Genomic DNA, 72,089 nt, shown 5'->3' with positions numbered 1-72,089 from the left:
TTTTGTTTGCTTGTAACCTTTAAGCTGAACCCCCAAGAAAGCAAGTTTGGGTGCTTAATTTTTGGAATTGCTCTTTTAAAATCTAGCAAAAGCCTAAATTCCAGATGTCTCTTCTTCCTTCTTGTTTTTAATAAAATTCACCTTTTTTAAGAACAGGATCGGATTTTTGGTATCCTAAGAGGTTTGTGCATGTTGTTTGATTAGCTGGTAGCACAGCTAATTTCCTTTGTTTTCTTTCTCAGTTCTTCTCTGGGGGCGTGGGGGTGGAAAGGGCTTGAGGTACCCAACAGGGAGGAATTCCCAAGTTTTCCTTCCTGGGTCCAAGGGGGATTTTTTTGCATTTGGGTGGTGGCAGCATTTAGCAAGCCAAGGTCAGAGAAGCTGTAATCTTGGGAGTTTAATACAAGCCTGGAGTGGCCAGTATTAATTTTTAGAATCCTTGCAGGCCCCCACCTTCTGCACTCCAAGTGACAGAATGGGGATTCAGCCTTGACAGGAGACAACAGAAAGGGTAAAGAGGACAGGTTAAATATAACAAGCCTTGATTTTCCTCTTATTTAACCAGAGTAAATCAGGAGCAACTGTATTGAAGTCAGTAAAGTAAAACTGGTGTAAATCTCTCATTTTCTTCTCTTGCTAGTCCTCTTTACAAAATATACTATACATATGCATCTTCAATACAGTTCAATATAGAGGAAATGAAAAAACAAAGAAACTTTGAAGTGTTAACCGGAGGAGTTCAGGTTAGGGGTGGCTGGCAGTTCAGACAGAGTAAGACCTGATGCACCCTCAGAAAAGAGCACAATACTTTGTGTGGGTTATGGGATCATTGTAGGTAAATTTATTAATAGTTTCTTTCTGAAAGTCCTTCTGGAGCTGTTTTTATCTGCTTGGGTTTTCCTGGTAAGGTACACTAGATTGCACAACATGCATAGGAAACTTCAAGTAATAAATGGTATAGAGAAGGTAGATCAGGAAACTTCTGTTCTTCCTGTCTTGTAACACAAGAACAAGGGAATATTCAAAGAAATTAAAAGATGGCAAACTCGAAACCAATAAAAGGACAGGCTTGATAAATTTATGGAGGGGATGGTATGATTGCCTACAATGTGACTCATCTGCAACTGCTAGTAGCAAATACACTCAATGGCCAGAGATGGAACACTAGCTATAGAAGCCTCTGACAGGTTTCAGAGTAGCAGCCATGTTGGTATGTATCCACAAAAAGAAAAGGAGTACTTGTGGCACCTTAGAGACTAACCAATTTATTTGAGCATAAGCTTTCATGAGCTCTGGAAAGCTTATGTTCAAATAAATTTGTTTGTCTCTAAGGTGCCACAAGTACTCCTTTTCTTTTTGAGGCCTCTGAGTTACTCCAGATAATTCTTTCCTAGGTGTCTGGCTGGTGGGTCTTACCAGCATGCTCAGATCCAACTCATCACCAAAGTTGGGATCAGGAACGGATTTTCCAACAGGTCAGATTGGCCGAGATACTGTGGGGTTTTTTTGTTTGTTTGTTTTTTTGCCTTCTTCTGCAGCATGGGGCTTGGTCACTTGCAGGTTTAAACTAGCGTAAATGGTGGATTTCCTGTAACTTGAAGTCTTTAAATCATGATCTGAGGACTTCAGTAACTCAGCCAGAGGTTAAGTCTATTGCAGGAGTGTGAGTTTCTGTGGCCTGCAATGTGCAAAAGGTCAGACTAGATTAACATGATGGCCCCTTCTGGCCTTAAAGACTATGAGTCTATGAAATACTTTTTCACCCAATGCATAATTAGATTGCGGAACTCTTTCGACAGGAACTCATTGAGGCCAAAGATGTATCCAATCCTTTTTTAATCTTGCTGCTCATATGAACATCAAGAACATCCAGAGTTATCATAATTAATGATAAACATTTTGGAAGGGATATTAAACCTCATGCTTCAAGCCATAAAACAATCTCTTACTCATAGAAATGGATGAGACCTAAAGTAGGGGGCAGATTATCTTACATCTACCTACTGGGGTAGCCTTAGATCTTCTTTTGAAGCATCTGATTTTGACCAAGGTCAGAGGCAGAATTCTGGACTACATAGACGCTGGGTCTAATCCAGTATGGCAATTCCTGTGTCCCCTATCTTTTGTGCATACCTCACAAATCCGAGGCCCACAGGGAAACCTCACAAAAAATCAAAAATGATTAGCAATGGAGCTAGCAACCCTCCCCAAACTCTTGTGTTGGGGAGAGATGTTTTGTTGACCTCCATTTTTTTCCCAGTATGAGTTTCTTCTGTCAGGGATGAGGGAGAAAGCGTAGAGAGAACAAGAGATTCTATGTACTTTTTTGAATAAGTAACAGAGCGTCAAAATAAAATTTCATTTACTGACAATTATGGCAATTCCTTTCATAGGTTCTGCTCCCTCGATTCACTCTTTAACCTTGAGAATCCATATTTATTTAGCTTTCATTTGATTTTCTGTGGTCTCTAAATTTCTGCATAATAAAGTATTTTCCTCAAATGATGTTTCCAGTTTAGCCACCTCAACCATATGCTAAAGTCTTAAGGATCTAACTGGGTTCCTGCAGAATAGCCTACAGGCAGAATAGTTTTCAGGAAGGTATGATCAGGTTCCAAATTTATTAGCGAGTGGGTAGAAAAGTGATCATATACCCTGGATAAACTGCTCCCTACAAATGTTTCCTGAATAGTATTGAAACCTTATTTGAAATTAGAATTTCAAAGAGCAATGCATCTGCCAAGGGTTTTTTGAAATCTCCTACTTTTTGGGTGCTACTAAAGGTAATAGCTGTCCTAGATAAAATTCAGTAATCAAAGGAAAGACCTGCAAGTCAACAAAAGTCAGCAACAAAGCCCTACTGGATGAACACATCCTTAGAACCCCTTCTCCTTAGAACACTTTTTTAATGTATGTGCAGCTGCCTAGCATGAATGGTTTGGTGCCCATAAGCAGCTTCCTTTGGCCCTCCTGGAGAGGCCACCATGTTCCAACAGGAACAGCAGAAACAGATGTTTCTAGTCCTTTTGCCAGCAGGGAGGTTGGATCTATGGCTGTCCAGATATTCCATACTAATATACAATAGAATAGCACGTTGTACTCAGAAAAAAAGTTTCTCTCAGACAATTTCCAGAAAGTCTATCAGCAATATCAATTTGTATTGTATGTGGGTTAATTTACAGCTAGTGATTCACATAATAAAAGAACTGCAGTACCACTCTGATTGTCACATCAGTGTCAGCTGCAAGACATGTATTGGCTGTGTGCAACAGCAACAATTAGATATCTGCTATTTAAAAAGTAAAGAATGTGTATAATCAAATGATCGGTTAAAACCTGCCAACAGCCAGACAGGATACCTGCTATTTGATATTAAATTATTTTGAATGAGAGCTTTCATGGAGTCAGTAACTGTCAGATCTTCAGCTTGACATGATCTGATTTTTAACATCATAATGCCAAAACCTGGTCTGCTGGGAAATTAAAGTGGGAATTAATTTGTGAACTGCTGGGCAAGAAGACACAAAGGAAAAAATGGACAAAAATATAAAATCATGAAAACAGATGACTTTTTTTTTTCAGTACCATGTGTGAACTGCACAAGGATATAATTGTGCCCTCCATCCCTAAACAGTGACATGATACTCTGGATTCAGTCCCAGTATATGTATCAAACTATTGTATGTTTATAGCTATTACTGAATATTGTGACAGACAGAAATATAATGCAGGGCCTGATTCTTTCAGCCTTATTCATTTGATTACATTGGGACTACTTGCAAAGTAAGCTACTCACCAGGTCCATGAGTTAGACTCCTAGGTTCTGTAATAATACAAATAATACTGGTTTCAGAGTAGCAGCCATGTTAGTCTGTATTTGCAAAAAGAAAAGGCACCTTAGAGACTAACAAATTTATTTGAGCATAAGCTTTCATGAGCTACAGCTCACTTCATTGGATGCATTCAGTGGAAAATACAGTGGGGAGATTTATATACATAGAGAACATGAAACAATGGGTGTTACCATACACACTGTGACCAGAGTGATTACTTAAGGTGAGCTATTACCAGCGGGGGCGAGGGGGGGGACCTTTTGAAATGATAATCAAGGTGGGCCATTTCCAGCAGTTGACAAGAACGTCTGAGGAACAGTGGGGGGTGGAGATAAATATGGGGAAATAGTTTTACTTTGTGTAATGACCCATCCACTCCCAGTCTCTATTCAAGCTTAAGTTAATTGTATCCAGTTTGCAAATTAATTCCAATTCAGCAGTCTCTCATTGGAGTCTGTTTTTGACGTTTTCTTGTTGAAGTATTGCCACTTTTAGGTCTGTAATCGAGTGACCAGAGAGATTGAAGTGTTCTCCATCTGGTTTATAATTCTTGACATCTGATTTGTGTCCATTTATTCTTTTACGTAGAGACTATCCAGTTTGACCAATGTACATGGGATTCTTACAACTACAATACCCACCTGCTGAAGTGAAGAAACAGATTGAAAGAGCCAGAAGAGTACCCAGAAGTCACCTACTACAGGACAGGCCCAACAAAGAAAATAACAGAACGCCACTAGCCATCACCTTCAGCCCCCAACTAAAACCTCTCCAACGCATCATCAAGGATCTACAACCTATCCTGAAGGATGACCCACCACTCTCACAGATCTTGGGAGACAGGCCAGTCCTTGCCTACAGACAGCCCCCCAACCTGAAGCAAATACTCACCAGCAACCACACATCACACAACAGAACCACTAACCCAGGAACCTATCCTTGCAACAAAGCCCGTTGCCAACTGTGTCCTCATATCTATGCAGGGGACACCATCATAGGGCCTAATCACATCAGCCACACTATCAGAGGCTCGTTCACCTGCAAATCTATCAATGTGATATATGCCATCATGTGCCAGCAATGCCCCTCTGCCATGTACATTGGTCAAACTGGACAGTCTCTACGTAAAAGAATAAATGGACACAAATCAGACCTCAAGAATTATAACATTCAAAAACCAGTTGGAGAACACTTCAATCTCTCTGGTCACTCGATTACAGTACAACAGTATTACAACAGAATACAGTACAGTATTACAGGCAATACTTCAAGAAAAAAACTTCAAAAACAGACTCCAACGAGAGACTGCTGAATTGGAATTAATTTGCAAACTGGATACAATTAACTTAGGCTTGAATAGAGACTGGGAGTGGATGGGTCATTACACAAAGTAAAATTATTTCCCTATGTTTATCCCCCACCCCACCCCCCACTGTTCCTCAGACATTCTTGTCAATTGCTGGAAATGGCCCACCTTGATTATCACTTCAAAAGGTTCCCCCCTGCTCTCCTGCTGGTAATAGCTCACCTTAAGTAATCACTCTGGTCACAATGTGTATGGTAACACCTATTGTTTCATGTTCTCTATGTATATAAATCTCCCCACTGTATTTTCCACTGAATGCATCCAGTGAAGTGAGCTGTAGCTCATGAAAGCTTATGCTCAAATAAATTTGTTAGTCTCTCAGGTGCCACAAGTTCTCCTTTTCTTTTTACAAATAATACTAAGAGTTGGGTTACAAAATTGAGGCCTTAAAATAATTTCAGTTCTGCATACAAATATGTGTGATCTGCTTCCATGCCTATTACATTTTGCAGTGCATCAGACAGCTCTGAAGTAACTGAGGCAATGATATTAAAAGAATGGTGGACTTCTATTTTCCATCATTTTAGGAAAGGTCACCATGTCACAAGAAGAAGATGGATAAACAGAAGTTCAGTCACCAGTGCAATCTATATTGTAACTACATAAGCATTAGCTTTATTAAAATATATTTCTTACAAATCCCTGTTTTGTGGTAATTAATGAATCTTTCTGAATTAGGCCAAAGTTTGCCCTCAGGTACTTTCATGCAATGTCTTAGAAGTCAATTTTTAACCCTCCAATTAGAAAACATGAAACTGTTGCTTTTTTTTTTTTTTTTTTTTTTTTTGCATTCTCAAATAGTCGTAACATTGTTTCCATTTGGCAAAAAATGTTATCATGTCACAAACAATGTTTGGCAATTTAGTGGGTTGTGTTTGTGGAGAGGCATTATGATGTTTCACTCAGCATCTCTTAAAAATAAAACAAACAACAACAAAAACTATTAGATCCTTTCTCGAGAAGACATGTCTTTTATTCTCATTTACACTCAGGCCTCTTTATATCACTCTGTCATTGCAAAGGCACCTTCATTTACATATAAATCAGATGCAGATATTCCAGTTTCAAAACTTGAAACTAAGCTGATTTTGATTCATATGTTGCTTTAAAAATGATAGACACTCTTTCAGCTTTCAAACTGTAGAACATTTTTGCTTTCCTCTAACTCTAGAATGATTGATCCATTTTACTTTAAACTTTGTAGCAAACAAACAAAGAAACAAACAAACCATCTCCTCTGGCCTCGGTAGATTTTTACTCTAGGTAGGGTAACTGTTACAAATAATATCAATTCTGGTGCTTCTTTCTTTTCTATGTAAAACCATCTCACATGGTAAATCATGCTCTGTATGGAACATTATAATTTCTATGAATCATTCTTTTGAGCTAATGGCTGGCTTTTTAGAGAGAGATTGTAGTATTTAGGAAAATCTATAGTAAGGGGTGTTACAGAGTCACAGCAACTTATGGGGATAGCCCACTTTTATGCACTGGTGGGGTGCAGCTTACTCCTCCAACTATTGGCAGCCAGGGATTTTGCTAGTAACATGACATTTATATAGGTGTACTTGGTACCCATGGCAGATACAATGCATATAGTAACTGAAAACATTATGTGCATTTGGATTCCTTGGAGGATTTTGTTTATTTAAAATAATCAACCTTGAATGTTTTGACAGCATTTAAAGAATAGCCTGTACCGTTATTTACCAGATTATCACTTTGAAATAGCAATAGACAAAAATCACCTTTCAGCCTAAGCCAGACCAATGATTTCTGACTTCACCAGTTATTCCTACTGTCTGTGACCTCAGGACCGAACTACTACACCTGCATTACACTTTGGGTAGCCCTTGATCATTTTTCCCACCCAAAGGCAATAGCTAGTGAAGAATCATGCTACCTGCTTACCTACTAGAAGTAGCTGTAGGAAGTACATCAAACCTGTCCTCCAAGGTCTACGGAAGATACTGGTTGGTTTTGATTTTGATATATAAATCATCAAATGGGTTTCACTCCTCTGTGCCTAGTAGATGAGCACACTTCTTATTCAATATTGTGATGTTTGAGATCAGCTGGAATACTTTTGATAACAGTTCCTAATGTTAAACATCTGGTGCTAGATCCTTGGTTGGTCTACATCAATTTTTCTCCATTGAAGTCAGACGAGCTATTTAGTATATCCTGAGGATCTGGTACCTGGAGACTGGTGGTAGCTCTGGCATTTGCTTCTCCTTTAGCTTGGCCAGAGTCCAGCTATGCTGATCTTCAGGGTAGAGAGTAAAACTTATCTGTTTTCTTAGGCTTTTGCTTGAGTGGTGTTACTAATTATACCTGATAGGACACGCACACAACTGCTGCGAATTATACCTGATAGGACATGCACACAACTGCTGCGAATTATACCTGGTAGGACACGCACACAAATGCTGCGAATTATACCTGGTAGGACATGCACACAAATGCTGTGAATTATACCTGATAGGTCACGCACAGTTCGAATCTAAGCTGAGGAACATGAACAAAGTCCACAACTGCAGAGTTCCCAAAAAACACCAAGTTTATTACGCTCAAGCGTGGTGCCCCCCTGCTAGCCAGGAGGGGACCCCGAATACAGATTATACAAAGGTTATATACCTCTTAGCAAAGCATGTTGCCCTCGTGCATCGGAAACCTTAGCCAATAAACAAACCCTTTTCTTATCTACCACCCATCCCTGCTTGCTGCATTTCTCGTGCTAAACTAGTATGTTAATTACACAGCATGGTCCTAAAGCAATGCATCAGTAACTTTTATGATCAGGATGGGAGGCCTCACATCAAAGGCCAGGAGATAGGGAGTTAGGGACAGACAAAGAACAGATACCGGGAGTCAAGGCAGGCTGGAGACAAGGAGGAGGATTTTCACAGGAATGCCGTATCTAAGGAACACTCCTTCTGGTGCATGATGTGCTTGCTTTTAGACAATGGTGGGCCCCAAACCAAAATGGAGTCACATGTACTAACTTTTCCTTAACAGTGGCTGGTGGGGAGAAATATGTTTGTTCTCTCTAAGGGGGTCAATATAGAGCTGACAATGCTCAGCGTGTTTTGCATTTTGTTTACAATATGTAAATGAATCCAAAATGCTTTTGATCACAATATACCTACATAACTTTCCTATAATTGTTTTACAACACCATCTGAGAGCAAACACACTGAAACAGCAACTGAGAGTCCGAAATGTGAGTAGGAGCTGCAGCATTGTGCCAGGCACTCAGTGAAGTGAAATGCATGCCCCAGTTCAATTGGGATACTTATGTGCTTAAAGTTGAGCATGTGCTTAAGTGCTTTGCTGGATCGAAATTAGCGAACCAGGTCTGAGAGCTCAGTCCAAAGATGGAGGCATCAGAAAGAAAGTACAGAGATGGGAGTAGGAGAAGGAAAAGACAGTGGTTTGAAGCTGACATCAGTGTTAGGTAGCTAGAATATGGTACCTTTAATGCAGTGGTTCTTAACCTTTACTGCAGCCTGCACTCTCAGTAAAGCCTTTAGTTGCACCCCTTATCAAAAATCATTGCAGTAGGTCAGTTCTTTAAATCTAGATATATTTTTTATTTGTACATTACAGTAATTGTTAAACATTGTATAATGTTGATCAGTACATAGGTTTGATGAAACAAAGTAGTTGTACTTACATGTGTGTGCTTAATTTTAATGTAAAGTTTAATGAATGAAATTAAAGTTTAATGAATGAAACAGGCTAAATATAATATTAAGGGTCTGATTTGGATCTCATATTAGTTTAACACTATGATATACTCAGGGTGCAATCTGGACTTATGAGCAGATGTGTCCCCTGAAATCTCCAGCCTGCGGTGCCTCTTACTCTACTTTGCTGTGAGAGCTACTGCTCCTGGTCTGTTCACACACAGCCTCCAGCATGTAAAGTACTTCCAATTAAATTGCATAAGTGTTATAGTCAGCCACTCTTTAATTACACTGCGGAGCACCATCAGCAAACTCCCAGTCCCAGACTTTCCCCAGGCATGTGCATCTTGTACTGCTCAGCTCTCTCTTAGATACAGGCTCATATAAAGTCCGTCATTTTATTAATAGAACATGATATTCACAAATACTCTTATGCCAAATGGAGTTTCCCAAACATATCAATTCAAACACACTGGTTTAAATAAAACCATAAAACAAATATGTTACCTACAAAAGGATAGATTAAGTGAATATAAGGCTATATCTACACTGGCAATTGAACGACAAAACTTTTATCTTTCAGAGGTGTTAACCCCTCCCTCCCCCGAAAGACAAAGGTTTTGCCACAAGAAGTGCCAGTGTGAACACTGTGTTGTCGGCAGGAGTACTCTCCTGCCGACAACACAAATGCCGCTCACTGGGAGTTGAAGATTTTTTTCGGCAGGAAAAACAGCAGCTACACGGCACACCTTTTAGTGAAGCAACACAGCCATGTCACTAAAAGCTGTATAGTGTAGACATAACCTAGGTAATGAGGCATAAAACTCAGAATTGGTTATAAGAAAAATAAAAGTAAAATGCAACTAATGAATTACTTCCCAACTGAGAGAGAATTCAAAGCAAAGGTCTCTCTCGCCACATATTTAAGCAGCCTTACTGGTTGAACTTCTTTCAGTCAGGATACCTTCCCAGTCCAATGCCCCCTGCTTTGTTCTTCAGGTGTTCTGGATGCCATAGGCATGAGAGAAAGGGAGGAAATAATTTGGGTCTGCTCTCCCTTCTCATAATTCTTTCTCTTCTTTGAGAAGCATCTCCAGCTGAGGTTCAGGGGACTGAAGGTCTGTGTGGATAGGAACCCCAAGCTGTCAAAATGTAGATTTGTCACTTACACCCTCTTACTCTCATCCTTGCCACTTACCCAGGTGATGTTTCATTTGATTTTGCTGACACCTGGCTGAGGCATCAACTTGCCTTTTGTCTCCGGGGAACTGGTTTGTGGCCCCTCCCCAGAGTTAGAACATGCCTTAATAATACCATAAAGCAGAATCTTATAACTTTACATACAATGTCGCCACACATATTTTACCAGGACAATAATGGTAAGCAAATTATTAGTTTTCAAATTATACCTCACAGGGTATACTTGTATAAAATGTACAAAAATTCTGTAAAATGGGTTAACATGGAGGTACAGACCATCACAAACACAGTTAATTAATTTTTACTTCATTGGAGTTGCCCTTCGTTTATACCTATCTAATTGAGATCAGAATCAAGTTCCAACTATGTAAATACCTATCTAACCATTTACTTACTGTATCTCTTTTCCTTTCTGTCTCCTCCTTACCTTCCTATCCAGTCCCTGAGCCCAACATTTTGTAGTCAGTAAATTTACATGTAATTGCTTTTTAAAAACAATAAAACTCTATAATCACAAATTTTCTGTCCAAAGTATGAGGCAAACTTTCAGCTGAATACATTGGTCTTGTGTCTGAACTACAAATTGGCAAATCCCTTGACTGCCCTCCCTACTGCCAGACCCAAACATTGTGAATGAAGGTTTTCGAAGGGGAGAAGTTTGACAAAAATTGTGCAGAAATGGCTGCCAAAATTCAGGAATGAAGCTGAGATTCTCCTTCATAGTAGAACACCACCCATATTTGTCACTACTATAGGGTCTGGTCCAATGCTTATTGAAGTCATTGGAGACTCCCATTAATTTCAGGTTTCAGAGTAACAGCCATGTTAGTCTGTATTTGCAAAAAGACAAGGAGTACTTGTGGCACCTTAGAGACTAACCAATTGTTTTAAGCATAAGCTTTCGTGAGCTACAGCTCACTTCATCGGATGCATACTGTGGAAAGTGTAGAAGATCTTTTTATACACACAAGCATGAAAAAATACCTCCTCCCACCCCACTCTCCTGCTGGTAATAGCTTATCTAAAGTGATCACTCTCCTTACAATGTGTATGATAATCAAGTTGGGCCATTTCCAGCACAAATCCAGGTTTTCTCACCCCTCCCCCCACCACACACAAACCCACTCTCTTGCTGGTAATAGCTTATCTAAAGTGACCACTCTCCTTACAATGTGTATGATAATCAAGGTGGGCCATTTCCAGCACAAATCCAGGGTTTAACAAGAACGTCTGAGGATGGGGAGGGGGGGTTAGGAAAAAACAAGGGGAAATAGGTTACCTTGCATAATGACTTAGCCACTCCCAGTCTCTATTCAAGCCTAAGTTAATTGTATCCAATTTGCAAATGAATTCCAATTCAACAGTTTCTTGCTGGAGTCTGGATTTGAAGTTTTTTTGTTGTAATATAGCAACTTTCATGTCTGTAATCGCGTGACCAGAGAGATTGAAGTGTTCTCCGACTGGTTTATGAATGTTATAATTCTTCCACCATGATTTCAACAATTTCCATCCCACCATCAACCTCAGCCTGGTCCAGTCCACACAAGAGATCCACTTCCTGGACACTACAGTGCTAATAAGTGATGGTCACATAAACACCACCCTATACCGGAAACCTACTGACCACTATTCCTACCTACATGCCTCCAGCTTTCACCCTGACCACGCCACACGATCCATCGTCTATAGCCAAGCTCTGCGATACAACTGCATTTGCTCCAACCCCTCAGACAGAGACAAACACCTACAAGATCTCTATCAAGCATTTTTACAACTACAATACCCACCTGCGGAAGTGAAGAAACAGATTGATAGAGCCAGAAGAGTTCCCAGAAGTCACCTACTACAGGACAGGCCTAACAAAGAAAATAACAGAACGCCACTAGCCGTCACCTTCAGCCCCCAACTAAAACCCCTCCAATGCATTATTAAGGATCTACAACCTATCCTGAAGGATGACCCAACACTCTCACAAATCTTGGGAGACAGGCCAGTCCTTGCCTACAGACAGCCCCCCAACCTGAAGCAAATACTCACCAGCAACCACATACCACACAACAGAACCACTAACCCAGGAACCTATCCTTGCAACAAAGCCTGTTGCCAACTGTGCCCACATATCTATTCAGGGGACACCATCACAGGGCCTAATAACATCAGCCACACTATCAGAGGCTTGACAATTGATACACATTGTAAGGAGAGTGATCACTTTAGATAAGCTATTACCAGCAGGAGAGGGGGGTGGGAGGAGGTATTTTTTCATGCTTTGTGTTTATAAAAAGATCTTCTACACTTTCCACAGTATGCATCCGATGAAGTGAGCTGTAGCTCACGAAAGCTTATGCTCAAATAAATTGGTTAGTCTCTAAGGTGCCACAAGTACTCCATTAATTTCAGTGGGTGTTGAACCCCCTATTGACTATAGAAGACATGATAAAACCTACTTTATCTTAGGGTTTTACACTGCTACCCATCACCATAGTATTTGAGTGCATAATATGGCAAACCTAATGCAGCCAAGCTGTCTGTGGTGATGCTAATTAAAAAAGGAAAGCAATGAGTTGGTTTTATCAAAAACTTTATACTTGATCTAGTGGTAAATTTGTCAAAGATAATTCACTTCTTCTCATTAACTATCTCCAGATTTTTAATTATAAATGTAATGTCTGCTTTTGGAAGGGTAAAAAATTGAAGAGTATAGTACTGCAATTTGATTTACTACAGTGCTTTGTCTAATTATACTGCATATCTATTAATATATCTGCATATGAGTATTACAATTGGATGATCACATTTTTGACCTGCTTTATTAGGTCAAAAAGTCACCGATTTCCCAAGAGTAATCTTATTCAAATCACTATTGAATTCAGTTCAGCACATGGCTATCCAAGATGATAACACTGTTCTTCTAAGGACTGCAGCAGCTGGTTAAGCATATTGAGTGCCTTTTAACTTTTTGTACAAAATCTTCTTCACCTTTACACATAGGAATAGTCCTAATGCAGTCATAAGTATCACTCAACTGAGTATGCTGAGCAGGATTTGGTTCACTCTCCTAGAACATGCCTTTGTTACCAGATTCTGATTAAACTCAGACAAAGCTAGACAAAATAAAACTGGAAAGAATGCAAATTTTTAAAGGTGAAAGTAATTAACTATTGGAACAGCTCAGTAGAGCTGGCTGAAATTTTTTTGAACAATATTTTTCTCTTTGAAAATGTGCTTTTTTTATCAAAATTTAAGATTTGTTTATTATTTTTTGTTTTGTTTTTCTCTTTTCTCCCCTCATCCTGATTTCCAGTGGCAAAATGGAAAAGGGGGGAAATGAAAACCAAAGAACTGAATGAAGTAATAAATATACATAAATTAATGAAATGTTAATAAGTGAAAAACTGTTCCTTTTTTAAACCTGCCCTGTGGAATGCAAATTATTTTGTTGGGTTTTTTTTAATTGCCACTTTTTTGTTACCGCTTTTTAACCATCTCTCCAACTTACCAAGCAAAGTGGTGGGTTCTCCATCACTTGAAGTCTTTAGGTCCAGGTTCCTTTCTGAAAGATATGCCATAGTTAAATCTCCATTTATGGGCTTGATGAAGAATTACTGGGTCAAATTCTACAACTCTGTATTATGCAGGAGGGCAGACAACATACTCAAATGGTTCTTCTGGCTTTGAAACCTGTGGGTGACATCCTGTCTCCATTGAAGTCAATGGGAGTTTTGCCACTGACTTCAATGGAGCCAGGATTTTACCATTTGAATCAATTAATTAATGTAGGATATTGGATGTCAGGGAATGTCTGTCATAAACCATGCTTCAGACATGTACTGTAGCTATAAGCCAAATCTTAGTTCACACCTATGCAAACTTGCTGATATTAGTGGGTTTGTGAGGTTATATATGAAGGCAGGATTTAGCCTATGACTACCAATAAAAGGATACAGATTAAGGCAGACACCTTATCATTATCAGTTTCATTTATCTGTTTTATGACAGTGCTGAGAAGCACCAGTCGTAATGGGGGTCACATAGTAGTCCTGGCACAAACATATCTCCTATTGCTTTATTTTTGTCTGAGGGCTGTACCTTGATCTGACACTAAATCAGGATGAGACAGTGAATCAAGAAGCCAGCGTAGGAGTGTAAATCTGCAACAACAATAACAACAGGGGGAAAGAAGTTGCTTTTCACATAAGAATGAGTGTGGGGGAACAGGAAAAATAGTGACCTCTCAATTAGAAATGAAAGCTTCAGAATAAGATGCTTTATAAATCTTGCTGTTGGAGCTTCAGTTCAAGATTATCTATATGTTGTTTGATTACGTGGAAAGAAAGCTGTTGTTCATTTCACGTACATGGGGAGATTCTGGAAGTAATTCTTCACATAATGAAACAACTGCAAATGAGAAATGTATTATTATAAATGATCTCTGTGTCACCCGTTAGGTGGGAAACACATTACTTTAATATCTTTCAAACTGAGCGGCATAATTATTTGATGAGACCAATCTCCATTACTTATCTCATCCTCTAATTATAATGTATTAGTTTTACCAGTGATTATGGAGAAATTAGTTTAGCCAAGCAAGAAATCAATAATTCAAACCATTAATTAAATTTCATGAGAAAGTTCCATATCCATGTGCGCACACAGTTAGTGACTTGCTGACTTTATTTAATATCTCTCCCTAAGTACGATGCACCCTCCACAAGCAGAGAAATAGTGGCAGAGAATAAATGGGTGCAGCTGGGTGGGAGAGGAAGGACGGAGAAAAGGAAGATGTGAAAAAATAGATTGATTAAGAAAAGTGTAGTGTCATGTTTATTAATAGAGTTGCAGCAAACTGGACTCTGGCTGGTTTAGCACCGCCAAGCACTGTGGTTTAAAGGTCATCAGCAGTTTGCTCTCCTCCCAATAGGCTTACTCTTCACAGTGAGCCTGCATATTAGGCTCACTTTGAAGAGTGAATATATATAGAGAGAGTTGAAATTTGAGCCTCAGACCTCGCAGGAAGGTTTTGAAAATTCCAAATCCTACAGAGCAGCTGAAAAAGAGAGAGACACCTCTGAAATGACTTATGCTGAGCTCTCATTCTGATCATGATTTGTCTTTCTTAAGGAGGTGAAGAAATACGATCGCAATAGTGACATCAGCAGGAAAGGGGATTTCAGTTCGGTTTCCATTGAAGTCAATAGGATATGCATATGCATGTGATTAAATGTTTCACTGGATATGTGCCAGGTGCCCAGCACTTTGTAAGATCAAGACCTAGGGGCTAAATACCCACCTAAGTGCAGTTTGCATTGAAGCCAACAGGAGCAGCACGGTGGTATTGGCCAGCCAAGATAGGTGTAAGTGCTTATTCATGAAAAAGGGAGTGAGGCACTTAAATGCAGCATTGTTAAAGCAATTTTTTAAAAGAGATCAAAATACCTATTTGTCACTATGCCTTAGTGAGTCACAGCTGAGGATGCCAAATTCAGGATGAACTGCTGAGAACTAGGGAAGACTCACTCCAAACTGGTGGTTATTCTATTACTAGACACAGCAAGCCAGAAACAAAAGTAAACTTCTGTCTCACCACACTGGTTAACAAGAAGACCAAACTGCAGTCTCTTTAGGCATCCCAGCTCTTGTTTCAACACCCAGACACTTGAATTTATGAGTGATTATTGAAAACCAGTTTCATCAAACAAAAAGTTCTTCTGATCTCAAAAGATCAGCCACACAGCTAGGCCAATATATAACTCAGATCTTACCCAATAATCACACTGTTGCCAATCCTCTAGTATCTAAAAGTTTTTTTTAATAAGAGAAAAACAAGAGGAGAGAGTTAAAATGGTTAAGGAACTCTAATACATGCAATCATTGCAAAGTTCTTGGATTGGGTTTGTAGCAGATGGTGGTGTTACAGTGTTCTGGCTTGTAAAGTCTCTGGTAACTTCCAAAAGATTGGAAGGTCCTCAGTCCATTGGTTGGAATGCTCCTTTCAATGTGAGTCCATAGTTCAGAGATCACAGCAAGAAAGAGGCAAAATGAAGATGCTTCCTGGGTCTTTTATACCTTTTCCTAAGTGGAGGGAAGATTCTTAGTCTTAGTTTGTGGAAAATTACAGGCACAGGATGGAGTCCAGGGTCACATGAGCTAGCCACATGCCCTTGCATGCTTTGATGACTCATAGGAGAAGCCATTATCCATATTTTGGCTAAACCGATGGGGACACCAGGTGAGGAAAACTTCTTCTATGGCCCATTGTGTTCTTTAATGGGCCATCAACTTGAATAGTCCATCCACAAGACTGGATGTAAACTACCTTGTGGGTGTTACCCTAGGAAAAAACACATTTGAAATACTGGTATATAGTGAATATTCATAACTTTAGATACAAAGATGATACATGCAAACAAACAGGACAATCATACTCAAAATAGAGATGGGTTTTGCCTATTATATTGTGATCCAGAATTCCTCAAAATCCAAGGACTTTGGATCCAGGATTCTAGTTTGGATCCAATCTTACACAGTGGGTCTAAGTCACACAGTTTAGATCAAGGAGTTTGGCTCTGTCATAAATATAAAGGGAAGGGTAACCACCTTTCTGTATACAGAACTATAAAATCCCTCCTGGCCAGAGGCAAAACCCTTTCACCTGTAAAGGGTTAAGAAGCTAGGATAACCTCGCTGGCACCTGACCAAAATGACCAATGAGGAGACAAGATACTTTCGAAGCTGAAGGGGGGGAGAAACAAAGGGTTCGCTCTGTCCGTGTGATGCTTTTGCCGGGAACAGAACAGGAATGGAGTCTTAGAACTTAGTAAGTAATCTAGCTAGATATGCGTTAGATTTCTGTTTTGTTTAAATGGCTGGTAAATCAGTTGTGCTGAATGGGATGTATATTCCTGTTTTTGTGTCTTTTTGTAACTTAAGGTTTTGCCTAGAGGGAATCTCTATGTTTTGAATCTAATTACCCTGTAAGGTATTCACCATCCTGATTACAGAGGTGATTTTTTACCTTCTCTTTAATTAAAATTCTTCTGTTAAGAACCTGATTGCTTTTTCATTGTTCTTAAGATCCAAGGGTTTGGGTCTGTGTTCACCTATACAAATTGGTGAGGATTTTTGTCAAGCCTTCCCCAGGAAAGGGGGTGTAGGGCTTGGGGAGATTTTGGGGGGAAAGACATTTCCAAGTGGGCTCTTTCCCAGTTCTTTGTTTAACATGCTTGGTGGTGGCAGCATAAGGTCCAAGGATAAAAGGTAAAAGTTTGTACCCTGGGAAGTTTTAACCTAAGCTGGTAAGAATAGGCTTAGGGGGTCTTTCATGCAGGTCCCCACATCTGTACCCTAGAGTTGAGATTGGGGAAGGAAACTTGACATGGTGGCAGAGTGGTGGGATCATTTTGAGATCAATTTGAGATTTTTTTGGGATCATTTTGAACCAGAAGCACAGATTTTAAAGGACATTTTTTTTCCTTTGGGCTGCTTGAAAGCAGGTTTTAAGCTGAAAGCAGTTAGAGTTTTTTTGTCTCTTCCTGGGGGCCAGAGCAGAGACAAAAGGGATTTGTCTTTTTTGAGCTGGAGTTTTTTCTACCTCAAGGCAGGGTAGTTAACCTCTTGCCGGGTAATTCACAAGTCTTCACAGAACTGAAGAAGTCTGTTGTTTTTTTTTTTAGCTAAGAGCAACTAGAGGGTTTTTCTGTCTATTTGCCTGGATACAAAGGTGTTAGTTTTTTTTAAAAAGATTTTTCTGTAGGCTGACAATCACTATCAGAGAACATAGGTATCAGGTTACAGCACAACAAAATTTTACAAGCCGTATTTTTTTGTTTTGTTTTGTTTTGTTGTTTTCTTTCTAACTCTCGGGTATAAAGTTAGTTAAAAACAGAGAGGCTAAGATGACAGAACCCAAGGCAGAAAAAGCCAAAGAGGCTGTGCACAGGAGAGAACTGGAGGCAGCGAAAGAGGAAGAAAAAAACCCAAGAGGCTGCCCACAGGAGAGCTATGGAGGCAAGGGAAAAAGAACTGGAGGAGAAGGAAAAAGAGAGGAAGCATGCACTGGAGATGGAGAAGGCAAAGGCTCAGCAGAATATACCAACAAACCCTAGCAATCCTTCTCAAGGTACCACTTCACATGCCAGGAAGTTCCCCACCTACAAGGCAGGCGATGATACCGAGGCCTTCTTAGAAAACTTCAAAAGGGCCTGCCTTCGGTACAGCATCTCTACAGACCACTACATCGTAGAGCTGAGGCCACAGCTCAGTGGACCCTTAGCCAAGGTGGCAGCTGAAATGCCTAAGGAACACATGAAAAAGTATGAACTGTTTAAAATCCAGGTGAGAGTCAGAATGGGGCTAACACCCAAGCATTCCCGTCAGCGGTTCAGAGCCCTAAGGTGGAAACCAGACATGTCATTTACCCGACACGCCGACCACATTGTGAAACATTGGGATGCCTGGATATCAGGAGCAAGTGTTAAATCTCCAGAAGATTTTCCCTTCCTAATGCCAATGGAACAATTCTTAGAGGGTGTTCCTGAGGAAATAGAAAGATACATCCTAGATGGGAAGCCCACAACTGTAATCGAGGCAGGGGAGATTGGAGCCAAATGGGGGGAAGTGGCAGAAAAGAAAAAAACTACTCGCAGTTGGAGTGGATACCAGAAGGGACAACCTCCAACCTCACCCTACTACCTGGGAAAGCCCAACGCCCCAAATACACCGCAAGGAACACTCCAGACACCTTTATCGTCCTGCCACACCATTCTCCAGCAACCCACCTCGCCCCGGTGACCAGTCAGCTGGATGATGTTTTAAATGTAATGAACCGGGGCATGTAAAGGCCAACTGCCCCAAGAACCCCAACAGATTACAGTTCATTGCACCAGAATCACCCCAGAGGTCCTTAGGCCCAGATGCCTCCCAGATACCCTCAGAGCAGAGGGAAACTGTGAGTGTGGGCGGGAAGAAGGTCAACATGTGGAGGGACACCGGAGCACAAGTGTCAGCTATCCATGCTTCCTTAGTGGACCCCAATTTAATCGACCCAGAGATCCAAGTAACAATTCAACCCTTCAAGTCAAACTCTTTCAATTTGCCTACAGCCAAGTTGCCTGGCCAGTACAAGGGCTGGTCAGGAACGTGGACTTTTGCAGTCTATGATGATTATCCCATGCTGTTGTGGGAAGACTTGGCCAATCATGTGAAGCTAGCCAAGAGGGTGGGAATGGTCACCAGCAGCCAGGCTAAGCAAGCTGTCATGCCTAGCTCTGTTCTGGAAACTTCTACCAGGACCTGGTTAGAGGTAATGGAACTGGACCCCACACCAACATCAGCAACAGCAATAGTGGATCCAGTCCCAGAGACCCAGACAGAGCCAGTCCCAGAACCAGAACAGGCGGAACAACCAGCACCAGAACCAGTGCCCGCACTGAATCCAGTGCTTGCAACCCCAAAACCAGAGGGCCCCACCGAACCTGCACCAGCAGCAGCAGATAACCGTACACAAGAGGCCCAGACGGAGCCTGAACCCCAGCATAGTGCACCAGCAGAGAGCGGTTCACAGTCAACGGAAACAGCCCTATCACCTGCATCACTTCCAGGGGGACCAAGCCTAGGTCCACAATCTAATGAGGAACTGATGTCTCCAGCATCAAGGGAACAGTTCCAGACCGAACAGGAAGCAGATGAAAGCCTCCAGAGAGCTTGGACGGCGGCACGGAGCAACCCACTGCCTCTCAGCTCTTCTAATCAATCCAGGTTTGTTGTAGAAAGAGGACTTTTATACAAGGAATCTCTTTCTGGTGGACACCAGGAAGACTGGCATCCTCAGAGACAGTTGGTAGTTTGGGCTAAGTACCAGGTAAAGCTCTTGAGCTTAGCCCACAGTCATCCTAGTGGCCATGCTGGAGTGAACAGGACCAAAGACCGGTTGGGGAGGTCATTCCACTGGGAGGGAATGAGCAAGGATGTTTCTACCTATGTCCGGTCTTGTGAGGTATGCCAAAAAGTGGGAAAACCCCAAGACCAGGTCAAAGCCCTTCTCCAGCCACTCCCCATCATCGAGGTTCCATTTCAGTGAGTAGCTGTGGATATTCTGGGTCCTTTTCTGAAAAAGACACCCAGAGGAAAGCAGTACATACTGACTTTCATGGATATTGCCACTCGATGGCCGGAAGCAGTAGCTCTAAGCAACAGTAGGGCTAAAAGTGTGTGCCAGGCACTAACAGACATTTGTGCCAGGGTAGGTTGGCCCGCCAACATCCTCACAGATGCAGGAACTAATTTCCTGGCAGGAACTATGGAAAGTCTTTGGGAAGCTCATGGGGTGAATCACTTGGTTGCCACCCCTTACAAAACAAATGGCCTGGTGGAGAAATTGAATGGGACTTTGGGGGCCATGATATGTAAATTCATAAATGAGCACTCCAATGATTGGGACCTAGTATTGCAGCAGTTGCTCTTTGCCTACAGAGCTGTACCACATCCCAGTTTATGGTTTCCCCATTTGAACTTGTATATGGCGGTGAGGATAAGGGGCCATTACAGTTGGTGAAGCAGCAATGAGAAGGGTTTACACCTTCTCCAGGAACTAACATTCTGGACTTTGTAACCAACCTACAAAACAGCCTCTGAACGTCTTTAGCCCTTGCTAAAGAAAACCTACAGGATGCTCAAAAAGAGCAAAAAGCCTGGTATGGTAAACATGCCAGAGAGCGTTCCTTCAAAGTAGGGGACCACGTCATGGTCTTAAAATGGAAGCATCGTGGGAAGGGCCATTCACGGTCCAAGAGCACCTGGGAGCTGTTAATTATCTCATAGAATTCCCCACTTCCAATCAAAAGCCTAAGGTGTACCATATTAATTCTCTAAAGCCCTTTTATTCCAGAGAATTAAAGGCTTGTCAGTTTACAGCCCAGGGAGGAGATGACGCTGAGTGGCCTGAAGGTGTCTACTATGAAGGGAAAAGAGCTGGTGGCATGGAAGAGATGAACCACTCCATGACCCTTGGGCACATGCAGCGACAGCAGATCAAGGAGCTGTGCACTAGCTACATGCCGACGTTCTCAGCCACCCCAGGACTGACTGAATGGGCATACCACTTCTTGACACAGGTAATGCTCACCCAATTAAAGTCCAACCTTATCGGGTGTCTCCTCAAGCTAAAACTGCTATAGAACGGGAGATCCAGGATATGCTACCAATGGGGGTAATCTGCCTCTCTGGCAGTGCCTGGGCATCTCCAGTGGTTCTAGTTCCCAAACCAGATGGGGAGATACATTTTTGCGTGGACTACCATAAGCTAAATGCTGTGACTCGCCCAGACAACTATCCAATGCCACGCACAGATGAATTATTGGAGAAACTTGGAAGGGCTCAGTTCATCTCTACCTTGGACTTAACCAAGGGATACTGGCAGGTAACACTAGATGAATCCGCCATACGTGTCGGGCAGTATGAATTTAATGTGCTCCCTTTTGGGCTGGGGAATTCACCCGCCACCTTCCACAGACTTGTAGATGGTCTTCTAGCGGGATTAGAAGAACATGCAGTTGCCTACCTTGACGATGTGGCCATATTTTCGGATTCCTGGGCAGACCACCTGGAACATCTACAAAAAGTCTTTGAGTGCATAAGAGAGGCAGGACTAACTGTTAAGGCTACGAAGTGTCAAATAGGCCTAAACAGAGTGACTTACCTTGGACACCAGGTGGGTCAAGGAACTATCAACCCCTTACAGGCCAAAGTGGATGCTATCCAAAAGTGGCCTGTCCCAAAGTCAAAGAAACATGTCCAATCTTTCTAGGCTTGGCTGGATATTACAGGCGATTTGTACCACAATACAGCCAAATCACTGCCCCACTGACAGACCTAACCAAAAAGAAACAGCCCAATGCCGTTCAGTGGACCGAAGAGTGTCAGAAGGCCTTTAACCAGCTTAAAGTGACACTCATGTCTAACCCTGTGCTAAGGGCCCCAGACTTTGACAAACCGTTCCTAGTAACCACAGGTGCGTCAGAGTGTGGTGTGGGAGCAGTTTTAATGCAGGAAGGACCGGATTAAGAATTCCACCCTGTAGTGTTTCTCAGCAAGAAGCTGTCTGAGAGGGAAAGCAACTGGTCAGTCAGTGAAAAAGAATGTTACGCCATTGTCTACACTCTGGAAGAGCTATGCCCATATGTTTGGGGACGGTGTTTCCACCTGCAAACTGACCATGCTGTGTTACAGTGGCTTCATACTGCCACGGGAAATAACAAAAAAACTTATTCAGTGGAGGTTAGCTCTCCAAGATTTTGATTTCAACATACAACACATCTCAGGAGCTTCTAACGAAGTGGCTGATGCACTCCCCCGTGAAAATTTCCCAGAATCAACCGGTTAAAATCATTCTTGAGATGTGGAAAATATTGTTAATCTTTATACACTGGGTAGTATATTTAGAGGTGCATGTGTCTTATTAACTCTGTTTTTTCCTAGAGCTCCAGGAAGAAATCACAGCCAGTGTTTCACCCTATCTGTGATTTGCGGGGCGTGTCATAAATATAAAGGGAAGGGTAATCACCTTTCTGTATACAGAACTATAAAATCCCTTCTGGCTAGAGGCAAAACACTTTCACCTGTAAAGGGTTAAGCTAGGATAACCTTGCTGGCACCTGACCAAAATGACCAATGAGGAGACAAGTTACTTTCAAAGCTGGAGGCAGGGCGGGAACAAAGGGTTCGTCTGTCTGTGTGATGCTTTTGCCGGGAACAGAACAGGAATGGAGTCTTAGAACTTAGTAAGTAATCTAGCTAGATATGCGTTAGATTTCTGTTTTGTTTACATGGCTGGTAAATCAGTTGTGCTGAATGGGATGTATATTCCTGTTTTTGTGTCTTTTTGTAACTTAAGGTTTTGCCTAGAGAGAATCTCTATGTTTTGAATCTAATTACCCTGTAAGGTATTTACCATCCTGATTTTACAGAGGTGATTCTTTTACCTTCTCTTTAATTAAAATTCTTATGTTAAGAACCTGATTGCTTTTTCATTGTTCTTAAGATCCAAGGGTTTGGGTCTGTGTTCACCTATACAAATTGGTGAGGATTTTTATCAAGCCTTCCCCAGGAAAGGGGGTGTAGGGCTTGGGGAGATTTTGGAGGGAAAGACGTTTCCAAGTGGGCTCTTTCCCTGTTCTTTGTTTAACACGCTTGGTGGTGGCCGCATAGGGTTCAAGGACAAGGCAAAGTTTGTACCTTGAGGAAGTTTTTAACCTAAGATGGTAAGAATAGGCTTAGGGGGTCTTTCATGCAGGTCCCCACATCTGTACCCTAGAGTTCAGAGTGGGTCAAGGTTCCTGCAGGCAGCCATGCAAATGTAAACAAACTGTCTGGCGCTCTGCCAGCGGATTACTCTGAGGGGTCACGTGCGGCCCGCAGGCTGCAGGTTTCCCACCAATGGACTAAGGTGTCTGGGGGAAATCTCAGCTTGGTTACCACAAGCATGCATGGTCTTCTTCACATTGAGGGAGAGGCGGATTGGGTGAAACCCATACACTAGATTTGACCAGAGAAGGACGGTACAGCTCCGGGGTCCAAGGCTGGTGGTTAGAGAACCTCCATGTGACTGCAGCTCAGCGTATCCCTAGCTGTGTGAATGCTGGTGAAAGTGTAAACTTGGAGGGCTTTGCAACTTGTCATAGTGGCACAGTGTGAGAGGGAGCCCAGGCTCGTGGGTCAGAGGGAGCAGTGGTACCCCAATTCCAGGTGGCAACCCAGGGGGAACCCATCACAAACCTGATCTATTCTCTGTTTTTATCTATGGCCCAGTGTCCTTGCATTCCACTGAATCAGGAGAATGAAGGAAGGTAAATTCTTAGCCAGAGAAATAATAGTAGTTAGCCCTTGCATACTGTAGTAGTTTTCATGTGAAAATATGAAAGTACTTAACAAAAGAGGGTATAGATCATAATCCCAACTTTACAATGGGGAAACTGAGGCATGGAGCGGTGAAGTGATTTGCCTAACATCACACAGCAGCTCAGTAACAGAGCGGTGAATATAACTCAGTGCAGATGAGACTGAGTCAACAGTACCATGGAGCAGAGCAGAATGTGCTGAAAATGCAGGGATTTTATTGCTGGGTTACCTCACTGCTTCCTGTAAAATATCTTTGTCACTGCTGAGCTCTGAGAGAGATAAAGAACGACTCCTGCACCCCTCTCGCACACTCCCAGCCATGACTCCTGCACCCCTCTCACCGCCCAGTCCCCTGCCCTCCCTGACTCCCGCACCCCCCCACATTCCCACCTGCACCCCTCACACCATATGGTAGTCATAACGTTTTTCTGACTACCAAAACAAGCCTCCCTTTGTCCCTCCCTTCCTGAAAATATTTAAAATGGATGTTGTCATCTATCACTTTTCATTTCACTGCATTCTCAGAGTAACACAATATTCACCATAACACATGGCAATCATCTTCCATATATCTCTGGAAGTTATCTCATATGATAACATCAGGATCCTTTAGCTTTCAGTGTTGCTATACAAAGAATACATCGTATAGCTAGCTGAGATGAAACTGCAGCACTCTAGACTTGGGCGTACAGCCCTACCCGTAACACAATACTTTTCAGTTTAGACTAAATTGTGTTTAATAAAGTATGGAATATAGATTTGCCCCCCATCATAGAATCAGGAGGTCATCTAGTCTAACCCCCTGCTCAAAGCAGGGCCAAGCCCCAATTTTTGGCCCTAAATGGCCCCCCTTGAGGATTGAACTCACAACCCTGGGTTTAGCAGGCCAATGCTCAAACCACTGAGCTATCCCTCCCCCGAGGGACATCTATCTATCTAGATGTCTATCTATCTGTCTATCTATCTATCTATCTATCTTCCTTCCTTCCTTCCTTCCTTCCTCTCTGTCCTCCCAAATACTGCCTCCTTTTCAGGAGGGAATATCTTTGTGAGACCTACTGAAAGCTGAGCAGAGGACAACAATTCTAGTTCAGAAAATGAAACCAAAACCTTATATAGGCTTTCATTAAAAGGGAATCGTGCCAAAAATTCTATATTTGGATCAAAATGAACATTTGTGTTTGTGTTTGTCCTGAAATGTGGGAGACCCAGGTTCAAGTTCCAGCTCTGCCTTATTCAGGGCAGAGTTTTTCAACCCACATTACTCCAAATCAGGCAGAATAGGGAGGTGTACCTTAGTCTCCCATATCTAGTCTAGTGCCCTATCCATCAGGCTGTAAAGTGTGAGGCCTGGTCTACACTACACAGTAAGGTCAATATAAGGCATCTTACATCAACCTTATTATGTGACTGTATATACTATAGACTTGTCCTGCTGATGTAAGTGCCCTACTACACTGACAAAATAACTCCACGAGAAGAGTAGGACTTATGTCGGTGTAGTTAGGATGATGCAGTGTCTGTACAGACACTATCTTACTTATATAGGCTGTTGGATGTCCATGATGGAGCCTTGAAATTGACAAGAAAGCCGGGCAGACCTACAGACCTGCTTCCCCCTACTTCCCATTCCCGGTCGCGCTGTGCCTGCCCAGCTCCCAGCTCCCAGCTCCCCACTCGGGCAGCTGCCCTCCACTCTTGGTGGGGAATGGGGAGGCAAGAAACCTGGGCAGCTGTCCCTCGCTCCCAGCAGGGAACAGGAAGGTGAGAAGCCAGAGGAGCAGCTGGGCTCTCGGCATGGAGCTGTGTAGAACTGAAAGCGCTGGCTCTCAGTGTCCCTCCCCCACCTCGCCTCTCTTCAGTAAGTGGACGCACTCCTGGTGAGGACGTGCTCCACCGACAGAAGGAGGGTAGTGTAAATGTCAGCCACCGCAGTAATTCCTGTAGTGGCTGTAAGTGGACCTAACATAGGTCGATGTAAGTCTGTAGTGTAGAAATACTCTAAGAGACTCTCTCTCAAAAAAAACCTTCCAAATGAAAACTTCATCAAAACCAATATATTTCAGCAAAATGTTTTTGCATCAACAAAACAGCATATTTAGATGAAATTTCCTTTTGCCGAAAATGTTCTGACCAGCTCTCCTGTGTGTGTCTCCTCTCTATGCGAATGCAAGTGTGCACACTCAAGCATCTATCCTCTAGGGGCCAACATCTGTAGCCCACAGAAGTTTGAAAAATAAATGTGAAGGAGAAGGGGAAGGAAAGGAAAAGTGTGTGGGAAAGGAGTAAAAAAGGAGGGAGAATTACCGTTGCTCTCACAGTTAGGAGCTAGTAGGAGAGAAGTAAAAGCTTGATAATGATGATAAAGGGTGTATACTTCAGAAAAGGGCCAACCTCCATTTCCTTGGCTGCATGATGGGAGCATGGCTCCTTATGTAGGAATAAGATACAATGAAAGGTAACAAAATCAACAGAGAATGGAGTTTTGCATGGTGTTATCTTATTAATAGTATAAACAATATGCTGAGCCTAAAAGCACTGCTAGACAGTTTCATTGTCTCAAATGAAGTTGTGACTGCTTATGCCAGCAGTGAATTTGGCCTGTCCCCCGTGCAATTTACAGTACAGCCTCTTGTGCTGCCTTGCCACTCACTTTCCTGTGTTCTGGATACCCAACATAGCCTTCCCACAGAAAATGTGCAAATCTTAATAAAGTAAAAGCAGACATATATATAATAAAAGATATGATCTGCAACACTCTCCATTCACCAGTAGCTGAAGGCTGTCTGTTTTGCATTCATGAGGTATAAAAGGACCATCTGTCCAAAGGAATGAGATGTCATGGTTAAGGGCAAAATAAAAGTGCTGTCAGCAGTTACTATACATTTTATTTCTTTATGTTGTGTGATGTACAGAGTCAGCCTTCGAGGGGTGGATTCCTAAACCATACTAAATGAAGCTCAGAATCTTAAAAATACAATCCCTACCAAAAATTGTTGCCCGCAACACCCCCAAATATTTCTTTCTGGTCCCTGCCCCACCTGGATTGTCTCTACACAGCACCCTCAGATGCTATGTGATTTTCCCCTCTGTCCTGAATCTTTTCTCTTCATCCCAACATGACCCACTCAGATAGGCAACTGGCCTGTACTGCCATGCTGCCTCTGACTTACTGTGGCACTGAGGACCCTCCTGACTTTGCACCTTGAATCTGGAGGATTCTACCTTGATTTGCAGAGCCCTAAATGGCAATGGGTAAGCGGGAATCAGACAGAATTGTCTTTTTTTTCCCCCCATTCTGTTAATGGAAGGGGATATTGGATTGACCCATGCCTTATGGTCTTTTGCATGACTTCAAGGAGCTTTAAAAAACAAGGATTCAAATGGTATTTGGTGTCTGAGGAGAGCCGTGGTAATGCATTTTGTTAATATGATTCCAGAAATCAGAAGTACTGGAAATTGACTGACAGGTTCTGTTTTTTGTGAATGTTCCAGTCCCAACAGAGTCACATGTTTGGGTACAGGTAAGTATCCAAAATTGTAAATGTTTATCTGAACTGGAACCATCCGTGCATTTGAGGTTCAGTATCACTACAACTTAATAAAGTTCAAAGGAAAGGTTTGAGTTTAAAGATTTGAGTTGATGATCAGGCAAGTCATTTTTTTCCAGACCGGTTCAACTATCCATAGTGTAATATCCACTCACTCCTGATAGTTCTCTGTGTACAGAGCTTAATAGGGAATCATAATAATTCTGTGATGTCAAAAGAATGAATGGGTTTCAGACTCTGAATATAAGCTAAAGCTGCTTGGTTCAGCATTAATTTATGGGCCAACATTTTTTCTTTACTCTCACAATTTGAAAGAAGAAAATATTTAAATTTCACTTTGAGAATATGAGAGCACTGTTTAATGTCATTTTTATAAACCTATTGCATCCTTATAAAATTTCTGTTTTAAATGTTTAGCTTTGAAGAATTAGTTTCATATGCTTTGGGTTAGGAATTTATGTGGTGGTAAAACTTAGCTCTATATCTATTTATCCATCTCTTCATAATCAACTACACAATGTATTTAATGCATTGGTGTTATGAGCAGCTACCTTGTATTCAGTGTTAGTAAATCCTTCATTGTTCACATTTTCATTTTATTTAGGTCAGAGAGATCACTCAGAATTGACAGATTCCAACCATTTTGGCCAAATTCATCACTGCTGTAATGTCATTAAAGACAATGCAATTACACCATAGTTGAATTTGGACCCCTGTGTTTATAATTAACTCAGATGGTGTGACAGGAAATGCTAATTCTTCTTTTATGAACAATAAGAATGAACATCTATTTCTGAATCTCAGCATTACCTTCTCTGGTTTTTTGGAGATGGTGGGGGGTAATAAAATGGTGAGGGATAGCTCAGTGGTTTGAGCATTGGCCTGCTAAACCCAGGGTTGTGAGTTCAATCCTTGAGGGGACCATTTAGGGATCTGGGGCAAAAATTGGGGATTGGTCCTGCTTTGAGCAGGGATTGGACTAGATGACCTCCTGAGGTCCCTTCCAACCCTGATATTCTATGATAATAAAAGGCATAATGTTTGCCCTCAGTACCTGGAGTAGTATTCAAGACTTAGATTTTTTGTTACCTGAAAATTGTGTTGGGCATGGTCCATCTTAAAAAGCTACTAGAGAGAATTCTTGCTTCTACTTCTGAAAGGATGGTCCAGCAAATGTGCTTCATATTGCATACTTGATGTGTTGTATATGATACTGAGGGGATCCAAAAAGCCAAGATGCATCAAGCTTTAATATGTATTTCAAATATGCATTGGTCATTTTTCTGCTAGCTCTTTGATTATATCAGAAATTCTAAGGCTTCCTGTTGTTTAGCAAAACTGTCGGGAGTAGCATTATTTTAGTTCCAAACTCACTAGTTTTAGCACTTTCCCTTTCCAAACCAACCCCACATCGATAGTGAAATTTACTTGTCTCTTCAGTGACAAGGAGATGAATCACTTTAGGGCATATTTTCATTTTTGAGAGATGTATCGCTGGAGATTAAGGGCCAGACTCTGATCCTGAAGTCAACTGAGTTATTTCTAACACATAACACTCTCTCTTCCTGATTTAATAACCTATTAAAAACTCCATGCACCTGAAATCATATATGTGATGGAAGTTAAACAGACATTAAGGTCACATCAAACAATTATAGCAGTGAGAACAAAACAAAAGAAAGCCACCAAAATCCTGCTGTACCTTTCCTCACCTACTTTTGAAGACAAGCTGGAGTGCGGTGGGTAGGGAGGACTAAATTAGCAAAAAAAAAAATTCTGTGGTTTTACAGTTCAATTTAGGATGGTTCCTTGATTTGTCACAGCTACTGTCTCATGCTAAACAAACATTCAACTGAATTAATTTTAACTTTCCCATTTCTTTATTTTACATTGAATCTGCAGTTTCAGACAGAGACTTCCCCAGCCAGCTAGCCTATTGGAATAATTGGTGTCAATTATATTTATGTGGAGCAAATATGTACAGTACTGTGGGATTTCTCTTTGCAAACCTTTCTGTGTCTCTATAGGGCTTTGGTATCCTGCAAGGATTTTTCTTGTAATTAAGGTTTAAATCCCTAATCCCAGAAGATTTGGCACACAGGGAGCTGTCACTCAGCTAATCATATTTTCCTACGTCTCATTGCCATATTCTCTGTGAATATATATTTTTTCTCTCAATGCTCCAAATCGCGTTAGGCAATTTTTAAGGCAATTTATCCAAGAACAATCTGAATAACAAAACAATTTTCTTTGGAGTCAAAGTCAGTTGTTTTTGTGCATTAAATTATGTTAAATAAAACATCCAGAGATAAAACAGCCAAATTTTTTGTATCTGTCTTTCTATTTCTACAGTACTTGACAATGTGGTAACTGAACTCCTTCGTCATTTTGTAAGCAAGATATGAGAAGATACTTCCATGGCACTCTGCACTGATCAGCCTCACCTGGAGCATTGTGTCCAGTTCTGGGCACCAAATTTAAGGAAAGATGAGGACAAATCAGAGAAAGTCCAGAGAAGAGCAACAAAAATGATTAAATGTATAGAAAACATGACCTATGGGGAAGATTGAAAAAATTGGGTTGGTTTGGACTGGAGAAGAGAAGACAGTTTTCAAGTACATAAAAGGTTATTAGAAGGCGGAGGGAGAAAAATTATTCTCCTTATCCTCTGAGGAGAGGACAAGAAGCAATGGGCTTAAAAATTCCTAACTGTCAGGGTAGTTAAGCACTGAAATAAATTGTCTAGGGAGGTTGTGGCATCTTCATCATTGGAGATTTTTAAGAGCAGGTTAGACAGACACCTGTCAGGGATGGTCTCGATCTGGGATCGGCAACCTTTGGCACGTGGATCATCAGGGAAATCTGCTGGCGGGCCGGGACGGTTTGTTTACCTGCAGCATCCGCAGGTTTGGCTGATCGCAGTTCCCACTGGCCACGGTTCGCTGTTTCAGGCCATTGGTAGCTGCAGGAAGCGGCGTGGGCTGAGGGATGTGCTGGCTGATGTTTCCCACAACCCCCATTGTCCTGGAATGGTGAACCGCAGCCAGTTGGAGCTGCGATTGGCTGAACCTGAGGATGCTGCAGGTAAACAAACTGTCCTGGCCCACCAGTGGATTTCCCTGATGCGCCGCTTGTCAAAAGTTGCCAATCCCTCATCTAGATAATACTTAGTCCTGCCATGAGTGCAGGGGACTGGATTAGATGACCTCTTAAGGTGCCTTCCATTCCTTCGACTCTATGATTCTGTGATACTGTGGGTCAAATGATCAGCTCCTGACTCCAGTTTTGCATGTGCACATTTGTCCATACAAATTGGCCAGTTGGCTTTTGCATTAACAAAATGAAAGCCTGAATGAAAATTTGATCCTTTTTCAAAAAAGTCTGATTTGCTCTGACCTGTATTGGAAAACTTAGGTGTCTTAATGCAGTGGTTCTCAAACTAGGGCCACCGCTTGTTCAGGGAAAGCCCCTGGCAGGCTGGGCTGATTTGTTTACCTGGGCTTTCCCCAGTTTGAGAACCACTGCCTTAATTAACTATCCAGTCTGCCCTACTACTCAAAATGACAAGAGGCCTCCAGACTTCCTTTCTAAATGGTACCAACTGGCAGTGGCACCCAGTACTGTGCTTGGGGGAGAGCACATACATCATTAGTTATGTGCATTCTTCCTGAAGTGCAGTGCAACATTCAAGTGCTCAGTTGGACTCATTGGAAGAATTTAACCATAAGCATGGTGGGCAAATCGTGCATTTCATCTGTTCTTTTTCAGAAATGGAGTCACCCATATTTATAAACACAGATAAGCAGCTTCTCAGTTGAGTAGGAAGGGTGACATTTGCCCCACCTGCATAAACCTGAGTGTCCAGATTTTCCTGAAGTCCTTCTGCTGCTTCTCTGGAGCCCCTTACTGGAACATGTGTTACACCTTCAAGAGCAATGAGGGAGCTGGCTTGCACAGGAATGGAAGCAAATGTGAAAACCTCAAAATTGTTCACACAATGGAAATGTTGGTTTTGTGCCCGCCCTATTCTGGAGTTTTTCATTCTTTAATATATCATGTCCTCCTTGTTTTAGCCCCTCATAGACATTTCTTTCCCAATTAATTCAGAGTTTACCATTAAAATGTCTGCCAACAGGTGCTACACAGTGGTATCTGAGCTACCAGTTTCCCACTTGTAATAAAATAGAATGTTTCCCCATAGGGCAGAGTATAAATGTGGTATCTGATTTTTCTGTGTAATAACTGTTGATTTTTTGTAGTGACCAATGTATGTGCAAACTTATATTGTCTCCATTTGTGTCACATTGTTATACTTTACAAATGTACTATGTTATTTTGTAAATCCAGGCTTTTGTATTATTGGAAATGATTTTCTTTTCCTTCTTCCCTTCTCAGGGGACACGGGTGAGCTGATTCAGATAAACTAATATGAAGCATCTATTGGAAATACTGGAAATGCAATTTGCAAAAATAAGTGTTACATTCTGAGTGTACCATACATTTATTTCATCTGGCCTCACACCAGCACAGGCAGAATAACTGGCTGGAGTTTTGCTTTGAAAATTGCTTTCACAACATTTCCTTTTCTTAATCTGAAATGTTCCTTAAAGCAATAGTAATGCCATGAGTACAGGCTATTTTTCTGTTCTGGAAATCTGGTTGAGAGTTGATGGCTTGAGGCATCACCATCAACTTTCTCCAGTCTTTCATTAACTGTCTTGGAAAATGCCTTGTGATGAGGTCATTTTTGCTCTTAATCTACTTTTTAAAAAATAAATGAGAGTGTACCCCACCCTATCATCATTCCTTCACTTTGAATGGCGATCCTGCTGTCCCAGGCATTTTGTAGGAAATAAGGCCAGGTCAGATAGAAGGGCTGCTGTTGTTTCTAATAATCTGTCAGAGCTGGGATTAGTTTTATTTGGTCAGTCCTGAACAGGACTATTTAACATATTACTTTGCTTTCCTGGTTAGCAACCCACACATTGTCCATACATTTCTGTTATGTATAGAAAGCATCACAGTTTCTTTCACTGCTATGAGAATGCTGAGGCAAACTAAGAGGGATTTACAAAGTGGTTAAAATGTCAGTAAGTAGGTGGATATAGTTGATTTAACTGGCACAGCAAGGATCTAAGAAGGAAGGGACAGTCAGAAAACCAACTAACTAGAAGATAATTTAGAGTAAACTACCCTTCATTTTCACTTATACCTTCTTTATACCTCAGCATACACATTAGATCAATTTACTTTCCCTTAGACACCTTACTTGCTGACATGTATGATCACCTTACACATAATCTTTGAATCTGGTCTGTCTGACTTCTGAGTCAAGGCTAACAATTTGAACTGGATGGAGCTAAGCTACCATTATTTTACTTACCACACTCCATTGGTTGTTGGCTAATATTTCCTTCTTCATTTAACTATATATGTTGAAGTGTCTGCACAGGTTTTGAAAGATTTGGCATGTCAGTGCACCAGAGGATTTTGTTAAATCATGGATACTACACCCTCCGAACTTCTACATGCATGCGTGGCGCTTCCCCTTCTAGCCTTTGAAATATATTGCAGCCATTCCATCTGTTCACCAAATCAGTATTCATAAAATTTGCTACTTCCAAAAATAATACCTACTGCCTCTTTTTTCAATTTGAGTGTAATTTCTTTCAGATCTGTTAATGTCCTTGAATCAAATACTTTGAGTTTCTTTTTTCTTATTTCTCCATATTTGTGAAGTTACAACTCCAAATCCTATGAAGCATTATGTGCTCATAGCAAAGGAAGCTTTTATTTTAAAGAGTATCAGTACATTAGAGCTTTTCAGTCTCGCTTTTGCTTCTTTAAAAGTCAGGGTGTTGGGGGTTTTTCATTCAAACCTACTTTACATTTTTTTTTGGAAGACTGAAGACATCTGACTTTTTATTGCAAAAAAATAAAACGGGAATACATATTCTATAGTACTTTAACATAGCAAAGAATGATTTCCATACACCACTAATAGATTCCTAGGGAGAGATTATCTGCTGTGATCAACTTCTACTAATGTACAGGACAAGGGGTTGTTAGAAAGCCGGTTACTGCTTCCTGGTTATCTATTTTGGCCCTGGCACTTATTAGACCTGCTTGAGGGATGCTCTGTCATGAGCCAATTTGGCAGGCTCCACTAGAGAACATCTACCAACTGCACTCCAGTCATACCTTTTTCCACCACCCCACACCCTCCTCTCCATCTCCAATATGATCCGCTGAGCTGAGGCTTTGGGGAGAAAGATGGAGGAACTCACTCTGTCAGCTCTGTGCTTGCTGGGGACTCCCACACTTGGAGGGTATCCCCAGCAAGGAAGTCACAAGTGGATTCCAAAGTCAAACTAGCTACAAACATTACAAAGAAGGTGGAATGAGGCGGGGGGAGGAGGTGAGTGGAGGGAGCGTTTGAATGTTGTAAATAAAAAGGTCAGCAAAAAAATGCAACCCCTTTAAAAATAAATGTTTGACAGCATGCAGACATAAGACAGGCTAAAAATCTAAGCAGTTTCCAGTAATGTACCATGTGAACAAAGCTTCTAACAGAGTCTTAGCTAGTGGTCTGAGATAAGAATATCCACTATGTGAAATTCTGAAATTATTATATTTTGCAAATATGTACCTATCAGATTTCTGCTATTCTTTTATTCTCATAACACCATTTTTGGCACATACCATTGTTATGATTAGTTATAAGAAGGAAAGAAAAAGATTGCTAGAATGAAATGTAGCAGTCACGTGCTTCTATCTGAATATCTTATGTCAAATTATCAAGTCTGTGGTACTTCTATAATGTAAAGTGTTAAAGCTTTGAGACTAACCTAAGGGAATATTAAACCTGAGTAATTCCTTTTTATTTGTGACTAGAAAAGAGAAAATATTTTTGCTAGTTTATTAATGTCAGTACCAGGTCTGTCGATTAATCACAGTTAGCTCACACAATTAACTCAAAAAATTAATTATCAAAAATGTATCGTGATTAATTGCAATATTCTAAACAATAGAATAGCAATTGAAATTTATTAAATATTTTGGATGTCTTTCTACATTTTCAGATATATTGATTTCAGTTACAGCAAGAATATAAAGTGTACAGTGCTCACTTTATATTATTTTTAGTACACATATTTGCACTGTAAAAATCATAAAAGAAATAGTATTTTTCAGTTCACCTCATGCAATACCAGAATGCAATCTCTTTATTATGAAAGTACAACTTACAAATATAGATATTTTGTTATGTAACTGCACTCAAAAACAAAACAATGTAAAACTTCAGACCCCGCAAGTCCACTCAGTCCTACTTCTTGTTCAGCCAATCATACAGACAGACAAGTTTGTTTACATTTACGGGAGATAATGCTGCCAGCTTCTTATGTACAATGTCACCTGAAAGTGAGAACAGGCATTCGCATGGCACTTTTGTAGCCGGCATTGCAAGGAATTTACATGCCAGATATGCTAAACATCTGTATGCCCCTTCATGCTTCGGCCACCATTCCAGATGACGCTTGTTAACAAAATAATGCGTTAATTACATTTGTGACTGAATTGCTTGGGGGAGAATAGTATGTCTACTGCTCTGTTTACCCACATTCTGCCAAATATTTCATATTATAGCAGTCTCGGATGATGACCCAGCACATGTTGTTTGTTTTAAGAACACTTTCACTGCAGATTTGACAAAATGCTAAGAAGGTACCAGTGTGAGATTTTTAAAGATAGCTCCAGCACTCGACCCAAGGTTTAAGAATCTGAAGTACCTTCCAAAATTTGAGAGGGATGAGGTGTGGAGCATGCTTTCACAAGTCTTAAAAGAGCAACATTCCAATATGGAAACTACAGAATCCAAACCACCCAAAAAAACCAACCCCTTCTGCTGGTGGCATCTGACTTGGGTGATGAATCTGAACATGCATCATTCTGCATTGCATTGGATCGTTATTGAGCAGAACCCTTCATTAGCATGGACTTATGTCCTTTGGAATCGTGGTTTAAGCATGAAGGGACATATTAATCTTTAACACATCTGGCACGTAAATATCTTGTGACAAAGGCTACAACAGTGTCATGTGAACACCTGTTCTCGCTTTCAGATGACACTGTAAACAAGAAGAAGGAAGCATTATCTCCTGCAAATGTAAACAAACTTGTTTGTCTGAATGACTGACTGAACAAGAAGTAGGACTGAGTGGACTTGTAGGCACCAAAGTTTTACAATGTTTTATTTTTGAATGCAGTTTTTTGTACCTAATTCTACACTTGTAAGTTCAGCTTTCATGATAGAGAGATTGCACTACAGTACTTGTATAAGGTGAATTGAAAAATACTATTTATTTTGTTTTGTATAGCACAAATATTTGTAATAAAAATAATAATATAAAGTGAGCACTGTACACTTTGTGTTCTATGTTGTAATTGAAATCAATATACTTGAAAATGTAGAAAACATCCACAAATATCAAAATAAGTGCTGTTCTATTATTAACAGTGCAATTAATCACACAATTAATTACGATTAATTTTTTAATCGCTTGAGAGCCTAGTGAATACTAAAATGTTACTTGCAGAGTCAGATGCAGTATTGACACTGATTTTACAAAGTTGGTGGTATGCAAGGAATTCATACTTTGTAACATTTGAATGTGGGAAACTGTATATGTTTCTTATATGTGTATGTGAGATGTAAACTTTATCAGGGAAGATTGTAGACTGAAAAGACGAATGGGAGATTCTTGCTAGTTTGCCTTTGACACCATGAACTTATGTGTGACTGCTGAAACATGGTTTTTGGTACTGTAACTTGATAAGCCTTAGTGGACATTAAGGACAACAGTAACATAGTCTTTTTTCTCTTCTTTTCTATTTGTTATATGAGCCACGGTTCTAATATACTGAGAAACTTACATTATATTGACTTTGTTTTAAGCTAAAATATTCAGATCCAATGTCTGCTCTCATCGAAACCCAGTTAACACAAATTCTATCAGAAATGTAACTAAAAGCAGAAAATGTGTTTTTTGAATATTGTTGTAGATTTGATGCTGTGGGTCGAGTTAAAGGGCTCCTTCCCTAGAAGTTTTTAAGGTCAGGCTTGACAAAGCCCTGGCTGGGATGATTTAGTCGGGGATCGGTCCTGCTTTGAGCAGGGGGTTGGACTAGATGATCTCCTGAGGTCCCTTCCAACCCTGATATTCTATGATTCTATGATTCTATGACACCAAATAGTCAAGATTAGCAGCATGGTTCAGAAGTGACTGTGACAGTCTGTACCCCTGTATTCATCACTTGCACATAGTTGTAATAATTTTGGTACAAAGTATGCCTTGTGAGGTATCATTTGAAAGCTCATAATTTGCTGGTCAACATTGTCCTGATAAAATATGTATGGCAACACTGTATGTAAAGTTATAAAATTCCACCACATGGTGTTATTAACACATATTCCAAACCACAGCACTGCCAAAATGAAAGTTGGCAAAATGGTCTGTCTCAAACAAAAGAGTGTGTGCTCTGTTTAATTCACGTTTAAGCAGTAAATGGAATCATCAAGCACAAAGGGAGTGCCAACAGGTAGGGAAACCAGCACGCAATATCCTCCTCTGTAGACTTCTGGTCTCCTGAATCTTAGCTGGAAATGTTTTCTAAGGCCTGGTCTACACTCAATTTGCCTTGCATTGACCTAACTGTGGAAATGTCTTCACTTAGATTTGGCTCCTACCACTGTAAATGCCTCACTATGCTGATTTAGTAACACCACCTCCCTGAGAGGCATAGAGTCATGGTTCATGTAATTAGGTTGACGCAGTGTCAGTGCAGACACTGTGTTTCTTATGTTGACTATTACTGGGCCCCAGGACCTATCCCACAATGACCCACACTAACAATACAATCAGTACATGTGCTCCTGGTGAGGACATGCACTGCCGACACAAGGAGCCAAGTATGCACATACAGAAGTGATTTAATAACTGCAATGCCTGTATGCAGACGTAAGTTAGGTTGACATAATTTTGCAGTGTTGACATGGCCTAAGAGTGGGACTGACACTATAAAAATGGGGGACAAACAACCCAGGACACCCTTCTCTCTCACTCTCTGTCCATCAATTGACTGCATCAGAGGGAACAAAAGAAGCAGCCATTTCACAGAAGAAGTGGTCCTGGCCCAGAAGTTTGGCCATCAAGACAACTGAGAGCACGTGGTTAGAGAAACTTTGCTTTCAATTTATCATAATGTGTTGTTAGGCATTGGCTGTGTTTTATCTGTATTTCTCTTGTAACCATTTCTGACTTTTATGCTCATTACTTGTATTCACTTAAAATCTATTTTTAAACCATTGTATTTGGATTGAAGTGTTTGGGAAACTTCATTTGGAATAAGAGGATTTTTGTATATAATTTCTATTGATAAAATGACAGGCTTTATCTGAACTGGTTTCATCCAGGAGAGGGCAGGGCAATGCAAGACACATATTTTTGGGAAAAAATCCGGGAATGGGAGTGTGCTGGGGTCACTCTTCAGTATAGTTCAGTCTGGTAAAAGTCTGGGTCTGACTGGCACACAGACTTAGCTGGGAGTGATTTACATGCAGGAGGTTGTTTGTGAGCAGTCCAGGTATGGAGGCAACAACAGTAAAGCAGTATAAAGGGCACCCAAGGTTAGAGGACAGGGGTGACACAGCTACTTACTAGTCTAGATTGCACCCTGGCTATCTCAGAGTGGTATAGCTCAGCCTTCAGTTTGAGGTGTCATGTAATTATTTGCAAATAGGGTATGGCTGCGTGAGGAGCGATGAACTGAAGAATCTGAAGGATGAAGTGACACACTTCCAGGTTAAGTATACAGTAAGCAGTACTGTGAGGATGTTTTAATTGGATCTGGACACAAAAATGGATGTCACAGTAATTCGAAAAGGCAGCAGGATCATGGTAATTGGAATCCAACAAAAAAGGGAAGGGTTATGCTGGAGGAGGACTCTCTTTCCAGCAGTTATGGGGAAGATGTCCATTCTTCATCTACTGAGGAACAATAACCAGAAATGCAGGGTAGAGATGTGCTGAGTGTAATGTTTACTGAGCATTCAGAAGAGAACCCATAGCTCTTTATATGGACTACACCCCTGCTTAAGTCAGGATGAGACTTCTCAGGCTTTTTTAACTAGTTCACTCTTTGTGTGCTCAGACACTCACCCCAGGTCCTAGCACTCCTGTATAGGTAACATGATATAGCTAAACAGCGTAAGGATAAATGAAAGTTACTTGATGTAATTAATGGCTAACAAATCTATAACAAATAGAAGGAAATACGTTCTCACATAAAATATTGTCAGCTTGAGTTCCCAGTACAATGCTGTGGCCAAAGTGGGAAATGTGATCCTGGGATGCATAAACAGGAGAATCTTGAGTAGGAGAAAGGAGGTTATTTTACCTCTGTATTTGGTGCTGGTATAACTACTGCTGGAATACTGTGTCCAGTTCAGGTGTCCACAATTTAAGAAAGATATTGGTAATTTGGAGGGGGTTCAGAGAAGAGAAATGAGAATGATTAAGGATTATAAAACATGACTTTTAGTGATAGAATTAAGGAGCTCACTCTATTTAGCTTAATGAAGACAAGGTGAAGGGATGATTTAGTCTGGCAGTATTGCCATGAGGAACAAAACTTTGATAATAGGCTCTTCAATCTAGACAAAGGTATAACAAGATCCAGTGATTGGAAGCTGAGGCAAGAAGAATTCAGACAAGAAGTAAGATGTGAATTTTTAAGTGAAGGTAATTAATCGTTGGGACAACTTTCCCAAGGTTGTAGAGGATCACTGGCATTTTTAAAATCAAGACTGGATTTTTTTTTAAAGGTATGTTCTAGTTCAAACATAAATTAACTCAGGGAAATCCTATGACCTTTGTTATACTAGAGGTCAGGTTAGATGATCACAGTGGTCCCTTATGGCCTTAGAGTCTATGGATAAGCTGTCAGAATTCACAGGAAGTCAGGGTAAAATAATGGAGCTGATTTATACATTGGCTGTATAATATTTGTAGTTACCCACTCAGATTTGAATGCCTTAGCTGGTTGCTTTAGGAGAAATCAGGAATTCCTTTGTAATGAGGCGGAGTGGCCTCCCACTGAGCCAGAGGGTGAGGGACCACACTTTGAACCCAGGTAGGTGGGGCCAGACTGTGCTCGCCCCTCCAACTGGAAGTCAGGAGATGGAACAGAAAGTATAAAAGGCAGGTCCTGGAGCTCAGTTGTGCTGCTGCCACTGGAGGAGACAGATGTTTCCTGCCCACTCCCCAGGCTGGGAGACTGTAGCAGAGCCCTGCCGAGCTGAGGACTGGCCTGAACTGATGGAGCCACCCACTGTCCCAGGCACTGAGGAATTGCTGGGAATGCCAATGGCATCTACTCTCAGTAAACAGAGGACACCCGTGGAGCCAGGTGCACACCGAGGGGAGGGGAGGAAGGGAACCAGGGGCAGGCAACCCCAGTCTGGCTGCGTTGCTGCCTGAGATCATGTCAGCGTGTTGCAGCTGGAATCCCCGCTGACCCGGGGTGGAATACTCAGCCACTGTTAGGGCCCCGAGTTGGGGCCCAGTGAAGTCGGATGGGCCCATGTCCCCCTACCCTCTGCCACCCCCCACCTCAGAGTGACAACCTCCCCTCTCTAGGCCAAGAGGACTGCGTTTGTCGGCCATCTGCTGCAGCTAGGATGCCTGACCCGTTTGCTGCTCTGTCCTGAGTATAGACCAGAGCCATATAATATTTACTGCCCTGCCCTGACTGAGGCCCTGCGTTCATGGACTTATGCAGCTTTGCCCAGATTGTGGACCACAGCCCCTAACTGTTTGCTGCTCTGTCCTGAGTACACACCAGAGCCCTAGAATATTTGCTGCCCCACCCTGACTGAGGGCCTGGGCTCACAGAACCTCGCTGCCCTGCTCTGACTGTATGCCAGGGCCTTAAACTGTTTGTTGCCCTGCCCTGACTGAAAGCCTGGGTTCAGAGACCCTTTTTCCATTCTCCCCTGATTGCAGGCCAGAGAACCTTTGCTCTGTCTTTGCTTTGTTTGCTGCTCTGTCCTGATTACAGGCCAGAGCCCTAGGCAGTTTTTTGCCCCACCATGACTGAGGGCCCGGGGGCAGAGACTCTTTTTTGCGGCTCTATCTTCATTGCAGTCTAGAGCCCCTAACTGTTTGCTGGCTTGCCCTGACCACAGGCAGGAGCCATAGACTGGTTGGTGCCTCACCCTGCTTGGGGGTCTGGGGCGCAGAGACTCATTTGCGGCTCTGCCTGTATGGCAGGACAGAGCCATAAACTGTTCAATCTCTGCTACTTCCCTGACTGTGGGCAACACCCACTGATGTAGAGAGGCAGAGTGGCCTCTCACTGACCAACTACTGCAAGGTGCATTATGTTTGTATTCTCCCTCAGATGTCATAGCTGTGTCAATAGTGCACTGCAATAAACTCTGCCCATCACTTAGGCTTTGATTCAGGAAAGCATTTAACTATGTGCTTAAGTCTCCTTGACTCCAACGGGATTGTAGAGAATTCTACAGGCTGAATATACTGGCTTAGTGTGCTAAATACAGACTTCATTGGGACTTATACATGTGTTTGAGTGCTTTCTTGAACAGGGAATATGTTCTTGAATTGGGGCTTTAGTGCTGTGTTCACTACAAATTCCATCTATCTGCTGTGCTACCTTGGAGACAGGCAGCAACCATGTGGCAATTTTAAAAGTGAAAACTCAGTGAATTTTTTTTTTTTTACTGGTCTCTAGAATAATAAAGAGTAGGATGTATAAAAATACCAAGAATGAAAATAATGTGTTTATGGGTAATAATTGACAGGGATTGTCTGGTCATTTAATTGATAAGACTATTTGTGCCCTCGCTGTGCCATGTGGAGACAATCACCCTGGAAGAGGTCTTTAAGACTAAAGGTCTTAAACAGCACATTCAATCTATGCTGACTCTTAAGGAAACTAGGCTATGTCATTGTGTGCAAGCTAGTTTTCATTCAGGCTTTCAAGACTTTGCAAAGCCTCAATCCCCATGAGAATACACGGAACCCTGTGCACAGTCAGAATCTCAGTGACCTTAGTGGATCTCCATATCGGAGCAGAAGTCCCTTCTAGGGTGTCTACTTGCAATGACTAGGACTTAGTGGGCACATCTACACTGCATGTTGGAGCAAACCTCCCAGTCTGGGTCCACAGACAAGGTGTAAATATATTGGAATACAATTACCAAAGGAAATAGTTATATATCAGGAAAGATATAAACCTTCATTTAATTTAATCTATGTCAAGCAGCCACCTTTATGGTTGCTTAATATTAGCACAGTTTGTAGGCAATTGGCTCACGCAGACAAGAAAAACCTACAGTAACTTAAACTGTGTTTAGAGTCTGACCCTGTTCTTGTCAAAATGAATGAAGATGTTGTCACTGACTTCAATGGGAGCTGGATTGGGCCCTTTGATCTTTACTAATTAACTAGCTAGGCAAATTACTTAGGTATTTGTAAGTATATGAACACAAAGTGATTTAAAAAAATCTCCTTTTAGCCCTGGTCTACACTAGGACTTTAGGTCGAATTTAGCAGCGTTAAATCGATGTAAACCCGTACCTGTCCACACGATGAAGCCATTTATTTCGACTTAAAGGGCTCTTAAAATCGATTTCCTTACTCCACCACTGACAAGTGGATTAGCGCTTAAATCGGCCTTGCCGGGTCGAATTTGGGGTACTGTGGACACAATTCGACGGTATTGGCCTCCAGGAACTATCCCAGAGTGCTCCATTTTGACTGCTCTGGACAGCACTCTCAACTCAGATGCACTGGCCAGGTAGACAGGAAAAGAACCGCGAACTTTTGAATCTCATATCCTGTTTGGCCAGCGTGGCAAGCTGCAGGTGACCATGCAGAGCTCATCAGCAGAGGTGACCATGATGGAGTCTCAGAATCGCAAAAGAGCTCCAGCATGGACTGAACGGGAGGTACGGGATCTGATCGCTGTATGGGGAGAGGAATCCGTGCTATCAGAACTCCGTTCCAGTTTTCGAAATGCCAAAACCTTTGTCAAAATCTCCCAGGGCATGAAGGACAGAGGCCATAACAGGGATCCGAAGCAGTGCCGCGTGAAACTGAAGGAGCTGAGGCAAGCCTACCAGAAAACCAGAGAGGCGAACGGCCGCTCCGGGTCAGAGCCCCAAACATGCCGCTTCTATGATGAGCTGCATGCCATTTTAGGGGGTTCAGCCACCACTACCCCAGCCGTGTTGTTTGACTCCTTCAATGGAGATGGAGGCAATACGGAAGCAGGTTTTGGGGACGAAGAAGATGATGATGAGGAGGAGGTTGTAGATAGCTCACAGCAAGCAAGCGGAGAAACTGGTTTTCCCGACAGCCAGGAACTGTTTCTCACCCTGGACCTGGAGCCAGTACCCCCCGAACCCACCCAAGGCTGCCTCCTGGACCCAGCAGGCGGAGAAGGGACCTCCGGTGAGTGTACCTTTTAAAATACTATACATGGTGTAAAAGCAAGCATGTGAAAGGATTACTTTGCCCTGGCATTCGCGGCTCTCCTAGATATACTCCCAAAGCCTTTGCAAAAGGTTTCTGGGGAGGGCAGACTTATTGCGTCCTTCATGGTAGGACACTTTACCACTCCAGGCCAGTAACACGTACTCGGGAATCATTGTACAACAAAGCATTGCAGTGTATGTTTGCTGGCGTTCAAGCAACATCCGTTCTTTATCTCTCTGTGTTATCCTCAGGAGAGTGAGATATAATCCATGGTCACCTGGTTGAAATAGGGTGCTTTTCTTCAGGGGACACTCAGAGGAGCCCATTCCTGCTGGGCTGTTTGCCTGCGGCTGAACAGAAATGTTCCCCGCTGTTAGCCACAGGGAGGGGGGAGGGTTGAGGGGGTAGCCACGCGGTGGGGGGAGGCAAAATGCGACCTTGTAACGAAAGCACATGTGCTATGTATGTAATGTTAACAGCAAGGTTTACCCTGAAAGAGTGTAGCCAGTGTTTTATAAAATGTGTCTTTTTAAATACCGCTGTCCCTTTTTTTTTCTCCACCAGCTGCATGTGTTTCAATGATCACAGGATCTTCTCCTTCCCAGAGGCTAGTGAAGATTAGAAAGAAAAAAAAACGCACTCGAGATGAAATTTTCTCCGAGCTGATGCTGTCCTCCCACACTGACAGAGCACAGACGAATGCGTGGAGGCAAATAATGTCAGACTGCAGGAAAGCACAAAATGACCGGGAGGAGAGGTGGCGGCCTGAAGAGAGTAGGTGGCGGGCTGAAGAGAGTAAGTGGCGGGCTGAAGAGAGGGCTGAAGCTCGAATGTGGCGGCAGCGTGATGAGAGGAGGCAGGATTCAATGCTGAGGCTGCTGGAGGACCAAACCAGTATGCTCCAGTGTATGGTTGAGCTGCAGCAAAGGCAGCTGGAGAACAGACTGCCACTACAGGCCCTGTGTAACCAACCGCCCTCCTCCCCAAGTTCCATAGCCTCCACACCCAGACGCCCAAGAACGCGGTGGGGGGGCCTCCGGCCAACCAGCCACTCCGCCACAGAGGATTGCCCCCCAAAAAGAAGGCTGTCATTCAATAAATTTTAAAGTTGTAAACTTTTAAAGTGCTGTGTGGCATTTTCCTTCCCTCCTCCACCACCCCTCCTGGGCTACCTTGGTAGTCATCCCCCTGTTTGTGTGATGAATGAATGAAGAATGCATGAATGTGAAGCAACAATGACTTTATTGCCTCTGCAAGCGGTGATCGAAGGGAGGAGGAGAGGGTGGTTAGCTTACAGGGAAGTAGAGTGAACCAAGGGGCGGGGGGTTTCATCAAGGAGAAACAAACAGAACTTTCACACCGTAGCCTGGCCAGTCATGAAACTGGTTTTCAAAGCCTCTCTGATGCGTACCGCGCCCTCCTGTGCTCTTCTAACCGCCCTGGTGTCTGGCTGCGCGTAACCAGCAGCCAGGCGATTTGCCTCAACCTCCCACCCCGCCATAAACGTCTCCCCCTTACTCTCACAGATATTGTGGAGCACACAGCAAGCAGTAATAACAGTGGGAATATTGGTTTCGCTGAGGTCTGAGCGAGTCAGTAAACTGCGCCAGCTCGCCTTTAAACGTCCAAATGCACATTCTACCACCATTCTGCACTTGCTCAGCCTGTAGTTGAACAGCTCCTGACTACTGTCCAGGCTGCCTGTGTATGGCTTCATGAGCCATGGCATTAAGGGGTAGGCTGGGTCCCCAAGGATACATATAGGCATTTCAACATCCCCAACAGTTATTTTCTGGTCTGGGAATAAAGTCCCTTCTTGCAGCTTTTGAAACAGACCAGAGTTCCTGAAGATGCGAGCGTCATGTACCTTTCCCGGCCATCCCACGTTGATGTTGGTGAAACGTCCCTTGTGATCCACCAGAGCTTGCAGCACTATTGAAAAGTACCCCTTGCGGTTTATGTGCTCACCGGCTTGGTGCTCCGGTGCCAAGATAGGGATATGGGTTCCGTCTATGGCCCCACCACAGTTAGGGAATCCCATTGCAGCAAAGCCATCCACTATGACCTGCACATTTCCCAGGGTCACTACCCTTGATACCAGCAGATCTTTGATTGCGTGGGCTACTTGCATCACAGCAGCCCCAACAGTAGATTTGCCCACTCCAAATTGATTCCCAACTGATCGGTAGCTGTCTGGCGTTGCAAGCTTCCACAGGGCTATCGCCACTCGCTTCTCAACTGTGAGGGCTGCTCTCATCTTGGTATTCATGCGCTTCAGGGCAGGGGAAAGCAAGTCACAGAGTTCCATGAAAGTGCCCTTACGCATGCCAAAGTTTCGCAGCCACTGGGAATCGTCCCAGACCTGCAACACTATGCGGTCCCACCAGTCTGTGCTTGTTTCCCAAGCCCAGAATCGGCGTTCCACAGCATGAACCTGCCCCATTAGCACCATGATGCATGCATTGGCAGGGCCCATGCTTTCAGAGAAATCTGTGTCCATGTCCTGATCACTCACGTGACCGCGCTGACGTCGCCTCCTCGCCCGGTAGCGCTTTGCCAGGTTCTGGTGCTGCATATACTGCTGGATAATGCGTGTGGTGTTTAATGTGCTCCTAATTGCCAAAGTGAGCTGAGCGGCCTCCATGCTTGCCTTGGTATGGAGTCCGCACAGAAAAAAGGCGCAGAATGATTGTCTGCCGTTGCTCTGACGGAGGGAGGGGCGACTGACGACACGGCTTACAGGGTTGGCTTCAGGGAGCTAAAATCCACAAAGGGGGTGGCTTTAAATCAAGGAGTAGTTCAGGCAGGAGTTCATGGAGGCTTCCAATAAGAAATGGTGCACCTAAGTTACTGTTATTGGAACAAGGAGGTTAGCCTGGCCTCTGATTGATACATGGCTAGATTTAGCTTGCTGCACCTTCTCTGTGAGTGACTGCAGTGTGACCTAGAGGAATGAGTCCCCTAGACAGGAGAGGAGGCAAATGAGTACAAAACAAATCTGGTCTATTTCTTGTTTTGATCCACTCCATCTATCTTTTACATCTTTGGCTGGCAGCAGACGGTGCAGAAGGACTGCATGCCATCCACATCTCATGGCTGCTCGGCAGAAGATGGTACAGTACGACTGCTAGCCATCCTCATCTCTTGCCTGCCTGGCAGAAGATGGTGCAATATGACTGCTAGCCATCCTCATCTCTTGCCTGCCTGGCAGAAGATGGTACAATACGATTGCTAGCCATCGTCATCTCTTGCCTGCCCGGCAGAAGACGGTACAATACGACTGCTAGCAATCCGTATTGCCTGCCTGATCACCATAAGACGGTTCAATAGGACTGACTGCAGGACTAAAGAGAATGACCTGGTCAAGTCACCAAAAATTTAGTCCCTGCGCCCATGTCTGCCCAGGCGCTCCCAGCCGACGTGGCCAGGAGCACCTCGGACACGACAAGGACGGGTAACAGTCATACTGCACCGTCTGCTGCCAGAAGGCAATGGGTTGCTGCTACTGTGTAGCAATGCCGTACCGCGTCTGCCAGCACCCAGGAGACATACGGTGACGGTTACCCGAGCGGGCTCCATGCTTGCGGTGGTATGGCGTCCGCACAGGTAACTCAGGAAAAAAGGCGTGAAACGATTGTCTGCCCTTGCCTTCACGGAGGGAGGGAGGGAACGGGGGCCGGACAATATGTACCCAGAACCACCCGTGACAATGTTTTAGCCCAATCAGATTGCTCCATTGTGACTGCTCTGGACAGCACTCTCAATCAGATGCACGATTGTTTGCCGTTGCTCTGATGCAGGGAGGGGCGACTGAGGACACGGCTTACAGGGTTGACTTCACGGAGGGTTCCAATAAGAAATGGTGCACCTAAGTTATTGTTCTTATTGGAACAAGGAGGTTAGCCTGGCCTCTGATTGATACATGGCTAGATTTAGCTCGCTGCACCTTCTCTGTGAGTGACTGCAGTGTGACCTAGAGGAATGAGTCCCCTAGACAGGGGAAGAGGCAAATGAGTACAAAACAAATCCGGTTTATTTCTTGTTTTGATCCACTCCATCTATCTTTTACATCTTTGGCTGGCAGCAGACGGTGCAGAAGGACTGCATGCCATCCACATCTCATGGCTGCTCGGCAGAAGACGGTACAATAGGACTGCTAAGCAATCCATATTGCCTGCCTGCTCACCATAAGACGGTTCAATAGGACTGACTGCCGGACTTAAGAGAATGACCTGGTCAAGTCACTAAAAATTTAGTCCCTGCACCCATGTCTGCCCAGGCGCTCCTGATCGACCTCACACAGGCGACCAGGAGCACCTCGGACATGACGAGGACGGCTACCAGTCGTACTGTACCGTCTGCTGCCAGAAGGCAATGGGTTGCTGCTACTGTGTAGCAATGCCGTACCGCGTCTTCCAGCACCCAGGAGACATACGGTGACGGTTACCTGAGCGGGCTCCATGCTTGCGGTGGTATGGCGTCTGCACAGGTAACTCAGGAAAAAAGGCGCGAAACGATTGTCTGCCCTTGCCTTCACGGAGGGAGGGAGGGAACGGGGGCCGGACAATATGTACCCAGAACCACCCGTGACAATGTTTTAGCCCAATCAGATTGCTCCATTGTGACTGCTCTGGACAGCACTCTCAACTCAGATGCACGATTGTTTGCTGTTGCTCTGACGCAGGGAGGGGCGACTGAGGACACGGCTTACAGGGTTGACTTCACGGAGGGTTCCAATAAGAAATGGTGCACCTAAGTTATTGTTCTTATTGGAACAAGGAGATTAGCCTGGCCTCTGATTGATACATGGCTAGATTTAGCTCGCTGCACCTTCTCTGTGAGTGACTGCAATGTGACCTAGAGGAATGAGTCCCCTAGACAGGAGAGGAGGCAAATGAGTACAAAACAAATCTGGTCTATTTCTTGTTTTGATCCACTCCATCTATCTTTTACATCTTTGGCTGGCAGCAGACGGTGCAGAAGGACATATTGCCTACCTGCTCACCATAAGACGGTTCAATAGGACTGACTGCCGGACTTAAGAGAATGACCTGGTCAAGTCACCAAAAATTTAGTCCCTGCGCCCATGTCTGCCCAGGCGCTCCCAGCCGACGTGGCCAGGAGCACCTCGGACATGACGAGGATGGCTACCAGTCGTATTGTACCGTCTGCTGCCACAAGGCAAGGGGTTGCTGCTACTGTGTAGCAATGCAGAACGGCGTCTGCCAGCACCCAGGAGACATACGGTGACGGTTACCTGAGCGGGCTCCATGCTTGCGGTGGTATGGCGTCCGCACAGGTAACTCAGGAAAAAAGGCGCGAAACGATTGTCTGCCCTTGCTTTCACGGAGGGAGGGAACGGGGGCCTGACGATATGTACCCAGAACCATCCGCGACAATGTTTTAGCCCCATCAGGCATTGGGATCTCAACCCAGAATTCCAATGGGCAGCGGAGACTGCGGGAACTGTGGGATAGCTACCCACAGTGCAACGCTCCGGAAGTCGACTCTAGCCTCGGTACTGTGGAAGCACTCCGCCGAGTTAATGCACTTAATGCACTTCTGTGGGGACACACACACTCGAATATATAAAACCGATTTCTAAAAAACCGACTTCTATAAATTCGACCTTATTCCGTAGTGTAGACATACCCCTAGTCTCTGTATTTAAGTCAGTTACCATACAAAATATCATGGTGAATGGTTACACGTGTCCATCCATCCAGTCAGGCCCTCTTTTTCTTTTATGGGGGAAGGGGGAGGCATGTTTCCTTCAGGTCTAGTCAAAGGACATCTCATTTTATTTCCTTCTCAGGCCTGGTTAGGTTCAGCTATTGGAAAACATCTCACTTTAAATCTTCTTGAAGTTTTATTTATAATCCTTTAAATTCAGGGATGACTTCCTGAACACTCTAAGCAACTTGCTAGTGCTCTCTCACTATATCACTGAGTTAATGTTTCTTAGCTTTAACTGTCTAGTTCTGCTAAGAAAACCATGCAGTTTCTTACCTCTGAGTGTCTGACTTTTCACACACATGTATTGTTTCTTACTTCATAAGTGTTCACTAAATTCATTCTTTGATGTTCTGACTTTTTTCCCAATCTCTCAGAATAAATATATAGGACTATAATCTACAAACCTTACTTACACTAGTATCAAGGGGACTATTCGTGTAGTCAACTCAACACAGGTAATGGTGGAAAATCTGACCTATAAATATCATCTTTGTGTTAGCGTCAAAACTTTTCCTAAAGCAAATACACCTGTGACTAAAAAATAACATTTATTATGCTTCTATCAAATGTTCTCAGTTTAACGATTAGACTATTGGGCTTCCATTCTCAAACTTTTCATACTACTTCTACTAGGAAACAGATTACTTAATTCTTGCTGCCTATGTTACGTTTGGTATTTGTGTAAACAAAGAGTAAAAATATGCAGTAATCAGGGAACTGATGTCCCTCTTTCTAGACCTCTAATTTAGAGATGGTCTCTGTCATAAATATAAAGGGAAGGGTAACCACCTTTCTGTATACAGTGCTATAAGATCCTTCCTCGCCAGAGGCAAAACCCTTTCACCTGTAAAGGGTTAAGAAGGTCAGGTAACCTGGCTGGCACCTGACTCAAAATGACCAATGAGGGGACAAGATACTTGCAAATCTGGAGGGGTGGGGGAAAGGCTTTTGTCTGTCTGTGTGATATTTCTGCCGGGAACAGATCAAGGATGCAAGCCCTCCAGCTCCTGTAAAGTTACTAAGTAATCTAGCTAGACAATGCATTAGGTTTTCTTTGTTTTGGCTTGTGAAATTCGCTGTGCTGGAGGAAATGTGTATTCCTGTTTTTGTGTCTTTTTGTAACTTAAGGTTTTGCCTAGAGGGATTCTCTATGTTTTGAATCTGATTACCCTGTAAGATTATCTTCCATTTTGATCTTACAGAGCTGTTCTCTTATCTTTTTTTGTTCTTCTAGTAAAGTTCTGTTTTTTAAGAATCTGATTGGGTTTTTTGGGTCTTAAAAATCCAAGGCTGTTTTGTGCTCATCTTGTTTATTCTCAAGCTTCCCCAGGAAAGGGGGCATAAGAGCTTGGGGGGATATTTTGTGGGAAGACATCTCCAAGTGGTCTCTTCCCTGATTCTTTGTTAAATTGCTTGGTGGTGGCAGCATACCAGGTTTTAACCTAAGCTGGTAGAAATAAGCTTAGGGGCTTTCATGCGGGTCCCCACATCTGTACCCTAAAGTTCAGAGTGGGGAAGGAATCCTGATAGTCTCAAACTGCATAATTCTGACATTGTATGCCAATTACAAATTACCTTTGTTCTTTTGGAGTGCAAATTCAAAAGTTTTCTTTGCTCATGATAAAATTCTCATCATCTGCAAAATCTAGAAGTAGATCTTGATTCAGATTATCCATACTCTAATTTCAGGAGTATTTGAATTTAGAGGTCTGCTTTGGGCCCATCTCTATCGATAATTTATTTGATGTATCTAAATTATAAGAAAGTTATTTTCAAACATTCAGCAAATAACTTGGCATTCCTAAATTTAATATATTGAATTGTCATTCCAGTTCATCTATAGTGTGCGCACATGTTACAAACCTGGATAAACTCCACCTGCTGGACATTCATAGGGCTGCTGCACTGGACCCAAACATGAAGTCCCATGTGCTTCTGGTCCATTGACCCTGGGCACAGTTCAGGCACAGTCTTTCTGGCTCTGGACTTCTAGGTATACACTTCAAGTTCAGATGGCATGTCTGAGACCTCACAGTCCAACTGCCTGAGACACTGCCAACTTTCTCACACCTCTCCAGTAGCTCTTGAAAGCTTCCAAAGTTCCACTGAAGATATGGGTCCTATGGATTACTGTTTTGCCCTGTGTGGGGACTGTGTGATAATGAAAGCAAGTAATCCACATACTCGCAAAGGAATGTTTCCATACACATCTACTTTGCTCATAAACATCCCAAAAGATATAGAAATCACTAAAAAAAATAACAAAACCTACCTGCAAATTACTGCCGAAGTTTCCTCAGCACTCTAAGAGCATTTTAGGATTTGGTAAGTATCTCTTCAGGGGCTGCAGAATGCCTTCTCTTTTACCTCCTGTCCAGCCTTGTCTTCTTCCCCCTGCTGTAAAGAGTCCTTTTTATAAAATTTCAGACCGCTTTTTCAGGTGACCACCCTGTTACTCCTCAGGTTAGTTGGTTACAGGCCCACTTGACAGAACTGGTTCTTCTGGGCACTATCAAGCTTATTGTCCCAGGGCATTTTCATTTGAAAGGAAGATTATTTAGGTTAACAACGCTTTTCTTTTTTTCCATTGTTAGCCCTTTGCTAGGTTTAAGAATTTCTACTGACATCCTGGCGGTTTAGTCACAAGACGGAGGGTAAAAGGCAAAAGTGTAAGCAAAGTAGACTCTTATAATCAAAATGGCATTCACAAAACAAAAGTGAGTTTGTAGTTTAATATAGATATATACAATCGTACACTAGCCAATCACAACGTTCCCTTAAATTCATTTGACATTTCAGTATATTAAATTTGTTCCCTTTTGGTGCTGCTTCAAGACATTTTGTCCCACTTAGCAGTGTGTTAAAAACAGGAGTTCACATTATTCTGTATAAGTGTGAGAAAGAAGGCCTCAAAAATACAGAACACCTGTTCTCCTTTTCCCTCCATGACCCATGTCAAACAAAGCTACATATTTAAAACTTTTCAAACAGTTACCAGCTGCTTAGCAAATATTTGTTCGTCTTATCTTTAGAATGTCTCACAAATAAATAATAATGGACAGAAGTTGAAATCACTTCTCAATCTATGCTTGGGAAATGTATCACTATTACCAGCTCCTAGTGCTCAAAACTCATAAGTCAGGCCACCAAAACCCTGGTATATGAGGGCTAGAAATTTCCGCCTCCGTCCCCCACCTGGTAATAAAAGTTGAGATTCTCATGCAATAATATGACTCCAGGAGCTCAGTCTTTATGAACACCAAATAACATTAGATTTGAAATAAAACCATGAGAGCTGGCAACAGTGTTTTTTTTCCAGACATTTCTGTAATGCTCTGTAAACATGTCATTTAGACCTAAGTAGCTTCTAAGCATCTACTAATCCCTTTCCAAGTTTGAGGTATGCTGGGATCATTTCAAAAGAAATTGAAGAACAGCTTGACAAAGCAGATAGCACAAAGAGTAGTTTTCACATAGGCCTGTTTCTTTGTACTTTGCATGTAGTAGCAGTAAATGCCTTGATATGCCTGTATGGAAAATGTATGGTTTACAGTGAAAGTGTGTGGGAGGAGGAGGATGTTTCTTGTGGCGGTTATGTAATTGTGGAAGCTTGGTATGTATAGAATAATTAAATAAAAATCTGAGATGCTTTACAGGACACTGGTGGTGGCTTGTGTTCTGTATATATGTGCATATGTGGAGGAATTGCAAAGGGAGGAGAGAAAAAAGAACAAATATTTTATTGGGGTGAGGGTAGGTAACATTCAGGAGAAGAGCTTGGATTCTTGGAAGGCTTAAAAATAGCTCCTACAGGATTGTTTTTCAGATATAGCTGAGGCAGTAGCAGACCTGTTTAATAAGCATTTCTCCATTTAAATAATTCAGGAATTGCAGATTACTTAGTGTTTGGAAAATGCTAATATCTATGGAAAATTGCAGTGCGCAAATGGTCATTTCAGTGCTTCTTAAAATGTTTGTGAAATGCATTATTTTCACTTGGAATGCAATGCTGCTTATAGATCACTTAAAACACAAATAGTACTGTTCCTTTGTCCCTCACCCTATCAGATGCAGAGTTGCTTCATATATATTGATATTTGGCTTGGTACTTATTAATTCCTTACTTTGGCAAAATCTCTCTCCCTGAACGAGGATGGCTGGTTTGGTCCTATTTTAATCCTTGATTCTGCAAGTTAATCATGTGTGTAATTTTAAGCACATAAGTAGTCCCTTTAATGTCAATGGAACTGCTCCTATAGTTAGTTATGTATATGCTTAAGTTCCTTGACAAACTTAATATTATTAAATATTAAATAAGAAATAATATTAAAAAGTGGATCCTGTGGTAGTAGGAAACAGGGAATAGTGAAGGAGGGCAGCCCCCAAGAGAGTATATAAGTATCAAAAAGCTATATGAATTAAAGGGTGGACCAGACATATTATGTCTTCTTGTCTATCCTTTGGCAGAGGTAGGATTGCCCCCTACCCTATAACCCCCAATTGCCTTGTTAAGTCTTGTTTTAAATGACTCAGGTTCTGTGATTTTAAACCACTTTAAATTCCATGGTCCGTTTTTTTTTTTCTTGAATTCACCAGGTATTTTCATACAATCTGATGCCTATAATATATAGTTGTCATAGAAAATCAAATAATAAACAGTCATCCTCCTGTGGCAAGAGTTGATTGAGAAGCTGAGACATTTTATACATACACACACACTTTTTCATGGTTCATAACAATATGGTCTACATGTGAGTTTATATCATTGTCTCATTTTACCGTGTTATAATTATACGTGGGGTGTAAGTAGAAATAGTATGCACTGCTTCATGAAGCCTAAAAATGGAAGGTGGGGAAGCAAAATGCAATCAGGCAGGAAACATTAATTACTACAACTTACACACTCAAGTAGTTCTCAAAATTTGTGAGACTTTTATTGCTTCCATGACGTGAATACTAAATAGAAAAGGCTGCAGCGCTGGCATTTAACATCACTGCATTTCACGAAAGAAATACTGCATAAGAGAGCTCTTCTAATCAACTCATTTTCTATGGAGCTGGGTTGAATAGCTGCACACTGCCTTTTTCTTTTCTTTCTTTTTTAAACAGATGGCAAGAAAAAAGAAGCTATGAAAAATTCATGGAAAAAGTATAGAAGCCCAAACAGTCGTGGACTGAGAGTTGGCATGTGGAAAATTGGCTCAGTTTTACATATGTAAAACGGAGCCAATTGTGTGTATGTGTGTGTGTGTGTATAATAATGCCCTACACATCTATAACTTTCTCAGTTAAAATGAACTGTGACTTGTGTGGTACATACTGTATAATGTATATGGTACTTACAATAAATACTAAAGTACTAGTTTTCTCAGTCAACACATTCCTGTGTATCAGGACATTAAGGGTCACATTGTATCTGGCTTTGTGAGTATGTAGGGGCAGGGTGGGAGTGGAAGGAAACCACTCTTCCCTCCCCCACTTTACAAAAACCTGCATAAAGACCAGCTACATTTGCATGGCAGTGCGCATGTCCCACATGTGATGAAGGGGGGGTGCTGGTGCAATTCCTCAGCCTACACAGCAGGTCAGGCTCACTGTGGTGAGGGGCAAGCTTCACCATCCTCAAGGATGGTGCTTCCTGAGCAACCACTCATGTGCACAAGGGAGCTTCGGGAAGTATTGTGTCTTAGGTATAATGTTGCCCGGAGCTGTGCTTGTGGTGACATAGCTCTATATTGCCCTCACAGGCTGTACTGTTAATGCAGTAGTTCTCAAACTTTTGTACTGGTGACTCCTTTCACATAGCAAACCTCTGAGTGCAACCACCCTTACACATTAAAAACCCTTTTTTATATAACACCAGTATAAATGCTGGATGCAAAGCAGGGTTTAGGGTGGAGGCTGACTGCTCGCGACCCCCCATGTAATAACCTCGCGACCCCCTGAGGGGTCCTGCCCCCCAGTTTGAGAATTTCTGCATTAATGCATGCCAGGGTTGCCAATTTTGATTGGATATATTCCTGGAGGTTTCCTCACATGACATAGTCTTTAATTTGAAGATTAATCTTTAATTCCTGGAGGCTCCAGGACAATCCTGGAGGGTTGAAAACCCTAATGCATGCTATTTCCCTAATAACGGTGCTGTTAACAATAATTATACCCTGTTAACATTGCGGTTTGAAATGTACTTAGCCCCTTTCTCAGAGCAATTTTTTATGGGTGAGTGAAATATTATTGTTTTGTCCATTATCATCAGTCATCGTAAGGAGTAAATCGATATATTTTATGCTTGGGCTGGTAAATTCTCATGACAATTTTACAAGGCTGTTTTAACTTAATAGTACTACTTTCCATTTGGGGATCTCAAAGCACATTAGAAATATGAATTATTTCCAATTCACAACATCTGCCAGGTAGGTTTTATAATGCCCATGACAGTGTTGGAAACAATCCAGACTTCCTGACTCTTGGTTCTCTACTCTAAATATTAGATATCAGTGTTTGTTATGTGTCCTTATAGTCTAACTCCCAATGTGCACAAGGCTGACAGGCTGAACTAGTAAGTATGAAAATTCCTTCAGTGGCATGGAATATTGCCTTAGTAGTAATAATGCATTTTGTCAACAATGACTTTTCTCCCCTTTCTCGGATATATAACTGTTGAGAAGATCATTAATCATCATCACTGAATCATTCACCTATGTCAATATTTATATATAAAATCACTACAGGTTTGTGTTGCTACCATTACTACTCTGTATTCTTTGACCACTAAGACTGAACATCTAACTGGGTCAGTTCTGACCTTTGAAGGTGAAATAAATAAATAAATTTCAGTTAATATGTCATTCAAGCTCTCACTTAGGAAAATAAATGTGACAAACATTTAAATAGTTTTATCATGAACGTCATTCACCCAGTTATCTGTATAGTAGAGATGGATTTACCATTTTAATAATACAGTGGATAAGGGCAGCATGTAATAGTTTTGATCATTCTTTTTTTCTTAAAGTGTCTTACAATTTTTCATTGCCTTAAGTACAGTTGTTTTCTGGAATGAGTGAAAGTGGTGAACTTGCTTAGCTATTTTGTTATTTTTTTTATTTTTATTTTTTTTAGGATAACATTTTTAAAAAGATCACTGTGCCAGCATTTCTTTGACTGGGGAAGCCACCCATATTAAATTGAACAGTGGTAACACATTACAGAGCAATCAGGGGAAAGCTAAAGATTGTAAATGGCCCCTGAATACAAAAGCTAAGTTTTTCAAAGACAGGAGCCTAAATCCATATTTAATCTCTTAAGTAAGTGGCCTAGGTTTTTCAAAAGTGTTGAGCACCCAGCCACTCCTATTGAAGTAAACAAAGGCAGGGTATTTCACACATGAAGGGACCTTAGATCTAAAGGAAACCAACACTCGCTGTTATTGTAACACAGCACTGGGTGCTCTTTGGTGCGTGCTCAAATTATTCATTGGATCAGTGGACATAAGCTCTACAAAAAGATCCTCATCTGCCATCCTGACCTAGGAAGTGAAGTTCAGGGGGAAATGGTAAAGTGCTGCTTGCAATGCAGAGGAAACCCAGGGGTATGTCTACTCTGGCATTAGACACCCCTGGCTGGCCCATGCCAACTGATTTGGACTTGCAGAGCTTGGGCTAAGGAACTGTTTAATTGTGGTGTAGATATCTGTGCTTGGGCTGCAGCCGAAGTTCTGGGACCCTCCCACCTCACAGGGTCCTAGGACTCAAGTGCCAGCCCAAGTCTGAACATCTATACTGCAAATAAACACCCAGTTAGCCCATGGCCCGTGAGCCTGAGTTTTTAATTGCAGCATAGACATATCCAAAGAGGAAATTAAGAAACTTCTAGAGCTGCAACCGCCAGAAACATGTTGGAAAGACATTTGAATTTGTTTTTGCCTGATATGCCCAAATGTTATGTTCAGCAAGCAAAGCAGTGTAAAACAAAACTGTGTTGGGTCACTGAAGTGCTTTAACTTGGGTTTACAATGAAAGAAATGCTACAGTAGATCTACATTTCCAATGCAATTAAGTGTGTATGTGCATGCGTTACTAGCTTATTTGCTCCTGTGGAAATGGTAAAGTGGTCAAACATTTATTTTTGAAGAATTGTATTACTGCTAAAAAAAATTTATGGTCAAGTTTTTTGTTTGTTTGTTTTTTTAAAATGTGGGTGCTGAAAGTCCAACAGTAACTAGGGAAGATGTTAATTAGCAACTACTGAAGCTAAATATTGGAAAAGCTGTTGGTTCTGATAATTTGCACCCACAAGTTTTAAAGGAATTGTTTGTGTAGCTCTCTGAACCATAGATGTTGATTTATAAAAAGTCTTGGCATGCTGGGAAAGTTTCAGACTGGAAAAAGCTAATATGTTAAAAGGGTAAATGGTAAATGTAAAGCTGAGAGGGGATGTATTCAGTAAAGACTCATAGGATGGTATCATAATTAGTACCTACCAGCATAGTCTAATAGACAATAAATCTTGTCAAACACACTTAATACCATTTTCTGATGAGATTACAAAATGGGTTGATAAAGGTAACTTTCAACATAATGGGTAAAATCCTGGCCCTATCAAGGTCAATGGATGTTTTCCCATTGGCCTCAGTGAGGCCAGGATTTTCCCAATATAGTTAGACTTCTGCAAGATGTTTGACTCAGGATCCCACATATTCGATGGATTAAAAACTGGCTAACTCATAATTCTCAAAAGGTAGTTGTAAATGGGGAATTATCATCCAGTGGGAATCCACAAGGATGTGTTCTTAGACCAATGATATTCAGCATCATCATAAATGATTTGGAAGAAAGTATAAAATCATTGCTGCTAAAGTACGCAGAGAACACACAAATTGGTGGAGTGGTCAATGATGAGGGGGCCAGATCAGTTATATAGTCCAACCTGGATCGCTTGGTATGGTGGGTTCATTTGAATAATATGCATTTTAATACATACAAATGTTAGATCTTACATCTAGGAACAAAGAATGTAAGTCATACGTACAGGCTGAGGGACAGTATCCAGTGACTCTGTAAAGGACTTAGTGGCTCTGGTATAACCAATAAAGACCAATCCAAAGGGTCTTCCAGAGGGCCAGAAGATAACCATGCAATGCTGTGGCTAAGGGCTTAATGGGATTTTTGACTGTATAAGCAGAGGGATAATGAATAAAGAGTAGGGAAGTGGAATTATCGCAGTATACTGTACAGTATGAGAGCGCCTATTTTCAGACTAGTGTGACCAGTTCTGGTATCCATACTTAATAAAGCATGTTGAAAAATTGGAAAGGAGCTATAAGAATGATCCAAGGTCTGGAAAATCTGCCTTACAATGAAAGACTTTGGAAGCTCAATCTATTTAATTTATTAAAAAGAAGGTGACTTGGTCATAGTCTACATGTACGTATATGGGCAGAAGATTTTTGACAGGAGAGAGCTCTTTAAAGTCACAGACAAATTGCATAACAAAATACAACATCTGGAAGAGAGGTCAGAATAGAGATAAGGTACACATTTTTAATAGTGATGGTAATGAACCATAAGAACAGTTTGTAACCGTGCCTTAGCGGGTTACAACTGAGGTTGCCAAATTCAGGACAAACTGCTGAGAAATAGGGCAAACACAACCCAAAATTGGTGATTATTCTTTTATATCAAACCAGACGCAGAAGTAAACTCCTGTTTCACCACACTGGCTAAGAAGAAAACATAGAGGCAGTTTCCTCAGGCATTCTAGTTCTTATATCACCACCAAAAACAGTGATGGAGCGATGAGTGGTTCTTTACAACCAGTCTCATCAAATAATAGGTTCTTCTGATCCCAAAGGACCAGCCACACACCCAGGTGAATATATAAGTTAGATCTTACCCAAAAATCACGCTGGTGCCAATCCTTTAGTATCTAAAAGTTTATTCATAAAAAAGAAAGAAGGAGAGGTGAGAGTTAAAATTGGTTAAAGGAATCAATTACATACAGTAATGGCAAAGTTCTTGGTTCAGGCTTGTAGCAGTGATGGAATAAACTGCTGGCTTAAGTGAAGTCTCTGGAGTACATCCACATCTTGGATAAGTCATTCAGTCCTTTGTTCAGAGCTTAAGTTTGTAGCAAAGTTCCTCCAGAGGTAAGAAGCAGGATTGAGACAAAGTAGAGATGTTTCCAGGGTCTTTTATAGCTTTTGCCATATGGAGGGCATCCTATTGTTCTTACTGTGAAAAATTACAGCAACAAGATAAGTTTGGAGTCACATGGGCAAGCCACATGTTCATGCCCAATTTCCCTCAGTCATTGCAGGAAGCAATTACCTACACTCCAGAAAGCACGTTTACATGACAGTCCACTCAGTGTAGATGGGCATCTCCCATGGTCCACTGTCAACCAGGTGTTTCCTGATGAGCCACTTAATTTGAACAGTCCCTCCAAGGTGTGCTGGGCATTACCTTGTGGGCTTTTCCCTAGAAGAAAACATTTGAAATCCAAGCATAGAGCCAATACTTATAATTTCATGTACAAAAATGATACATGCATACAGATAGCATAATCATAAACAGGAAATCAAAACCTTTTCATAGACATCTCACTCGACTACCTTTGTACAATATGTGTTGCAAATATATAACAGTGGTTGCAACAGTCTATATGGTTATATTTTAATTAGATTACCTCACACAGTTTAACAATGCTCACTCATTTGAAGTCTTTAAATCAGGATTAAATGTGTTCCTAAAAGACATGCTCTAACTCAGCAGAAGATATGGGCTTCATAGAGGAGTCACTTGGTGAAATTCCATGGCCTGCGTATGCAGGAAATCAAATGAGATGATCAAAATAGTCACTTCTGGCTTTAAAATCTAGGAATATGAACTTAAATTTTGCTCCCTAGGTCTGTATTTAGATACCTATATAAATGGCTTGATTTTCAGAAGTGCAGGACACCAAAGTGTGCGGATCCACAAAATGTTTGAGAAATACCACAGACCCAATTGAAACTGAACTGGGAATGGGGGTTGTAGCAGGACCACACACATAAGCAGAGATTTGTGAGAGTTTAGCATACCTGGGCTAAGGCAGTTGGAAAAGCCTCATCACTCAAAAGGTGCAAAATCAGATCCCTATCCCTACCCCATATCCATGCCACCTCCCCTTCCCTTCCCTGTCTTAATTAGGGATGGAACAGGTTTTCTGATAACAATTGATTGCTGGATCTTGGGGCTGGGTTGTTCCTTCCTTTCTGATTTTCAGATGATGACACTCACCCTATTTGGTACCTTTGGGGGTACTACCAGTAAAGACCAATCCAAGGGGTCTGCTAGAGGGCCAGGAATAGTCTTGAAATCCTGTAGTGCAGGAGAGGCTCAGAATGGTTGCTAGGAAGCCCTCAGCATTTCCCTAGGAACCACACCACTCATTTTGAAATACTGCTTGCCCTTGCCTCAGTCAAGTGAAAAGACAGTGTTTTGCTTTCCCTCCACAGTGATTGCTTTCGGCTCCTGCAGGCTTCTTTAGATTGGGAATATGGGCAGCCTTTCAGCTGTTAGATATGGAAGAGGGGCAATCCAGTGCCTCTGAAGGCCACAGTTAAGGTGATGGAGGCAGGTGCTAAGCCCATTTCCCTTCCAACAACCACAGTAAAGAGACAGTGCCAAAGATAAGGGAGACAGATGGTGGGGTCTTTGGGAAGGATGAACTGTGCATTAGTGGTTATATTTTTGCCAGTTCTTGCAAACCAGAAGCTTATATCCTTTGTGCAGTTTTATTTTCAGTGTCATGTTTAAGTTAGAGGATGACATTTTAACCAGTTATTTTAACTGCAAGCAGGGGCATATGAGAAAAACCTGGATGGATTCCCAAATATAACTGAGGAAGAGGGCACCATTTTATTCAGCATAAGTACCCAGATCTTTCCTTACAGTACATAAAATGTCATATTTACTTGACTGTTCATTTAAGGGCCGAAGAGCTTGGCAATACTTGTGAGAGATAACAGAGTTCAGTAGATAGCTGTAAGCACATAGTGCCCCACCACAGTTAATTAGTGGGACTAAATTCTCAGTGGACTTCCCAGGATTTAGAGAGAGTGACTGCTGGCAAGAAAGTCTCATTGCTGGGTAAGCAGCTGATCTAATGAATCCAGAAAGGCTAACCCTAGCACAGCCTTTGGGGTGGCACAAACTGATTGAATTGTGAATTAGGCTGGTATAAAATTGCAGCATAAACATGGGATAGTTACTCACACATTATTTGTTTATATGATCAGAAAAATCACCAGGAACAATCCTGTGTGTTATCCATAGTAGATTAACCTATTAAGGCAGGGCATGAGGGTATGCAGATTCCTTGAATTATATATTTAAAAGCTTTCTACAAATTATCTATCATACTGAAATTAAGATGCTCTTTCAGAGAAATATTTTATAGATGTACTTAAGTTCAGTAACTTTGAAGATAATTAGCAATGATTTGCAGAAGGTCATCAGTGCTCCCAGCTGAGTGGGGCAAGTACACGACTTAGTGCAGAGTCTGCGTGAGTGGGCTAGAGAGCTCTGCATAGACCATGAAGGGGAAGGAGTCTTTCCCCTAGGCTGTGAAATAGCAGCAGAACTGGTCCTGTCACTACTGCGGTCACTCTCACAACTGTGCTCCGCTTCCAGCGGGAACAACATGTTGCTCTTCATGGTTGCTTGTGAATCCGTCCTCTCCATCTTGATCCATTTACTATTGCTTGCCCACAAATGTTCCAATGACCCTCAGTTCGGAGAGGTTTCAAATAAAAGGGACACATGTCTTCTTTACAAGTGTTTCTTCAACAGGAAGTATAAGAAATGATCATATAATAAAAGAAAAGTTAATCACATTTTGAGCTTTCCTATGTTAGACCTAATGGACAGATGATGTTGTGGCTTTGCAATTACAGTCAAATATGAGCACTGACAGAGGGAAAGATGAGTGAGAAGAGAGAATGGACTGAAATCTCCCTTAGATATGTCCACAGATTTGCTATACTATTATTTTGGAAATTGAACAGAAGTAAAACTTCTTTAAACCAGGCTTTAAACCATAATGAGCAGCCATTCGCTATTAGAGATTCTGACCTTAACCCATACATTTTTGTAATTTGCCTGAATCAGAACTGCATTATTTAACCCCAGATGAACATATATCCAGTCTCTTGATTGCCTCTTCTCTTAGCCATCTATCAGCAAGGTATTATGGCCACTCACAAATTGGGAGGACCATTGCACTAGCATACCATTGCACTAGCATACAGGTACCAGACAGCAGTGGGTTTTATATGGTCAATCTACATTACAATATAATTATCTTTTCCGAAGTCCTGTCTTTGTGTCAGTAGAGAAGCATTAACATGTCATCTTATACTTCATCACATACATGGGGAGAGAGAGCAAAAGTGAGGATTCTCACATACATTTGGCTTTAAACAAGATACTCAAATAGAATGACCACTTGGGACAACATAAAATTATTTAGCTTGTCAAAATATATGTAGCAGGACACAATACTGTTAACAGGCAAAAGCACTTAAGGGTATGTCGACACTGCTGTGACCACAGCATGTGTCAGCATAGCTGAGTTAGCTCTGATTTGGTTAACTCAAATAACAATAGCAATGAGACCACAGCAGCGTGAGTCAGCTGCTCAAGTACCCACCCAGGGTCCTGGACATGCTTATACAGCCTGCGCTGCAGTGGTTTCACAGCTATTGTTCTCAGAGCTAGCTAGATCAAAGGTAGCTCGGATATGCATTGCAGTCATACCTCTGATTGCAGTGTAGACATACCCTAGGACATCTCCCATTGAAAGCCCATGGGACTTGCGCGCCTACATCATTCTGGTGCTTTTGAACATGCCACTCTCATGTGTAATTAATGATATATGAGATATGTAGAAGAGCCAAAATGCATAACACAATGAGAAAATGTATATACCTAAGCCCCTAGGCACAAATAGGGACAAATCCAACCTTCTCAATAGTGGAGAAGGATCCCATAAAAGGAGAACGTGTGTGGTTCTGTTGCACACTGAGGCCTGAATTTACGGTGACCATATAAGGGATGTGTAACCTTCCCCATGTTGCATGTACTTGATGCACAATAGTGTAGGACTAGGTTGTGGTGGTCCAGGGGGAAGTGAGGTGGTGGCAAGCTGCATTCAAAGAATCAGCCATTGGGTAGGGTCATACGTTTAAGGCCAGAAGGGATAGACATGGAATTTAGACAGTATAAAATGAATTATTTTGTTAGTTCTTACTAAATGCTTGTTAACTTCAATAGCTAACATTCTGAATAAAGAAAACCTTTCTTAAAGATTCATAGACTCATAGATTTTAGGACCAGGAGGGACCATTATGATCATCTAGTCTGACTCTTTCAATAACACAGGCTATAGAACGTCACTATTCTGGCATCAAACCCATAACTCATGGTTGAACTGCAACATATCTTTTAGAGAAACACCCAATCTTGATTTAATTACCTCAAATGATAATCAAAAAGCTGCAATCATCATCAGCTTTTAAATAGATGTTATGTGGAAGATTCTCAGTCCGTTCTCTTGGTTGCCTTAAGGAAGCCGGAAAGCTGATATATTCAGCTGGCTGTGGGTTCTCTCAGTGTGGGGAATCCCTGGGTGATGGAAAGATGGTTATGTTTTCTGTTGCCAGACTGATGGTATGTTGAGGATGTGTCTGAAGCATTGATGTGCTCTGGTAATTCCCAGCTGCCAGAATGGCTCCTGGGGGACTATTGCAGCCAAGTGAATTTTGAGCTTCCCTCAGGAACTTGTCCCTACTCCTTTGCCCCCCCTCTCCCATTCTAAATGCACCCCATGGAGTCCTGGCACAGTTGGGTATCTAGCCCCTAGATATTCCAATAAAGAAATATGTTCAGAGCTGATTTTGCTCCTAGTTATTCCATACTATAGTAAATTAAGTTACACCAGTGTAAAACTGGCATAACAGCAGAATCAGGACCCACTTAAAAGTCCCAAACCAACAAGGTGTTGAATGTCATCCAAGATGAATATATAGTGGAGATCATATTGCCAGATCACGCTCTAAAATTAGTTGAAATCTGAAACTTTCCTTGAAGTTGAAGGGCAAAACTTAGCAATTACTTTATTGATAATAGACACAAAACTAAGTCATGTATTGTTTTCTTTTTTCCCCACTATGTTGTTATTTTCATCCTGTTTAATCCAAATATAATGTACCTGTCAGAGCAGTATCCATCAGATGCCAGCTCAGAACTTCACACAGCCATCCCTGAGCTTGCAGTGATATTTGACAAGTACATAAACCCTACAAACTACTGTAGAAAGAACTGCAATAAACTATAGTACAGTATCTTGTCATCAGTCCTGTTGCTCTTTGCTCAGTGTTGCGATGCAGTACAAAGAATTGCACTGAATATCAATCTTTAGAAGAAATTATTTTTCAAAGCACTTATCTAAGGGCATATTTTATACAGTGTCTGAGTTTAATGGAGTCCACCAGAGGTATTTTTAGTGCTATTGATTTGCTGTCGAAGGTGTTCAGATAATTTGGTGGTAAGTGGCAGTTTAAAACTTCAAAATATATATAGAGAAATTATAAAGTTAGATATATTATTTATGACATTTTAGTCTAATAAATCTATTTGCTGAATGTGAACCAAAAAAGACATATCAATGTCTTTTAATTAATCATGCTTAATATAATTGTCAGAGCTGAAGGAAAACCACCTGTTCTAATACTTTTAACGTAAATTTTAAGAGTAAATTCAGTGCTTGTGAAAGGTGCCAGATGGACTTTGACAATACCAATACATTTTTCTATATGAATTTTATAATTAACATTATTAAAAATTTTAGTGTTCTAAATCAAAGTTAAATTAAGTTTTCTTTGAAAGCAAAGCAACACCTTTCAGATTAACTTTAGATATATATATATTTTTAATCAGCTGTTTTAAAAGCTGGGCAGAAATGTACCCCTGATTTAGGGTTCTATAGTTTTCAATCATTTATTATGTCAAATCACCAACACCTTTATTACATTTGAACCATTCTGTGCTGGTGTATCTGAAATAATAAAAGAGGAATTGCACTCCTTATTTTTAAAATACTCCTGTCTACCTTATAGAATTTTTCTCTCTGTTATCTACTGCCCAGTCCCTCTGTTTAACTAGGTCCAGAATGCCTTTTTGTCCATGGCACTATCAGGCCACTCTTGGTGCAGACCCTTTCTCTTCACTGTTCTGGACTAGTTTTGGCTGAAATCTTTCAAACAAAACATTTTCCTGTCAGAAAATGGGGTTTTATCAAAAGCAGAATTTTTCACAGTGGAAACTTTTTTTTTGGAGGGGTGGGGAGGTTTTTTTGGGGGGACGGGGGGTTAATCTCTGCATTTGCCTGAACATTTTGGGAAACAACATTTCTCTCATGATGCACTCCAGACTCTCCCAGCAGTGAATAGACCACAGTGCCTAATGGGAATTGTAGTTTTAGATCCCTGATGCTCCCAGGCTGAACTACATTTCCTATGAGTCACTATGATGGTCTTTATCGGCAGAAACCATGGGACATTGTGGGAGACCTTCCATTTTGTGACAACAAACTGAAATGAAATGGTTTGATTTAGAAATGTCAGAATGTTTCACTTCGGTTGAAAGGATTGAAACAAAATGTTTTGGCATTTCCAAATCAAAGTTTGATATGAAAACAATTTCACAATATTAGAATTCACTACAGGATGGAAATTGTTTCTTCAATCCATTCTATTGCTAACATCTGAAAATGCCTTCCTGTAGCTCCATCTTCTCATCTTAAGTGAAAATTTGAGTTCTTCTCTACTTTTTGTTCTCTTCTTGTGTATATGACTTTTTTATTTCTCTTTCTGTTTGATATTCTCTTTCTCTAGTTTTGGTCCTGATTTTGAAACCGACGCGTTTTTGTGTTTTCCATTTTATATCAAGGATAGATTACAGCTAAATTGGTACAGCTTCATTGACTTGAATGGAGCTAATTCAATTTACACCACTTGAAGAACAGTTCCTTTAATGACAGGAAATTGCATGAATGAACTGCAGATGCAAATTGTGGGCATGGTTCACTGTGGGTGTAAAGTTTTCCCCACAGAAACTGAGGACCTGTTTTCGGTCCTGATATTTACCATTATTTAACTCTGTAAAAGATCTTGGGATGCAGTTACTGTGAAAGGAGCTACACAAAATAAAAATTGCATTGTATTCTTCAGCTGAAAATGAAAACTACATACCAAACAAAGGAAAGAAAATTGTGAACCAGCTCTTCCCTATAAACACATTGTATTCAGCATGAAGGTATTAAATGGAATATTAAAAAGCAACAAAGAGCTGTACTTTTAAGCTGTCCACCTGCATCAGAGATTCTACACTTTATTGGACATTAGAAAAATTACGAAAAATCTTTCTAGTATTTTCTAAATGAATTGAGAACTGCCCACTTAGCAGCAATGTCAAAGGAATTCTTTAAAATATTCCTTAAATGGCTTGATATTAGCAGAGCCATCTGACTAGTTCAGCCCTATTTCTGCACAAATTTTAGTGATGCAACAGGAAACAGATCTTGGAAACATATTTATAGTAATATTTTTGTTATTTATAAATCCAAATCCTGCCATCGATATGTCTACTCAGCTCCTCTGGACTTCATCAGGAACCCTAGGAGATCTTGAAAATCACATTGTATTAAAGCACAACCTTGAGGAGTCATGTTAACTAACAGAATGTTAAATACAACTTTGCAGTTAGTGTTGACAGGGGCTGTCATGTCTAGCATCATGTTATCTGTTTATGAGAAAACCTACAGGAATTATTGGGTTACCCAATGCCTGCTGACATTATGTTAAAATTTCTAACATAACCTAATTTTCCAGTGACGACAAGGGAGAATGCTCAGTTAGAATTAAGGCCTAATTATATTGCTAGGGCACTTTTCAATGTCAATAGTGACAGACAGTATTACATAAGTGACCTTCTTCTTATCTCCATTGCACCAACTCCAGAAATATCACTCAAGTTTTATGTAATTTATAGAGAGGGTCTTCTGTACACCACCTAAAAATAATTATAATAAAATAATCCATAGCAACATATTGAAATTGCAGGGATTTGTTCTAGTGTCTTCCTTGGTTCAAGTTTCCTCTCTTCCTGTACTGCAGTGCAGTGTGCTGTTAGTTGCCTCTCTCCATCATAGAGGTGGCTGTATTTCAGTAAGGATTTATATATAATTTGAAACTATTGGAGGATTTTTTCAGACACTATCCAAATATAAAATATAGGTTTATCATCAAGCAGACCTGAAAACCAAAGTTCAGCCCTGACTTAAATAAAGTCACTATTTATATGTAGTATCAACATTGTGCTAAATGCTGTCCTAATACAGAGGAAGTTGAAGTCCATGAAGTAGTAGTGGAGTTGGGTATTAAATACAACTAAAATACTGAAAGTGGTCAATCTGGTGAAAAAAAACCAACAAAAATCAAATTCAGGATTGACTTAAATGGGGTGATAAATTACATTCCTACATTAGTGATTGTAAGGATTAATGTTGGTGAAATTTCTAGGCCTGGGGTGGAGAGATATAACAGGAAAGCAAGCAGTAAGGGTACATGTGTGGCACCAGGGAGAGAGTGCTGCTTTATCTTAAGACTTATTTCATCTTCCTGTTAAATATTTTTTCTGCTGGACCCTTGCCTTTCTGCCCTCTCAGCATGCAAGTTATTGTACTTGCATAAATTACCAAGTTCTTCTTTGAGTGGTTGCAGATGAGTAGTCCAGTCACATGTGTTGGAGCAAAGCACACCAGCATCAGAGATTTTTCCCTTAGTAATATCTGTTTGTGATGCTCTGTACCTTGGGGGAACACCCTACACCACCATGTTCATCTTTATAAAATGATTGTGTGGTATCCAATGCAAAGTTTGTCATGTTGGGTGTCTTTGGAAGGCCCATGATGTACTGACATTGTTGTTATAGTGATGTTATGGGTTATAATTTCATGTGTATAGTTATGAGGCTGAAAATGTATCCTCATGGCTTAAAGCAAGCCAAGACAAAAACCTCTCCAGAAGCAGAGGGGCAATTCACACCGCATCAGGACAGGTATGGGACAAACCCAGAGCAGCCTCACAGGAACAAAGGGTGTTGGCCTAGGCAGCAACAAAATAATCTGTTAGACTCTAGAGGGAGTCACCCCTTTCCTTTGGTCAGTTTGGAACTGCAATGAGGTAATGCTCACCTGACTCTGAAAGGGGGGCAAAGCCAAGAGGGAAGAAAGAACATGATAAAAGGTATAGACTTTGCCATGCTCTTCCTCTCTCTTCCACCTACATCTTCAGACATCACAACAAGCAACTAAAGTGCTGATCAAAGAGGAGAGCCTGGTTGAAGAGCAACCAGCCAGCCTCTGGCAAGAAACATCTAAGTTTGTAAGGACATTGAAAGTGTTAAGATCATTTTAGAATGTGTTTTGCTTTTATTTCATTTGACCAAATCTGACTTGTTATGCTTTGACTGATTATCACTTAAAATCTATCTTTATAGTTAATAAATTTGTTTGTTTATTCTACCTGAAGCAGTGCATTTGGTTTGAAGCATGTCAGAGACTCTCCTTGGGATAACAAGCCTGGTAAATATCAATTTCTTTGTTAAATTGACAAACTCATGTAAGCTTTCAGCGTCCAGTGGGCACAACTGGACACCGCAAGACGGAGGTTCCTAGGGTTGTGTCTGAGGGCAGAGATATTGACTAGTGTCATTCAGTTGCAAATAGCTGGGAGCAGCTTACATGCCAGAGGCTGTGCATGAAAAGCCCAGGAGTGGGAGTTCTCACAGCAGAGCAGGGTAAGGCTGGCTCCCAGAGTCAAGGATTGGAATGGCCCAGATAAGATGAGAGGAAATGTCACACTGTTGTAGCCCCTCCTGAAGCTGTATAAAGGCAGTGCTGCCCTGACCCCTCCTCAGTTCCTGCTTACTGCCTGCGGCCTTAGGCAGAACTCCCCATGTGCACGTTTTTTTTCTTTTCTTTGTGGGTCACACTTTTGTCACTGAATTTTTTACTTTATCAATAACTTTTCATAGTTTTTTCACAGTTAGTTGGTTTTACTGGTTGGTTGTGCTGCAATGGGGCATGGCTACTCTCCCACCTTCTTCTCTGCAGAAACTATATGGACTCCAGTGGGAACCCTTTTATTTTAAGTTCCCTCCACCATATCCACAACAATCCCTGTGCAACAGTCTGTTTACAGCACCACCGTGCTTTTTGGATGTTTCCCCAGGGCCTGAGGAGAAAAGGGGTCTCCCTCCCTTGTGGCCTCCATGTAACAGGGCTCAACTAGTCCTATTCCCCTCTCCCTCCCTTTGTCACTTCCTTCTTGCCTCTTCATCAGCCTTCGGCTGAGGGGGTAATTGGCTTCTTTTCTCGGCCAGCCTGATTGTCTAATTACCCCGTCAAGGTTCCTTCCCCACTCTGAACTCTAGGGTACAGATGTGGGGACCTGCATGAAAACCTCCTAAGCTTACTTTTACCAGCTTAGGTTAAAACTTCCCCAAGGTACAAACTATTTTACCCTTTGCCCTTGGACTTCCACTACCACCACTAAACATTTATCTGGGTTTATTTTTATTAGGAAAGCATCGTTTGGAAACGTCTTTCCCCAAAAAATCCTCCCAACCCTTGCACCCCACTTCCTGGGGAAGGTTTGGTAAAAATCCTCACCAATTTGCATAGGTGATCACAGACCCAAACCCTTGGATCTTAAGAACAATGAAAAAGCATTCCGTTTTCTTACAAGAAGACTTTTAATAGAAGTAAAAAAGAATCACCTCTGTAAAATCAGGAGGGTAAATACCTTACAGGGTAATTAGATTCAAAACATAGAGAATCCCTCTAGGCAAAACCTTAAGTTACAAAAAAGACACACAGACAGGAATATTCATTCTATTCTGCTCAGATTAATTTTCTCAGCCATTTAAAGAAATCATTATCGAACGCATACCTAGCTAGATTACTTACTAAGTTCTAAGACTCCATTCCTGTTCTGTCCCTGGCAAAAGCATCACACAGACAGACACAGACCCTTTGTTTTTCTCCCTCCTCCCAGCTTTTGAAAGTATTTTGTCTCCTCATTGGTCATTTTGGTCAGGTGCCAGCGAGGTTACCTTTAGCTTCTTAACCCTTTACAGTTGAGAGGATTTTTCCTCTGGCCAGGAGGGATTTTAAAGGTGATTACCCTTCCCTTTATATTTATGACACCCCCATCAGATTTCTCAAGGGGACCTAATTAACATCTGAGAGATCAGAGTGCAGGCTAACCTGTTTTCCCCCTGCACTTTGTCACAAGTGCCCAGCACCAAGGGTCATGCAGCATTCTCCAGGCTTCGAACGTTGTCCATCATGTGGGAACAGTGACCCACACCCTCGCTGCTTGATCTGTTTAGTAGAGGGTCACATTAAAGAAAGGATATGGCATCTGGCTTCTTTTAAAAAGAGAATGCAAATCGCAAGAGACCTTTGTCTGAAGCAGCATTTGATGGTTCAAGTTATGAAGCCTGCGTCAGCACTGGAACCTTCACAGCCTCTGGGTTGTTTGTTGAGCTGCTGCTTCATCTGCAACATATAGTTACTCAGCACTATGCAGTAACAATGGCCTCTTGGTCTGATGCAACTTTGGCAAAGTGGTGCTGCAGTCGTTGTTCAAGTAAGCTTGGATCCCACTTCCAAACAGCACTGCTTGGGAGTCACATGAATGGAATACATGTAGAACTGATCAATGAAATTGTTTTTAATTGTTCACTTTATTAATATAACTTCATAAGCAAAGTTTTATGAATTAAACAACATTTATTCATAAAACCGGTTACCCCAATAACTGGCTAATTGAGTTTCACTTTCAATCCAATTGCTGCTTAAATTGCTGAAACTTACACTGTTTCAACATTGTAACTTCTGTCTGCCATTCATTATACTTGTCCATACTGTAACTCAAACTCCATTTTAAAATGCTCACTTCATTTTGTAAAAGCTTGCTGCAACCTTGATTTTTGCAAAACCCTGCTGTAATCTTATTAGTTTAGTTTAGATGTGTGAATGAGGTATGTATGGATGATGGAATCAATCTCCAGCCCCAGCCTGTCCTGATGAAATAAAGTGTAAACACCCAACAGTTGAAGATGCAGACAACAGCTCTGACCAAGCAAGAAGAGTCCACCCTCAAAAGAAAAGAACAAAAGTACAATTGAAGAAACATCAAAGCCAGGTCCTAGGCTGAAAGTCATATCTGCAATTGATGGGTGATCAATCACACCGAACCCAGAGGCAGCGTAACACAGCAAGACCTATAGACTCTGGATTCAAACTAAAGCCTACAGAAAGGATGGGTGAGATGGAAGATGTTGAAGGGTAACATTCTGCTGCCAATATGGAAGGGCATCTGTGCATGCCCAACAAGACCCAGCTTTTCCTTGTCCCCGGCTTTCCTGGCCAGTTAGCCACCACAAGCTATGAACCCAAGCCACGAACCCAAGCTACATTCAGGACTGGTAACTATACAGCAGCTGCAGAACCTGTGTGTGTGTGAATGAATGAACGTGTGAATGAATGTGAAACTGAATGAAATGTTATAGCTATAACTGACTGTCTACTATGATTCTTTTTGTATTCACAGTAAATGTGACATTTTGTCTTATCTCCTTTAATAAGATCCTGCTGGTTTTTATTTTATTGGTATAACATACATGCCTGCAAGCACTTGAAGAAGAAAAAATGTTTACTTCCGTGTTCTGTAATTGTTGTTCTTTGAGATGTGAGGACAGACAAGTATTCCACGAGGTCACCCTCCATCCCCTCTCCATTGGAGTCTTAAACCTGCTTTTCCAGTTTGGAGGAACTGAGGCGGGTGAGGATGGCATTACCCTTATATAGATACAGGAGGGGCAACCAAGAGAAGCAGGGTGTGTGCTCTGTCCCAACAAGGTACTGCTAAGGGGAAAATCTTTGACTCTGGGGTGCTTGGCACAATCTCACCTGAGTGGAATACACGTTTGCAACCAAATCTCAGAGAACAAGAAGGTGAGTAGTGGGGGGAAGAAAACTTAACTGGCTTCAAGACTGAGCTTTATAAGTTTATGGAGGGGGTGGTATGATGAGACTGCTTAAAATGGCATGAGGCAATATGCGACTGCTAGTAGCAAATATGTCCAACAGCC

The sequence above is a fragment of the Chelonia mydas genome, chromosome 2, assembly GCF_015237465.2.
Source record: "Chelonia mydas isolate rCheMyd1 chromosome 2, rCheMyd1.pri.v2, whole genome shotgun sequence".
NCBI classification, from domain to species: domain Eukaryota; kingdom Metazoa; phylum Chordata; order Testudines; family Cheloniidae; genus Chelonia; species Chelonia mydas.
The sequence above is the reverse complement of the archived record's forward strand: the minus strand, read 5'-3'. Positions refer to the sequence as shown.